The sequence below is a fragment of the Primulina tabacum genome, chromosome 5, assembly GCF_025594145.1.
Source record: "Primulina tabacum isolate GXHZ01 chromosome 5, ASM2559414v2, whole genome shotgun sequence".
In the NCBI taxonomy this organism is placed as follows: Eukaryota; Viridiplantae; Streptophyta; class Magnoliopsida; order Lamiales; family Gesneriaceae; genus Primulina; species Primulina tabacum.
In genome coordinates this window covers 36,833,797-36,905,885 of record NC_134554.1, presented here as the reverse complement: position 1 = coordinate 36,905,885, position 72,089 = coordinate 36,833,797, and the positions used below count along the sequence as shown (strand labels likewise).

The window sequence follows — 72,089 nt, the reverse complement described above, 5'->3', positions numbered from 1 at the left end:
GTTCATGTGTTTCAGTCCATACACTCAAGAACGAAAGAATGACAGCAACTTTCCCTCAGCTGCAATAATGAGTCACGGTTTTGGTCATTTGGGTGGTTAAGGTGTGTGTTCTAATCTTGGCTGTCCTAGGGACTGTAGCCATGGTTATAACCCTCACTTACCATGTCTAGGACGTGACCAAGGTGTCCTTTCAAGGTTTGGTTCATGGTTCCCTCAAAATTTTTAAACAACAACACAAGTACATATTTCGGTCTTTCCATTTCCTGTGTGAGTGTGTTTCGGTTTTGGGGTGTGGTTTGGTTTGTGGTTGACTTCTAGCCCTTAGCCATGGTCCAAGCCATGCCTTAGGATGTTGGTAAGAGTCTTTGGGTGGTGGTTCAAGCCCTTGGTCATTAAATTTCAGAATTTCCCCTCATATACACAAGCTGCTCCTGCTGTAATTTGACAGCAACTTGCTGTTCAGTTCATGAGGTTGGTTTGAGTTCTTGGTTGGCTTTTAGCCCATGTCCTTGGACTGGACAGTACCTCAATGAGTTAGGAAAGTCGTGTTTTTGGCCGTTCATGATTCGGTCGAGTTTAGAGGTCGTACGAGAATTTACGGTGAAAGGTGCCAAAATGACTCTCGAAAGAGTGTTTTATGGTTTTGGATTCCTTTCACCCATTTTCGTGTTTTACAGTTATTATGCATATTTTTCAGTATGTTTGGGGTATTTTTAATCATGTTTAAACGTCGGTTTAATGTTGGTTCGGGTTGGTACGAAGCCATGGTTAAAAATCAAGCTGTTGGTCCGAATCGTCTCGTTTTTGGTTCTATTGTTAAGATTTTATCAAGTTAAGATTTATTTCATGTGTCACATATTAGTGGTAAGTCGCAGCAAGCCTGGGAACGATCCAACTCATCCGGTAAAAAAATAAGGTTATAATTATATTACGTGCATAAAAATATAAAATGTTTATTTTTGAGATATATGCGATATGTCTTGTGGCCACCTTATGCTTATGGGTTTGGAAGTCGGTAGGAACAACCGAGGACCTCTCCGCCCGGTGACTTATGACCAGTTTATGATTATGTATGGGTACGGACATCCAGTCCAAGGGCTGTGATTGATCTCTACCGCCCAGTATACTGTGGTTTAGTCTGATCAGGCGCTTACGCTATGTTATGGGCCACTAGCTTAAAAACATTATCTCTACCAGAAAATTATGATATGTTATGACAGAGCTCTATTGAGCAAAGCTTTTACGTATGATTTTTAGATATGCACGTAGTTATAATTATTCTTGATATGATTTTTACCGTACGCTTTATGATACTTTATTTTTACGTTGCATGCGATTTTATGATATATTTACTTGTTATTCACGATATATATATGTTGAGTCTTTAGACTCACTAAACTTGATTGTTGTAGGTATTGATGAAGTCGGGACCGCGGATGGAGACCAGTGAGCGATCTTGGGACAGCAGTAGTAAACCCGAGGACCTCATGATTTAATTTATGCACCTTTTATTATTCAAACTCAGTTTTAATACGTTGGATTATTTTTAAGTTGATGTTTACGTTGAATTATTTTTAAATTGTTGGTTGAAAACAATATTTGCTTCCGCTGTTATTTTAAAGTTAAAATTATTTACATATTTACTTTAATTAAATGGGACAAGATAATTATTTATTTAGAAAAAAAATTTTATAATTCCGCAAAATTATGAATACGAAATACGGGCCTTTACAGTTGGTATCAGAGCCTATGATCTTGTAAAGGGTTGTACTACTACTGCTCTCGAGAAGCTCATGAAGTCACGTCTTCGGTCTGTAAGTTTTACATTTACGCATTTTATTTAAAGCATGAATTATTTTAACAGCATGTTTTCATGAAATGTTTTTGCGTTCAGATTTTAATTGTTCAGTGTTTATTTAAATTAAAAATATAAATTATGGAATTATGCATGTTGGGTACGTTTGGAATTGGACATGTCTAAGAATTCGAATATTGGGCTTTAGGAGATGTTGAAAATGATTTGACTATATTAATTTTTAGGTCAATAGTGTTGATGTCCTCCTTATGCGTCATAAGTTAATCTTGAAAATTATGAATGCTTTTGGGACTTGTAGAAATTCTAAGAAATTATTGATGGTTTTTGGTTGCTAGTCGAGTAAATTTTTGAGGATTTCATATAAGCAATAGCGATTCGAATACTACGACAATCTTTAGGATTATAAATGTACAATTTGAGGATTTTAAGTATCTATGGAAATGTAAGATTAATTATGAGAATTGATTTAGAATACATGCTCTACCTAGTTAGATTTAAGGATGGAATTGCATGAATTGAGAATTTTAGGGACCTAATTGTAATAACTAATAATTTGAGGACCTAAGTGGAAAAAAAATTCTAAGGGATTATTTTCGAATTTACCAAATTTTGGGGATTAAATTTTGAGTTCGAGAATCTAAAAGTTTAATGAGGTAAAGATGGAAAATTTTATGGGGACAATGATGCAGATTTCGAAGAGTTGTGGGGCCAAAATGTAAATTGGGAGAACTGTAAGGGTCAGGTTGCAATTTTCAAAATTCTAAGGATTAAATGCGAACTTTTGATGAACACTTGGGATTTTAAGTATTTATAGAAATGTGAGACGTGTTATGGGAATTAATTTAGGGTTTAATAAACTTAAGACTATTGAACCTTATGATACGGGAAATCTATAAAATGAAATTGGAAATACTGAGTACTCATGGGTAATTGTGGAAATTTCAAGATTTAGAAAAAAAAAATTGGACGATATTCGAGGAAAGTAAAATTTATTTTTACAATTTTAAGAAATTTGAGAACTTATCTAGTAGTAAGTGAGAATTGAACGATTTAAATGGTAGAAATTTTCGGTTATTTAGGCTCGAAGGAAATATAAAATATTTAGATATTTGGATTATAATGTTATAATGAATGGTAACCAAGGACATTGTAGGATGAATCAATCTTAGGCATGAAAATTTAAGCGTTAGTGAAATCATGTTGTGGCAAATTAAGGATTTAAAGTGATGCCGATTTAAGGTAAAATTTGATCGGTTAGTTAAGTTATAAGGATAAACATTGAGTTAGAAATTTTTTTTGGGAATTTAAGTTTGATGTGTCGTAAGTTTTAACCAGGATCTTAACAGTTAGAATTATACCTTTGGGGGAATTTGATTTTCCTAGAAAGTTGAGTATGATGGATGGTTAGGTTACTCGATAGACGCATGTAAGAATTGAATTAGACACCTTATCTTGAGGAATTTTGAAAGTCATTAAGAAATTTGGGACTAAGCGGATATGTGGGCTGGAGTTATACTATCTAATATTATTTGGGTTGCATAAGCTTGAATTTCAAGATTTATAAGATAGGTGTTCATACATAAGTTTTGGGTGAAAAAAAAAAGAATTAGAGGCGTTCAACATAGAGTACCAATGAACTAACATTAAGATTTTAATTGAGTATGAAATCCGAAATCTTGATATGGGAATTTTAGAACTCTATGGGTGATATGAGCGAAGTTGAATTATTAGAGTAAGTTTATCGCTAACATGAGATAACTTATTAAGTTTTTTTACACTAGACTTAATTAAGCATTGATGATACTTAAGAATACGACATTTGTTTCAATGAGGAAAGTCCAGAGTCTTTGGCCTCAACTATATTGTAATTGGAAAGAAAATGGTTTATGCCTATAATTGAGACTTGAAGGGCTTTAAAATATTTGTAGAAGGTCGATGTTGTATAATTGGATTTTATGGATTAACGTTATTTGAGGTTTAAGATTTGCAACAATTTTATATTTGGGGTATACTCGTAAATAGTTAAGTTATATAAGTTTGGGCTGTAAGATAAAGATTCGATTCAAGGATCTTAGACTAATTTTGTTATGGAGTTGAGATAAGATTTAACTTTTAAGTGTATCACCGAGGATAGAAGTTGATCGGTAACCTTTGGTGCTAAGAGTCTTTAAGTTGAACTGCGTAAATGCTAATGTAATAGGTCGTTGAACATTACGGATATAGTATAAGAAAGGTAAGACATGATAAGTTTGAACCAACAATTCTAATATTGGGAACGATGAGAAAAGTCAGAATTCGAGGTCATAGTAAAGTAAAGCTAAGTTACCATAAGTTGTTTTAAGTTGCGATTCGCAAATGAGATTTTTGGTAGGCAATCTAATTAGGATTGAAGAAACGTAAGGACAGCCTATGACTTAATTTTTATCAGAGTAGCGCAGCGGTAGCGTGGTTGTTGGGATAATAGAATTAAGAATCTAAACTTTTGGATTATCGAGGATTAGCGAATTTCGGGGACGAAATTCAATTTAAGGGGGGAAGATTGTAACGACCCGAAAATCAGACTACGTATAAGCCATGCATAATTATTACTATTTAAATTTAAAAATAATTTATATATATATATATATATATATATATATATGAAGGGTCTAATTCATTTTGATATTTGACAAGTCATAACTATTTATTTTAAATGCAAAAGTTTAGTTTTATCTTTTCAGTTAAATACGCGAGGACGGACCGGAGTTTGAAGATTAGATATAAGATTAATAATAAGAAAGACATTCCTAAATTTAATTTAAGTCAAGGAATAATTTAATTTAAAGAAATAGAATGTTTTAGAATTTATTTAATTAATTAGAGCTAAGTTGGTAAATAAATTCTTTTAGGTTCAATATTTAATTAAAGCTTAAATTAAAATATGTAAACAAGAGAGAATGAATTAATCTAAGTATGAAGTATTCAAGAAATTAGACATAGTATTTAAATGCTTAAAGTTAAATCCATGCAATGCCATGCAAGAGGTCATTATAAATTAAGGTAGTAAATTTAAATGCAATAACATACCTCATTTCTACTCAACCTATTAGACAACAAAACCGTGTAAATGCAGTAGGGAAATAAGGAACAACCAACGGCAATAAGGGGATTAAGAAACAATTCAAAACATTTCACCTCCTTCACTTGTAACTCTCATTTTAATGTATATTATGGACCCTTTAACACCATTATTAACATTCCTCTTCCTTACCTACATGTCCTACATTCATATGCTCAAAAAATCAGTAGGAAACATCTGAGAAAAATCGTGAATTAGCAGCAAGGAGGAGAGGGTAGGAACAACAACACTAGAGGAGGAAAAACAATTCATATCCATTCAATTTCTTGACTTGTAACCTCCAACTAAATGCACATCAAGACTCCTTTATCATCCCTTGTAACCTTCATACTCATTACCTAGCAGCCCTTCATCCATAATTTCGAAATTTACAGAAGAGAATAGGAGCTAAAAATCGAGAATAACAGCACAAGAACAAGAAGGAATTCTCAACTCTGACTCCGTCGCTCGTAATTGTCGTATTGATTTGTTTTTGTCAAAACAAATTCCAGGCATGTATATGTTGTTTCTTTGCTCTTCAATCAAGTCCTATAAATATTTTTAAACATTATATGTTAAAGATTCATGAGGCAAAACAAAATTATGGCAGCAACATTTTCGAAAAATCTGCACAGGTCCTCGGAATTGGCTTATGTTTTTGTTTGAGATGTTTCTTGTGATTTCAGGAGTTGTTTCAGTTCCAGGCTCCCAAGGCTGATTATAGGCATGATTTAGAGTATGTTAGGGGGTTTTTGGTTCATGTGTTTCAGTCCATACACTCAAGAACGAAAGAATGACAGCAACTTTCCCTTAGGTGCAATAATGAGTCACGGTTTTGGTCATTTGGGTGGTTAAGGTGTGTGTTCTAATCTTGGCTGTCCTAGGGACTGTAGCCATGGTTATAACCCTCACTTATCATGTCTAGGACGTGACCAAGGTGTCCTTTCAAGGTTTGGTTCATGGTTCCCTCAAAATTTTTAAACAACAACACAAGTGCATATTTCGGTCTTTCCATTTCCTGTGTGAGTGTGTTTCGGTTTTGGGGTGTGGTTTGGTTTGTGGTTGAATTCTAGCCCTTAGCCATGGTCCAAGCCATGCCTTAGGATGTTGGTAAGAGTCTTTGGGTGGCGGTTCAAGCCCTTGGTCATTAAATTTCAGAATTTCCCCTCATATACACAAGCTGCTCCTGCTGTAATTTGACAGCAACTTGCTGTTCGGTTCATGAGGTTGGTTTGAGTTCTTGGATGGCTTTTAGCCCATAGCCTTGGACTGGACAGTACCTCAATGAGTTAGGAAAGTCATGTTTTTGGCCGTTCGTGATTCGGTCGAGTTTATAGGTCGTACGAGAATTTACGGTGAAAGGTGCCAAAATGACTCTCGAAAGAGTGTTTTATGTTTTTGGATTCCTTTCACCCATTTTCGTGTTTTACAGTTATTATGCATATTTTTCAGTATGTTTGGGGTATTTTTAATCATGGTTAAACGTCGGTTTAATGTTGGTTCGGGTTGGTACGAAGCCATGGTTAAAAATCAAGTTGTTGATCCGAATCGTCTCGTTTTTGGTTCTATTGTTAAGATTTTATCAAGTTAAGATTTATTTCATGTGTCACATGTTAGTAGTAAGTCGCAGCAATCCTGGGAACGATCCAACTCATCCGGTAAAAAAATAAGGTTATAATTATATTACGTGCATAAAATTATAAAATGTTTATTTTTGAGATATATGTGATATGTCTTGTGGCCACCTTATGCTTATGGGTTTGGAAGTCGGTAGGAACAACCGAGGACCTCTCCGCCCGGTGACTTACGACCGGTTTATGATTATGTATGGGTACGGACATCCAGTCCATGGGCTGTGATTGATCTCTACCGCCCAGTATACTGTGGTTTAGTCTGATCAGGCGCTTACGCTATGTTATGGGCCACTAGCTTAGAAACATTATCTCTACCAGAAAATTATGATATGTTATGACATAGCTCTATTGAGCAAAGCTTTTACGTATGATTTTTAGATATGCACGTAGTTATAATTATTCTTGATATGATTTTTACCGTACGCTTTACGATACTTTATTTTTACGTTGCATGCGATTTTATGATATATTTACTTGTTATTCACGATATATACATGTTGAGTCTTTAGACTCACTAGACTTGATTGTTGTAGGTATTGATGAAGTCGGGACCGCGGACGGAGACCAGTGAGCGATCTTGGGACAACAGTAGTAAACCCGAGGACCTCATGATTTGATTTATGCACCTTTTATTATTCAAACTCGGTTTTAATACGTTGGATTATTTTTAAGTTGATGTTTACGTTGAATTATTTTTAAATTGTTGTTTGAAAACAATATTTGCTTCCGCTGTTATTTTAAAGTTAAAATTATTTACATATTTACTTTAATTAAATGGGACAAGATAATTATTTATTTAGAAAAAAAATTTTATAATTTCGCAAAATTATGAATACGAAATACGAGCCTTTACAGATTTAGAGTTCGCTGTTGGTGACCATGTTTTCGTGAAGATAGCACCGATGAAAGGTGTCATGCGGTTCGGAAAGAAAGAAAAGCTCAGTCCGAGATTCATTGGACCATTTGAGATCCTCGACAGAGTTGGGACATTAGTTTATCGTGTTGCTCTTCCGCCGAATTTGGCCGGAGTACACAACGTATTTCACATCTCCATGTTGAGGAAGTATATGGCGAATCCATCGCATGTCTTGAACTTTGAACCGTTGCAGCTCACTCCGAACTTGACTTATGAGGAAAGACCAGTGCAAACCCTAGACAGCCAAGAGAAAAGGCTTCGGAACAAAATGGTCAAGCTAGTGAAAGTCAAGTGGCTCAATCATTCGGAGGAGGAAGCTACGTGGGAATTTGAGCCAGAGATGAAAAATCGATATCCCGAGTTATTCGGTAAGTTTTAATTTCGGGGACGAAATTTCTTTTAAGGGGGGTAGAGTTGTAGAACCCGAAAATCAGATTACGTATAAGCCATGCATAATTGCCACTATTTAAATTAAAAATGAATATTTTATACAAATATGAAGTGTTTGATTTATTTTAGTAATTTTAAGTCATGATTATTTATTTTAAAGGTAGATGTTTAGTTTTATCTTTTCAGGATAAATACGCGAGGTCGGACCGGAGTTTGGAGATTAGAGATAAGATTAATAATAAGATTAATAATAATAAAATATTCCTAAATTTAATTTAAGTCAAAGAATAATTTAATTTAAAGAAAAAGAATGTCCTTGTGATTTAATAAAATAATTAGAGCTAAGTTGGTAAATAAGTTCTTTAGGTTAATATTTAATTAAAGCTTAAATTAAAATGTGTAGACAATTGAGGAGGAATTAATTTAGGTTTAATATATTCAAGGAATTTAAATATATTATTTAAATACCTAAAAATTGTAAGCCATACAAGGCCATGCAAGAGTTTAGTCTAAATTAATGTGTTAATTTACAAAAAGGTTCAAATGGGTGTTAAAACATTAAGAAGCTAAAATACAAGATTTAAAATAATAATAAACCATGCAAATTAATAATAATTTTGACTCAAAATTTATATTTCAAAGAGCTTTTAACTCTCCATTCAAACCACTCCTAATTGCACATCATGGAGTATTCATTTCTCATTTTAATTCTTTAATTAGTAATAAGAATTCAAACACAATAATACACCTTAATCCTTCCTCAATCCATTGTGCCAGCAAATAAAAGAATACGTGCAACAAGAATTAGAACAAAAGCAACGGCAGCTAAGGAAAGGAAAACATTTCAAATCCCATTCAACTTCTTGCACTTGTAACTCTCCACTAAATGCACTTCAAGACACCTTTAACACCTCCTATAACACTCATCTTCATTGTCTAGCAATCACACACCCTCACTTTTGAAATACATCAGAATAGCAGCAGCTTAGGATCGAGAATAGCAGCAGAGAAAAGTAAGAAAAGAAGATCCAACCCCGACTCCGCTCGTTTTCGTCGTATTGATTTGTTTTGTGTCAAAACAAATTCCAGGCATGTATATGTTGTTTCTTTTCTCTTCAATCAAGTCCTATAGATATTTTTAAACCATTATATAACCAGGATTCAAGCAATATATCGAAATTGACAGTAAGTTCTCAAGTAAAAATCTGCACAGATTTTCTATGCTCTTTTGGTTCAACTTCACGGTTTGGTTGCTTTTGTGGATTACAGGTACTTGTTCGATTCCAGGCACTCAAGGCTTCATTTAGGAATGAATTATAGTGTGTTAGGGTGTTGTTTGTTCATTGGCTTCAGTCCATACACTCCAAATAAAAGCATGACAGCAAGATTTCCAAAACACTACAGAAGTGACTCACGATTTTGTTGTTGGTTGCCTAAGGGGTATGTTCGAAACCTGGCTGTCCTAGGGACTGTAGCCATGGTTAGAACCCTTCCTTATCATGTCTAGGACGTGACCAAACCATCTTTTCAAAGCTTGTTCCATAGATCCCTCAGATTTTTACATAAACATGACAAGTGCTCATCGGTTTTAAAGTTCTGATTTTTTTGTATCAGTATGGTTTCGGTTTTGGTTGTGTGGTTTGGATTATGATTGGCTCCTAGCCCATAGCCATGGTTCATACAACACTCCATCATGTCTAGATCGAGCCATGGTCGATCAAATGATCACTGGAACGACACAAGACAATAGAACAATTCAATACACCTCACTGCACAGAATTTTGTGTCCTCGGTAGAAGCTTGGTAATGTCCTAGGTGTTTGCTTGGGTTGTGTTTGGCTTTTAGCCCGTAGCCATGGTCCAAGTCATGCCTTAGGATGTTGGTAAGAGTCTTGGGTCAATGGTACAAGCCAAGAGCCATTATTTTCAGTGTTTACTTCACATATACACCAACTGCCACTGCTGCATTTTGACAACAACTATGAGTTCGGTTATGAGGTTGGTTTGAGTTCTTGGTTGGGTTTTAGCCCATGGCCTTGGACTGAACACTACCTTAATGAGTTAGGAAAGTCATGTTTTTGGCCGTTTGTGATTTGGTTGATTTTAGAGGTCGTACGAGAATTTACGGTGAAAGGTGCCAAAATGACTCTCGAAAGAGTGTTTTATGTTTTTGAATTCCATCCACCTATTTTCGTGTTTTACGGTTATTATGCAAATTTTTCAATATGTTTGGGGTATTTTTAATCATGGTTAAACGTCGGTTTAATGTTGGTTCGGGTTGGTACGATACCATGATTAAATTCAAGTTGTTAGTCCTAATAGTCTCATTTTTGGTTAAGTTTCCGTCAAGTTAAGATTTATTGCATGTGTCACATATTAGAATTAAGTCGCAGCAAGCCTGTTAACGATCCAACTCATCCGGTAAAAATAAGGTTATAATTATATTACGTGCATAAAATTATAAAATGTTTATTTTTGAGATATATGCGATGTGTCTTGTGGCCACCTTACGTTTATGGGTTTGGAAGTCGGTAGGCGCAACCGAGGACCTTTCCGCTCGGTGACTTACGATCGGTTTATGATTATGTATGGGTACGGACATCCAGTCCAAGGGCTGTGATTGATCTCTACCGCCCAGTATACCGTGGTTTAGTCTGATCAGGCGCTCACGTTATGTTATGGCCACTTGCTTAGAAACATTATCTCTACCAGAAAATTATGATATGATATGACAGAGCTCTATTGAGCAAAGCTTTTACGTATGATTTTCAGATATGCACGTAGATATAATTATTCATGATACGATTTTCACCATACGCTTTACGATACCTTAATTTTTACGTTGCATGCGATTTTATGATATATTTACTTGTTATTCACGATATATACATGTTGAGTCTTTAGACTCACTAGACTTGATTGTTGTAGGTACTGATGAGGTCGAGACGGAGGGGCGTAGACCAGTGAGCAATCTTGTGGCAGCAGTAGTAAACCTGAGGACCTCATGATTTAGTTTAAGCACCTTTTATCATTCAAACTCGATTTTAACATGTTGGATTATTTTTAAATTGTTGTTTGAAATACAATGTTGACTTCCGCTGTTATTTTAAAGTTAAAATTATTTACATGTTTATTTTATAAATTGGGCAAGTTATTTATTTATTTAGAAAAATTTTAATAATTCCGCAAAATTATGAATACGAAATACAGGCCTTTACATTTTGAATAAAAAATAATAAAATACATAATACATAAATTATATTTGAATTAATATAAAAATGAATTAAATTCAAATTTGAACTAAATGAATTGATAAAATCAATGCAAACAATAAATGAAATTATCATTTATTGCAGTACATATATTTCAATATATGAAAAATGAATTAAAATATAGATAAGCGATGCTGAACAATATAATCATTTGTATTTAAAATTTATTTATACAGTTTATAATAAAAATTAAATATATCATAGTAACACAAATCATATCACAAATTAAATTGATTGATATAATCAATGCAAATAATTTAATGTGGTTTATGTTTTCAATAGAGTTTTTGAATAAAAAATAATAAAAGACATAATGCATAAATTATATTTGAATTAATATAAAAATGAATTAAATTCAAATTTGAACTAAATGAATTGATATAATCAATGCAAATAATAAATGAAATTATCATTTATTGCAATACATATATTTCAATATTCATTATATATATATTTTTTTTAGAAATGACATTTTGACGGGAAATTACTATTTTTGGCAAAAACTCTGCTTTTATATATATATAGATGTTGCATGCTTGTTTTTAAAAGAAAATGATATTAAATGCATGATTTTTGTAACGTGATGAAAACGTGAAACATTGGAGGAGGTGAAGTAATTCTGACTATTGAGGATATGAGGATAAGAATGGGGATGTCGTGAGGGGAAAAGGCCCCAGAGGGAGCCCATTTTCGGGAGAAAGCCCAGAGGGAACCCATGCGTGGGAAAAGGTCCCAGAGGAAGCCCGTCGATGGGAGAAGGCCCCCGAAGGAGCCACGACGATCGTATTTCCATTTGATGAGGATAGGCCAAGGCCCAGTTGACCGGTGAGAGTGTTGCTGGTGTCCCCGCCATCCAGTATTGTGGTTACATGTAGATGGATTCATTGACTTTTCGAGGATTGAGGAAAGTCACAATCAACGATCTAAATGCAATAAAAAGGAAAAATGTTTATGTGGGGACCCGGACGCTAATTCAATTCTTAATCATCATTAGGATCAATTTATTAATTCAAGTAATTTGGGTCATAAAAAAATTTCTTTAATTGCGTAACGTAATTGAATCTAACTAATATACAGATTCGTATAAATAAAGTACAAGTCCTGTACAATCTATATTCAATAAAAACTAAGGTTTAACAACTAATTATCAAGTGTTCAAACCCTATCTTTAATCCAAGTCCGTAGTCTCCACTCTAATCATGACCTCTCTCTCTTCTTGTCTTGACCCTGATCCTGTCCCACCTGTTGTCATGCACACATACGAACAAGACAACAGCCGGATAACTCCGGTGAGAATTATATTCCCAGTATAAACCATGTATACATGCATTTCATATAAACAATATAAAAGCATGAATTAAACATTCATAACATGTATCAAAATCAGAACATGAATCAAATATTCATCACATGTATTATAATTCTAAACATGAATCAATATCAAGAATAAATTATATCATATACCATCATCAGGAACATAATTCCATATCAAGCAATGAATCACTCTCTGTGATTCTCGGACTCAGACTCGACTCAGTCCTAATCTAGGGATCCCGATCGGAATAAGAACATACACCCACCTACACTCCGGATCGGGGTGGTGGTATCTTCTTATTCACGGACTTTAACTCTTTCCATATCGAACACCAGTAATAGAAGAAAATCCAATTCTATCCACTCCGATATAGCCAAACGTCCGGTGTCTTGACCTAACCGTCACAGACTTTGGCATTTTCACCAATATCCTATCATGTGACAATGTGCAATGTGCCGGTGACGATTCCATCACTATCCGGCACTACTGTCACAAGATTACTCATTCACATATAGGCGTATCCGCTTAATGACTCAATACATAAATCAATAAATCAAAGGTATCAATCTCATACAATTGCAAATATCGATGCAATAAAGTAAAGTATGTGATTTTGGGAAACTCAAGTCAATCGGACTCGAGTTGTGCAATCCCACATCAACATAAATTTATACCTTTGTCTTCGCGGTCTGATGAAGTCGAAGTCTCGAAGTCATATCTGTCCATATCAATCTGAAATACAATATCGCATAGGCACAATCTCAATATGCAACTCAATTCAAAATCTATTCTGATCAATACTCAAATCAAACATAATCTGATCAATATCGAATCAAGATACAATCTAATCCATATCGACGATATCACGATATAATCAAAATCATTACTGAATCTAATCAATATCAATTTACTGATTTTCGACGGTATAACAATACAGTCTCGATAACTCCGTCAATCTCAACATCACAGATATAATACCCGAATTCATAATCAATATCGGTACAACTAATAATCAATAAAAATACAGTTTTGATATCGAATCTCAATCAAATCAACTCCGAAAATCATAACAAAAACATACACAGTCTGTTCTTCAATTTGACTTCAATTATACGATGTCTATTATATCAGAAACACCATATATGATTCCTATTCAATTCTGACAATATCATAATTTCAAACGATACCAGAATTCAATGAAACTTACGTCCCGTTGTAGCTGTCGTCGCTAGGAACACGGTACTGTACTCGGATTCGAAAACAGACAGACGGATTGCTCGTAACTTAAATTTCACCCGAAGCTTCCCTCGGTTTTCTTCCCTTTATTCTGAGATAAGAATGGCTTGTACATACATATATATATATATATATATATATATATATATATATATATATATATATATATATATATATCTACACGTTGCATGAGAAGGCTAGGTGGCGTGCTCTTTGCGCTGCACATCTCGCGCATATGCGCGACCTGTCTTGGCGCATATGTGCGAGACCATAGATCTCGGCGCGTCGTTCACACGGTAGCTCGCGCATATGCGCGCCCCATCGTCGCGCATATGCGCGAGACCTACTGTCTCGTGCAATGCAACTCGCGCATATGCGCGCCTCCTTCCGGCGCATATGCGCCAACTTCTCTGGACATTTCGTGCGCGCATGTGCGCGCAATGTTCTGTTCCAGCTCCTTGGCTACTGGACACCTCGCGCATATGCGCGCCCTCACGCCGCGCATATGCGAGGGGTCTTCTGCCAAATCCGCGCATGTGTGCGCACCAGATCGCGTATGTGCGCGGATGGCATCTCCCTCGCACATATTTCGCGTCTTTTCTTGTCTTTCCCGGTCTGATTCATTCCGTCTATAATCACATCAATTAATCACTAAATTGTTTCATATTAACAGGATAAATTTCTCAGGCCTTACAGTTTATGATCATGATGAAAGGATATATGTTATGAAATGAGGAAAATGAAAAATGTTGAGGTTTATGTTATGCATGTTCATATGAATATGTTGAGGATGATATGAAAAGGTTTACGAAAATGTTTATGAAAGGTTTATGAAAATGTTTATGTTTAAAGTTGATGCATCATTATGAAAAGCGTTTTGTTAAAGTTTATGCTTCATGAAAATGTTTATGAAAATGGTATTGTTTTAAGGTTTATGCATCTTCATGAAAACGATATTTTAAGTACAAGTATTTTTCGCTGTTGCAAGTGATCTGTATATGTATTACTTGTTATCAAGATTATGGTGTGTTGAGTCTTTAGCTTCACTATGTGTGATTGATGTATGTGATTATGATAATAATGATTATGGAGGTCTTGATGATTGACTTCGCTGGACTGAAGATGCACATAACCCGAGGACCGACGCTAGTTTTCCGCACTAGTTATGATTTATGATTTATGATTTTTAAGTTATGTTAAAGATATTTTTACGACTATTTAATTATGTTTATGAGAGATTTTTGAGAGGTTATAGTATGGGCTATATTTTTTAAATATGATTTTAGGTTCGGTAAAATGTTGGACGGTTTTGTCTTTAAACTATTTTCCTTTGAATTTCAAATGTTAGTTGGTTGTTTTATTTTCAAAATGGTGTCAAGGTATTTTAAAGTATATATATGTATATTTTGAATTATGGAGATTAAGGAGAAAAAAATTAAAAAAAACTCTAGCATGTTTTAAGAAAACGAGTAGCAGACGTTTCAGTTGGTATCAGAGCAATAGTTCTGTAAAGGGTTGTGCCACCATCAGCGCTGGGAAGCTCAGTCGTCAAGCCTCAATCTGTAAGTTTACATACTTTATATGATTTATATGTTTTTACCTGCATGACTACATGAATTATATGTTTACATATGTTTAATAGCATATGAAGATATATGTTTTATATTCTTTAGAATTTTTATATGTGATACGATATGAAATAAGAAATTATTTGATTTCAACGTATGTTGGCTTTGTGGTGGAATTGGACAATGTTGATTTTCGGGTTTTATTATTGACATTCTACTGTTTGGGTCATAAGTTAATCATGAATGTTATGAACGCTTTTGGGACGTAGATTTTTCTAAGAAAATATTTATGATTCATGGTTACTAGTTGAATTAATTTTTGAGAATTACTCATAAGGAATAATGATTCGAGGATTTGCAACGACTTTGGGAGTAAGAAAATATATAAATTGGGATTTTAAGTTTGATGAAAAGTAAGATTGATTATAGGAATTGATTTTGGATAAATAGGTTTAAATTTATCGAATTTATGTTATGGAAAACCCATAGAAGAGAATTAAGAATGCCAAGAACTTATGGGTTAATCATAGGATTTTCGAAATTTAGGACCAATTGGATAATTTTTGAGGAAATTAAGAACTGATTTTGCAATTGTTAAGGAATTTGGGAACTAGTTTAATAATAAGTGAAAATGGAATGGGTTAAATGATAAGCATTCTCGATGATTTAGACTTTTAAGAATATTTAGAATATAAAGGCCCGTAGTTCGTATTCATAATTTTTCGGAATTATTAAAATTTTTCTAAATAAATAAATAACTTGCCCAATTTATAAAATAAACATGTAAATAACTTAACTTTAAAATAACAGCGGAAGTCAACACAGTATTTCAAACAGAAATTTAAAAATAATCCAACATGTTAAAATAGAGTTTGAATGATAAAAGGTGCATAAACTAAATCATGAGGTCCTCGGGTTTACTACTGCTGTCCCAAGCCAACTCACTGGTCTCCGCCCTCGGCCTCGACCTCATCAGTGCCTACAACAATCAAGTATAGTGAGTCTAAAGACTCAACATGTATATATCGTGAATAACAAGTAAATATATCATAAAATCGCATGCAACGTAAAAATAAAGTAACGTAAAGCGTACGGTGAAAATCGTATCATGAATAATTATAACTACGTGCATATCTGAAAATCATACGTAAAAGCTTTGCTCAATAGAGCTCTGTCATAACATATCATAATTTTCTGTTAGAGATAATGTTTCTAAGCAAATGGCCCATAACATAGCGTAAGCGCCTGATCAGACTAAACCACAGTATACTGGACGGTAGAGATCAATCACAGCCCTTGGACTGGATGTCCGTACCCATACATAATCATAACCGGTCGTAAGTCACCGGGCGGAGAGGTCCTCGGTTGCGCCTACCGACTTCCAAACCCATAAACGTAAGGTGGCCACAAGACATATAGCATATATCTCAAAAATAAACATTTTATATTTTTATGCACGTAATATCATTATAAACTTATTTTTACCGGATGAGTTGAATCGTTCCCAGGCTTGCTGCGACTTAATTCTAATATGTGACAGATGCAATAAATCTTAACTTGACAAAAACTTAACAATAGAACTAAAAACGAGACGATTCGGACCAACAACTTGATTTTTAACCATGGCTTCGTACCAACATGAACCAACATTAAACCGACGTTTAACCATGATTAAAAATACCCCAAACATACTGAAAAATATGCATAATAACTGTAAAACACGAAAATAGGTGAAAGGAATCCAAAAACATAAAACACTCCTTCGAGAGTCATTTTGGCACCTTTCACCGTAAATTCTCGTACGACCTCTAAACTCGACCAAATCACGAACGGACAAAAACATGATTTTCCTAACTCATTAGGGTAGTGTCCAGTCCAAGGCCATGGGCTAAAGTCCAACCAAGAACTCAAACCACCACCAAAACCGTGACCCAAAGCTGCTGTCAAAAAGCAGAAAATACAGCAGTGGCAGCTTGCTTGTTTGTGGAGCAAACTCTGGAATTAATGGCCAAGGGCTTGAACCACCACCCAAGGACTCTTACCAACATCCTAAGGCATGGCTTGGACCATGGCTAAGGGCTAAAAGCCAACCACAACCCAAGCAACCACCTTGGACAAGAACAGCATCCTAGCCGAGAGCACCATCTGCTGTGTACTGTGATATATTGAAATATTTTACTATCTTGTCTCGTTCCAAGGGCCATGTGATTGACCCTGGCTCGATCTAGACATGATGGAGTGTTGTATGAACCATGGCTACGGGCTAGGAGCCAACCATAATCCAATCAACACACCAAAACCGAAAGTGTACCCATGCAGAGTTATGTAGGAACCGAATTGCACTTGTTTTGTTTTGATGAACTTATGATGGATACGTGAACCAATCCTTGAAGGGATGATTTGGTCACGTCCTTGACACGTTAAGGTAGAGTTCTAACCATGGCTACAGCTCCTAGGACAGCCAAGATTCGAACACCCCTTTAAACAATCCAATGACAGAAACTGTGATCCAAAATTCTGTACTCATAAAAATGTTGCTGTCATATCTTTTATTCCTGACTGTATGGATGTAAACCAATGGACCAATAACACCCTAACTCACTCTAAATCATGCCTAGTAGCAGCCATGTGTGCCTGGAACCGAACAACTCCCTGTAAGCAACCAAAAACACACCAAACCGTGAAGTTGAAAATAAGAGAGCCCAGAAATTCTGTACAGATTTTTGGTTGGATGTTGCTGTCATTTTCGTGATGTTGCTTGATTCATGAACATATACTGCTTAAAAATATCTAATATGACTTGATTGAAGAGCAAAGAAATAATATATACATGCCTGGAATTTGTTTTGACAAAAACAAATCAACACGACGAATACGAGCGGCGGAACGGAGTTGGATTTCTTTCTTACTTTTTCTGCTGCTGCTATCACGATTTTTAACTGCTGGTTCTCTGCTAATTTCGAAGGTAAGGGTGTGCAGGAAATGTAGGTAATGAAGATGAAGGTTCAAGGGGTGATAAAGGAGTCTTGAAGTGCATTTAGTTGGAGGTTACAAGTCAAGAAGTTGAATGTGTTTGAATTTGTTTCTCATTCCCTTGCTGTAGCTGCACTTATTCTTTTCTTCTAGCTGTTAAATCACGATCTTAGGCTGCTATTATCTGATATTTTTCACAGGTGAGAGTGTGGGTTTGCTAGACAATGAAGGGGTGAGTGTTAAAAGGGTTGTTAAAGGTGTCATAATATGCATTAAGGTGGGAGTTACAAGTGAATGAGTTGAATGGAATTTGAATGGCTTCCTTCTCTCCTTGTTAGCCGATTATTTTCCTCATTTTTGCTACATGTTTTTGTTTATTTACTAACATGATGGGTTAAGGAAGAATTAAGATATATTTTTGTGTTTGAATTTACTATTAACTAATGAATTAAAGGTGAGGAATTGTATTTACCTTAAAGGCTATATGAGTGTGACTTGAATGGATTTACTACACTTTTGAATTGTCTTGACCGAAATTATTACTCTTTTGCATTGTATTTTATTATTTAAACTTTGCATTTTAATTGTTTAAGGTTTTAAATACCCATTATACATTTTAGTGAATTTAGAATAAACTCTTGCATGGCATACATGACTTCAAATTTAAATGTTTAAAGGTTATGTTTAATTTCTTGAATATATTTGACCTATATTAATTCATCTCCCTTTGTTTACATATTTTTATTTAAGCTTTAATTATACATTAACCTAAAGAATTTATTTACTAATTTAGCTCCAATTAATTTAATAAATCCTAAACAGCTTCTTCTTCATTAAATAAATTATTCCTTAGCTAAAATTAAATTTAGGAATATTTTTCTTATTATTAATCTTATTTCTAATCTTCCAAACTCCGGTCCGGCCTCGCGTATTTATCCTGGAAAGATAAATCTAAACATCTACTTTTAAAATAAATAATCATGACTTAAAATTATTAAAATAAACCAAACACTTCATATATTTATAAAAATTCATTTTTTATTTAAATAGTAGCAATTATGCATGGCTTATACGTAATCTGATTTTTCGGGTTCTACATAGAACCTTGGGATATCTTGGTTATAACGTTATAAGGATGCTAATCAAGGGTTTCGTAAGAATGAATCAATATTAGGCTTGAAAAATCTAAGCGTTAGCGGATGCGTTTGGGATTTTAACGTTGATATGATAAGTTGATGAATATTTGGGTATAAAGTAAGGAAAATAATATACTATAAGTGTGGTCATCCATCTTTTGATATTGAGAATTGTAAGAAAATTTGAAATTCGAAGTTATAATAATAATAGCACTAAGTCATTATGGGTCTTTTTAAGTGACGATTTGAAAATAAGGATTTAGAAGGAAAATTAATTGGGATCAAAGAGACGTAAGAACAGTGAAATCTTAGGATAATAACTAGTTAATTTTTTGTTTCTTAACCACAATTCGTTACCATTTAATAAGTAATAATCATCTCCTTTATCCAATCAACACAAAAAACTGGGGTAACAAAATTTCCAGCATTAAAACAAAATATTTCAAAGGACCAGAAGCCTTACGTTTAATCCCCCGAATCAAATAAACTCTCAAGTACAACCCCAAATACTTCATACCAATTTCATCCTCAATCATTCAAACATTCATTTCTATAAATTCAGTCGTCCCCGTTTCATCGGCGATCGACGAATAAAATTAAATATTTAAATATGAGTATAAACCGACTTTATATCAAAATTTTACAGAGATTATTTATTTTTCGAAATAGAAATAATTCCCTGATTAGTATATATATTCCCCTAAATTTTAAAATTGCAATGTTCAACTGAATTTCATTTGCAGATCGGTACAGAATGCTTGGCAATGAAAAATGTATTATATTTTTCACCTCAAACAACTGAAAACATATTCTTGTCAGAAAGGCTTGAAAGAGGTTAAATGGAAATTTGTTTGTTCTTCTGTCTGAGCAGCAACGAGACTACAACAAAATACCTGAAATTTAGATCGGAAAATTGGGAAGTGGCCATTGAATGAGCACTGCACCACTATACATTTACAACCACAAAATTTTCATTTACCTATTACAGAGATGGAGTGATTTGATTTTTTTTTTTCTTTCATTTTTAATTTTGGCCAATGAATGAACACTGCACCACTGTACATCTACTAAATTTGCCGCCAAAAGGATATTTGACTCGTTTCCATTTCTGGGATCCTGCAAGTAAACCAACCCAATAAATAGAGGTAGATAAAGTGCCTCGTTGCAGATGCATATGGAAATTATTTATCACAAATTCGAGTGCAAAGTAGAAAGACTCGTGTACCCATCTGTTGAAAACGCAAGTTCCAAGTAGGTGAAAAGATAAATAACAGTCCATTTTGATATAATTCATTATCTCATAAGATAAACACACACATTTTTGATTCTATACATTACAAATTGGACTAAAATCTTACCCACCGGGTCAGTAAGAATAACAAAAAAAGGCTGCAAGAAGAAACTTGTTATAATCAAACCTTTTTTTTTTGTGCCCAAAGTAAATCTTGATCCCTAGACTTCTTGTAGAGAAATTGGTTTCAAACTTAGAAAATAAATATTAAGAGTTCCTGAATGACCCTACTTTGAAATCATTTAGTAGTTAAAATGCGTCGAATTCGGATGACCAATTCTTAATGATTTAGGCGTGTTTCACCCACACATATCAACCATTTGAATAACTCAATGAAAATTATGATGCCAAAGTAACACAAAATGAAAAGGGCAATGCCATCAAATAATTCAGCATCACAAGTCATCTTATGCTATATTTTGTATAACATTTACTCTTAAGAGACTTGGGACCAAGGTGCATATTTTGCTCACCAACGTAAAATTTTAAAGAAGCAGAAATAAGTATAGGTTGACGGCTCAAAGGAATATGCAGAGAAGATACACTGACAAGCCAAGGGTAGGGGCCGACCTGAAACTGTGACCGAGTAACAAACCTAGTTCCAAATTGATGGGTTTCGAAATTGAGTAGTCATTGCCTCTGATAGAAATCTACCAAGGCTTTCTCTCTCAACTTCCTTTTCTTTCTTGAGTTCTAGATGTCGAACCTAAGTCACAAGCTAGAAAAAATTAGCAACTCTGTGTAAATATTGATAAAATCGAAGAACAAACAATAAAATACACACATGAAATAGTTTGTTGATGAAGTTGCAATCAAAAAAATGGAGTGAGTGTAAGATTTTTCTTATGACAAGCTGACCATCTCAAAAGGCCAAACAAAGAAGGAAAAGATTCAACAACAGAGTAAATGATGATTCTCAAGCAGGTAGATCACTGGAACAAATAAACATGGGCTAATATTTGGATTCTATCACAACTATAAAAACAAAAACACATTTATCAAAATGCTTGCAGCCCTGAAATGACTCACGTCCATAGACAAATTTTCTCCATCAAACAAAAAGTAATGTGGTATTTAAATAATTCTAAAACAAGGATTCAATTAATGCACTATGAATCAAACCATGGAGTTAAAAAAATGTTCATTGATTCTCCTTGCATATAGACATTTCAAGATTCACATCACCCAAAAGGTGGTTGTCAGAATACTGAAAAACATGAAAAGAATATTAAGCACCACAAACTTTTCTACTAGCTGAAAATGCATGATATAATTTCCTACTTTGTAATAGTGCCATGAGCAATGTGTCTAGTACAAGTTATTGTACTCTCGAGAACTTTACAAAACATCCGTTAAAATTTAATTGAATAAAAACAAAAAATAAAGAAATGTAGGCAAAATTTGATGAAGATCTTACAACCACCTTCTCGAGGTCGACTTCATGCAACTGTGAAACATAAAAATCCAGAGAAAGAGAAAGAAAGAGAGGGAGGGGGAGGGAGAAACAAAAAATTCGGTTAGCAGCCCAACCTTCAAAGAACCCTTCTGAGATACCCCAGTGTCGGTGATGACAACCAAACATTTGATATCATGATCATTTGCATATTCGTATTGTTCGGTAAGGCTTGGATCGCGTAAGGGGACAAACTCAGCCTGAAATAAGCACTTCAGAAAGTGTAGATTATATTCAGATATCTGAATTATATATAATATGTTGACCTTGATATTGTCCTCCCACAGTTCAGCTACGAGTTCCATGCGCTCCGCTAATAAACCACCTCCTCCTCTTGAACAGACAAGAACATGAATGCCACCATCATTTCTGTTCAAGTTACAAAATTAAGGCCATTAGTTGATTTTAAAGCCAGCGGGAAATTGTTACAGCATTGTCAACAAGGGGGACAATACTGGGAGAAAAATTCACCTATACAATTTACAGTCCACAGAAGAATGCAGCAAAATAGTCTCTAGTGCAATGCTTGTCCCAACTGCACCAGGAGGATTTGATTTCTGACAACATTAGGCACAACCGAAAGAACATTACTATAATGTCTGCTCATGTTTCTAATCACCGCCAGGTAAATAATATGCCTACAAGATTGCTTGCGAAATTTGTGGAGTTAAATGACAAAAAAAAAGTAGATGCAATTGAATTAAATGACAACTCAGCTGATATCCTAATTATAATATCTGTATGGGTACTAGAAGGGCTATATAACCAATACTCTCATTCTAGAACAATTCATAATTATAACCTTGATTTGGTATCAGAGGTCCAGCAGTAATCCATAAAATATTTTACATGAGCCAGAACCATGAGCAAATGAGAACTGAGGTCAATTTTTCTTTTTTTAACTTTACAGAGAAATTGTAGTCTAAGCTATTTTAAGGCACGTTGATCATAAAACTTGTCCAGGCAGTGAGTTACTTTTTTAAATATTTCATAACCGCCAGATGCAAGTGAAGGGCGGGAATGACATTAGCATAGCACAGGAGGGTCATGTAAGAGCTAGTCATTTATAATTTTCTTAAGCTTAACCTTACTCCACCTTAGCAATTTCCTCTTTGCATATGCAAAAGATCAGGAGCATTTATGGGAAATCAAATGCATCGCTCTTACAAGAATAATGTAACCTTATCCGTACATACCCAGATTCTTGAAAAAATTAATGTCTTAGAAATAAACAGAAAATGTTATGCTGCTACCTCATCCAGCTTCCCCGTGAAAATAAAGCTAACCACTAAAAAATTTGACAAAAGGAAAACTCGACACACCGCCATCTTATTTTTCTTACCGGTAACTCTCACATTTCAAATTGTATTCTCGTTAATATCAGAAAATCATATTCTCCAACTGTTGAACTATAAACCTAAATTAGATATACCTATCATTTATAAGAAATTTAAGCACACACACTAAATCTGTATGAAGTTATTGGAGCCATATAAAGGCCTCCAGGAACACAGAAGCTTACATTCTTATTGCCATGAAGAGATACCAATTATCTCTTGAAGGGAAAATGTAAAGAAAGTCAGAAGCAAAGATCTTACATGCTTAATGATATGATCTTTCATGTCAAAAAAAAAATATTTTACATGCTTGATAAATATATCACATCAAAAAAAGTAAGAAACGTAATACTCCCAATAGAATCTGAATGTCATGTATTCACTCGATTTTAGTGGATACAAAACATGAACTAGCTCAAAGAGTCAACCTCGATTCGGAACACGAACTTAAATACAGATATATCAGTGTGATGCAAATATGGAAAGAAGAAATCCACAAGACACCTACGTATACAGAATCTGCCATCTTTTGAAGCAAATAATCATAACGACCGCCAACAGCAAGAAGCGTTCCTTCCATCGATGACACAGGAATGTTTTCTTTTCTTAAATATATCTGCATACCAAAAATGAATACTCGCTCATGAAGAAGTGAAGAACTAGAGAAATAATGTCAATCTCTACTCGAATAATTTCTGAACAAACAAAATAGTGCTGTTCCACACTGGAAAACCGAATTCAAACCAAAAAAATTGAGACATGACAGTTATATAATGTAAATGGACATGCACTTATTGAAATATAGACTCCAGAAACATGGCAACAATTACCAAGTTAGGCACGATTGATATTTATGTTCCAATGTGTGGGAGAGTGCAAACTTCTTCTTGCTTTCGCATATACTTAACACAACATATTTACATGACATACATAAAAAATGTACTCTTCATAAAATAAAACCAAACATAAATCAAATTCTTCAATACAATCTTTCAAATCACATTCTAACAATTTTTTTTCCCAAAACACCCAAAAACACTATTAAACTTTGAGCCAGATGTCATCATGCATCCATGGCCACAAGACATGAACTTTTCTACCATTAGTTTTCCTAAATTTTGAGTAATAACAATCATCTGCCGTGTTGCATGTGCAAAAGACTCAAGGGGATGTAAGTCATGTGACGTAAAAGAAAATAATTGTATTGCGTTCTTTATTCAAAATTCACAAAATCTTTATATCCATAATACATGATCATGATATCAATACAGTTATAAATTTAACGGTGTTATTTACTCTGTATAATTATAATTGAAAAAAAAATACATATTTACTATTATATGTAGTTTGCAAGTTATATATTAGATGGAATGATGCATAAATTTCATCCTTTTCTTCCCCCGAATCATCACTATTGTCCAAGACCAGAGACTTTCTTGTTTTATTGACTTTTGATATAAAAAATGATGGTGATGATTTGGACAGCAGAGATTGGGAAACTTCACTTTTTAGATAAATGCAAAATGATGGAACCATGGTAAAATACAATAGTGGCCATGGAACAAAGTGCTTATAAACTTCCAGATTTATAATGCAAATTGGGGACTAAAAATTGTAGGTCAACTAGAATCAGATGGGACAATCTTATTTAGATTCTGTTATTGTGCTTGTGTACTATTATCATTTTTGATTAGTTTAGTGCTGATTTTCTATTGTTGACTTTTTTCTGCTTCAATCCAGCTTGCTGTTTAAAATCAGATTTTGACACAAGCTAATGAATAATTCAATATCAAAGAAATATTCCCACCGATGTATGTTCAAACTGTTCTATACCTGGAAATACAAGTTCCTGTGATAACTTTCAGTCGGGGGCATAAGTGCATCGAGAAAAGCATGGCTGTCGATCCTCCAGACTCTTATGTAGTTGAAAACAACCGACAAATCATCAAGCGCCTTGCGTGTGGATTTATCTGCAACAGCCTCCTAATATAAATTCACCTAATGTAAGCTTCATAGAGGGCCATAGAAGCAAGTAAATCAATAACAATATACCTGCAGGCAGGGCACCCCTTAGTCTGGGAAGTGCCTGCTCTGCAACGCCACAGAATCTTAATCCGACAGTTTGTAATCTATTCAATGCATCATCAGCAAGATTGAGTTCCTGCAAACAATAACAACGGATGAATATTCAGCTTTCAAATAAAATTTAACTGACGGCCGCTGGCCATGTCAATGATGCTGATTCAAAAAACACATACTCCATACAAGTCCTGTTAAAATAATTATGATTTTTACGGCTGGTTATTGACTTCAATCTCATATGTTATTTAACACATATTAACAAAATAAATGTGGATCTTAGATAGTATAAATGTAGTGAAGTGATAAGTGCTACACAACACAAAATTACATGGTTCAATCATGAAAACTTACACTCATGACATGATGCCCAGAGAGCTAAAACCGTATTAAACACTCCCACAATCCAATCATCAAACCTCTATATAGGTGACAAAGTTGATTTCAAAAGATTCTAAAAAAAAGTTGATTCAAAAATATATTCTTTTATTTCTAATAAAAACAGATGGGGCGTGTTAGGGACTTGGGTGTATTGGACCTTAATAAAATGGGCCAAATCATTGGCTAGTTAGTAAGAGAATTCTAGAAGTATAAACTTGGGGGAAGGGAAAAGAGAATATAAGATGAAGTTCGTTTGAGTGGGAAGGGAGTTATTTTTATCTGTTGAGTGGTTTCACTAGCTTTGGCTAGGGAAAATATTAGCATTTGGCTAGGGTTGTACAAAGAGTTTATCTCTTTGAATATTTTACGATCCTTTTGCAATACAATTTCATTCTTAAATTGTGGTTGCAACAGGGCAGATGATAAAAATAACTTGGCAAAGTTTGAATGAACAATCTAGTCAATTTAGGGGGGCAAAGTTCACAAGGGACCTAAAAACCTTTTCAAGAGTACTTTTGAGCTATGACAACACTAGAACAGACACTAGAGTGAGTGCGTAATCATTATTTCCTGCATAGAAATTACAAAAATAGAAATTCTTCACAGGTTCCTCAACTAAAATCAAACATGCTTTTTTTTTCTTACTCAGCCAATGTTTTAAGTGTGCATAACCTTCTACAAGATTTTCTATTTTCAAATGATTAAAATTGCTGATAGTGAACCAATTTTTTCAGCAATCTTTATTGAATGCTCCATTAAAATTCTCTTACAATATTTAACAGAAACAGATTTAATGAAGCAGGGAATAGAAAGAGAAAAAATTGTAGATATTATTGATTTAAGAATCTACTCCTGATATTTGCCAACCTGCCGAAGTTGGCGCCTAATCAACACCCATTTTGACTTCCTTTCAGAAGACTGAGGACGTAAAGAACCCAAAAGAGAGAGCAGCTGCAAGTAACAAAAAGAAAATCCATTCTTGTCAACAGAACTCATTGATCAAATTACTTAAGATTCCATACCTCAGCTACTTTCTGTCTGTTTTCTGATTTTATTCCTGTCCAAGACCATATTGCTTCTAATAAGTCCCCATGATTTAAATGAATGTCACAGGATTCTGATAGGAAAAATTTAGTGACAATGTCCATCGTAGCCTACGATTAACAACCATAAATTTGTAAATCAAATTCAAAATATAGAATACAATTGCAACAGAGAGATAGCAACAGAACACTAGTATGTTCAACAAGACCATATTGTCATCCATGCGGCAAATAGATGACAACAGAAAACTAGCATGTTTAAAAGTAATTCACAGTTCTTATTTTAACTTCATGAATCATGATGAAATCATCCAGTTATACAGACTTTGATCAAATAAACAAGAAGGCTCTTCACCAGTTAATTTAATTTTAGTGCAAAGGTGAAACAAGATACAGCCGGATTTAAATGTAAATGCAAGTTATCTCATTTTAAGTTTTGGGGTTCCTTTCAGGTCTTGGGCAGTGTTGATTGCACAATAAGAGGATGAGAGGGATGTAAATTAGTGACCCACTAGTGGCTTGGAGCTAAAGTGGCGAAAGGCAAAAGCAAAGCCACCAGTAAAAACTTCTCAAGTTACGAAGCATCATATTGAGGAAATAGTACATGTTTATAATTTGGTGTCATAACTTGATCTAAAATAAAGTACAGCACAAAATTTTTTATCCAAGAAGTGTATATCTACACGTTTCTGTTAATGGGTAAAAAATATGGAAAAGTGGAGAGAGGGGGGCAAGGAGAGAAAAAAAAAGCTATGGACAAGCTTAGGACCTTAATGACCTCTGCCTCGGTCACTGCAGTTTCTCCTCCAACAATATCAAAATCACCCTGTAAACAGTGTATCTCATGTAAATAAAAAACTGCAACATGGGCTTGACCACAATGATACCAGTAGAACATTTGCATGAAAATCAGTGAAACCTGGAGGTAACGATTTGGAGGTGAATGGCCAATTGCTCTTCGGTATACATAAGATATCTCATAGCGTTTGAAAAATGATTTCTACAAAAAAAAATGAGTTGGTTTCTTTAATAGTTCAAAGACTTTCAATTATACTCAGCATCATTTGACAGCAATACTAACATCTGGATTCACAAATATTGACCATATCCAAATAATTTTAGCAAAAAAGGCGGTAGTTTTTATGAGCCGGTAACATCAAAAGAAAAAATGTGAAAGCCACACCTGGTTTGCGACAATCCATTTCGCGAAGGGAAAGCGTAGCTCATGGCAAAGCTCAACCATGTCTCCTCCATGTGTCAAAAGTTTGACAGCATTCCTTGAATAAAGTTCGGGAACCAGCAAAAAAACAGCCAGATACAAACATATAAAGAAGTTATTCGTGTGCAAATAAAAAATAAGAGATATTAAAAACAATCATAAAAAGAACTGGGAAACATACCTATTTGGCTGAGGGTTGTTACCCAGTATTCTCATTGGTAAGATCTCCAAATGCTTAGCACAATGCTGACTAAAAACTTCGATAGCAACGTTGATAATCGAACGACGATTAGAAGTGTCCACATCTGTGAAAAGGACCGATGAAGTATCGTTTTGTGACAATTTCAATCTTCCAACATTCTCATGATCATCCTTCATCCTAAGCATATCCTCATCAAAAAATGCAGATACAAGTTTTTCGTAAATACTCGTGTCTTCCGAACTATGAATTGTACGCAATACATCTGCATATCCAAGAGAAGAATTCCTTAGCAATATTAAGTATCAAGTCTCTCAATAGCACCTGAGTAAGTCAACTATCCAAGTCAAGTCAACTATTTTACCAAAACTCGAAAAGGAGTAAATGGCATCAGCTTGATCTCATGAGAAAGTAAAAAAAACAAATGCGTAGGAAAACCTAGTTCTATGTAATGCATCATGCACGATGAAAATAAATCCCAGAAATTATTCTATAAAATCTATTTCTTTTGTCTCACATTTCACGGCATCCGAGCTAGGTTAATTCTAACCTAGCCTCTAGGTTCTTTTTTTGTGGACCCATGCACATGGCCATGGCAACTGATACAAATTCATCTTCAGTGGTTAGCATTGAATCATTTCCACAATCTGGCCCAATAATCTGAGTGGAATGGACTACTCCCCATTCAATTAACCGTTCAGAAATTGAACAGAAAAGATTATCTAGAGTTGGTGGCTTGGCGCATTCAATAAAACCCATGATTGATGGAAATGGTAAATTTGGATATCTCATTAGAAAAATAAATGAACCGACAACCACCGAATCAACACAACAAACAAGGAAATCTTAAAATTTCGTCATGACCGCCAGATTGATCAATTCAATGGAAACTTCAATTGGGAATGAAAAAGAAGTGTGGAAGAGTTCACAGATGCAGACTCGGTAGTGTCCATCTCTGATAAGAGATAAACCTCAAGTTATCATACTTTCATATGGGGAAAACTTGTCACTTACAGAAGCAAAAAGAAAAATGTGGTGACACGAAATATTGCAGGAGCTAAGTTTTGAGCCATGACAAATGGAGAACGTGAGATTTTGTGAATAAAAATGGTATGTCAAGAGCTAAATAGATGCCAAGCACCAATGAATGTTGTATTGTGTTGATAAATCTGCAGTAAGCATTGCAAACAGCCCAGTCTAGCGTGATTGTACTAATCATATTGAACTTAACAGGCACTTCAATAAGTAGAAACTAGAGAATGGAATAACTTCCATGCCATTTGTTAGTTCTAAATAATAAACTATAGATATCTTAACTAAAGCGCACTTCAAACCAAAGTTCGAATTATTACATATCACTCACCACATTAACAAAGGAAAGTTTGAAGTCCGACAAAAAAGATCAAAATCAAGCACAAATTAAGCATAGTATCCAACAACGAAAAACAAATCCCAGCAATCACCAAGGAGAGACAAGCTTATAAACTACTATAATAAAACAATGCGATTGGGGCAAGAGTTAGAAGCAAATATGCACACATATAAATATTTGCTTCTTTAAAAACAAAACACCGACAGTGCCGCGGTGGCAGTTTGGTAGTGGACCCCTACTTATTTATTATAAATTAAATAGCAATAAATGAGAAGGAGATTACGCCAATACCTCTTGAAGAACGCCATTACAAGATTATGATCAAAGTTCATAAGAGCCGAGACATTCCTTGAACAATTATATAGTTTTAGAACAAGAGCATAAGAAAATCTGATGTACCCATCTTGAATAATCGCCCAAATAAGATGATTCCACAGAAAAATACAGGATGCTAAATTAAAACTTATAAAAGTTCTCAATAGGCACACATATTATTTTAAAAAAAAGAATATTGTACAGTTAGTTAATTTTCCAATATTGTCAAAAATATTTCTGTCAACGAAGCCAATCACTCATTTTCATAGTCTCCAATTCAGTCACATTCCATTACTCTTTTTATGGCAAAAAAATCTATTTTTGATAATAACTTTATAGGTAAAACAACGGCAAGTATTCCAATAAAATACAACATTATACACAAGAGTATCCATTTTCAAGCAACATATCTAATCCTTGTAGAGTTTTACAAAATTTTCACTAGGGCACGTCAACACTAAGATGATTATTGCAATCACAAATTTGTTGATCAAGCTAAATAAACGGTAAAAACAATGATAAATGAGGTAATTTTTTTTCAGCTTTGCATACTATCCTTGTAAAACTCGGTTGAAGTTCTATAAAAATATCTTTTACTTACTATCTAGCAATTCATACTCCATTCGCGGAGGAAGAGCATGCTTCAGTAGTTCTGTGGCTGATGGACGATCCGACGGACTTGCCGACATCATGTGCCGTAGTAAGGATGCTTGTTCTGGAAATTCGTCAACCCAGGTAGAAGGAAGATTTCCTTTCTGTTTCAAATCAGAAAGCACAATATGCCTCTCCATAGCAGTGTCAAATGGATGCCACAACTCAAAAAACACAACTCCTAAGCTGTACATGTCAACCTGTACATAGAATGACGGTTCACAAGACTCGAAGGTAACTGGAAAAAATTATCCAAATGATTAAACTTCAACCTTCTCATTAATCTTCGGCCATCCTTGCTCTATTTCTGGTGCAGTGTAGAAATAAGTTCCAACTTGACCAGTTCCATCAACGGATAATCTAACAATTTCAGCAGCATCTACATCTTGATCCAATTGCTCCAGCTTCAAAAACTTTGCTGAATACAAGACAACCATTCTGTAAGTTTCAACTAAAAATGCTGAAGTCAGAAGTAATATTTCGAGTTAGAGATGTATGTTCAGATGAATTGCATGGAGAATATTTGAAGGTATGTGGTTTCATTTCAATTATTTCCACTTTCAAAAGTTATGAATTAATAGTCCTTAAAATAAGGTCGGCAAGACATGTATTGCCTGCGCTAAGCGTTTTTTTCGCACTTCGCATTGAAGTGTGCTTGGGTGAAAAATAGACTTTTTTTCCAAAAAAAGCATCTGATAGAAGTGAAATTGCATTTAAAGTGCATTTTCTCCTTTGTTTACGGATTTTTTTTAAAAAAAAAAGAGCACAAAAAACCCCAACATCGCATCGCTTTTTACCCCATCGCCTCTGCCCTTGTGTCACCTTTGCCCTTCGCCCACGCATTTTAATATTTGATATTTAAAATATGAAAATGAAAATTATTTCAATATTTGATATCTTATGTTTCATATTTTAAAAAACTGAGTTTGTTATTAATTTTTAAAATATTTTATTTATTGCCTTTTACTACTACTCAGGACACTTGATTGCTTTTGACAACTAATCTCTCACCTCAGGTGCTACTCCATGCATCTCTGTTTTCAAGTTCAACTAACATATAAGCATCATTTACAGTAACAATCGGATTTTTAAAAACAAATTTTGCTTATTCCGAAGAAGGTGGTCCGGTCCGCAAGGACCTCTATTAGTAAATAACATAAAAGAAAAGCTACACATATGATGTGATAATGCTAAAACTACTTGATTTACCAACAGAAATTCCATAAAATCTGACGAAAGATGGACCAACTCAATGCAATATTTTGTGACAAGCTAGTAGCAGCCTCTTACCAAGTCCAAAATCCCCAATTTTGATGTCATTGCGGGCATCGAAAAAGATATTATTAGGGGTCAAATCACGATGAATAATTCCTTGTGCATGAATATGTGCCAGGCCTTCCACAATTTGGCGGAATAAATGCCACGCAAGTTCCTTATCAAAATGATTATAGGATTCAAACATTTGCCTCAATGTCCTTCAGAAAAATAGATCTAATAAGGAATAAGTCGACAATACATATCACTGAAATAAACTTGGGCAATTCAGGAAATTATGAACACCATCAATATAAAATAGAATTTACAAAAACAAGCGCACATAAAAATAAAGAATGATGCATATCACTGTTACCAAATGACTAGTTGGGATACTGATTGCTTAATGCATTTATATTCCTGTCAAGAAAAAGTTCTAGACTACTCCATAGGACAGCATGCCCACCCCATGCGATGTCTATAAGGGAAATGTAATTATAGTTTGCTCATAGTTAGAAACTTAGAAGCTTGGCAGATATTTGAAAACAGTATCCGTTGTAATCGTACACGAAGAGAACCAAAACACTTCAAAAACATAAGCATGCATTTGGCACAATGTTCGATCCATCAGAAAACTTGTACAACTTGGTGATCCGAAGATTCTAGTGCTTCGGGACATGTGATCTTAGTACTTAGTTGTGACATAAAAACTGGCAAACACAAATCTCTACGTATGAGAACTTCTTGATATTTTGGGGAGTGAAAGCATTTGAAGAGGAAATTGGAAAGAAGCTACCTAGGACAGTATTCCATTTGAATATAAAGGTATGTTGACTCAAGCTTTTGTTCATGTTCGAATGGGTCCGAAGAACTTGCGTCCCTATAGCTGAAACTAGAGCTCATATCAGTTTTAGTACCCTGTGCACTATTGACAGGGCTTCCAACAACTCCTGTTTCATACCAAGCCTGAAAATTTGTTTTAAAGAAAATCACAAAAGTCAAATTCACATATGTATCAAAAGATTTAAACTATGTTATCTGTTTACATTTGGATTCATCATAACGTTGTAAACAATGGATTTAGCTACCAAAGCCTAAATGCAAATGAATGATACAGAAATAAAATGAAAAATCACTTCCAATTGAATAATTGATATGTTTCAAGGACATTACAACCTGGTAATACCGTACAACGTGTTGATGCTGCAACCGAGAAAGCGTGGCAACTTCCCTAACAACAGTATCATAGTAGGGTTGCAACATATAACAAAAAAAATTAGTCAGGACACAGACAATATTATGGATAAAAATGAATATAACCAGAGACGAGTGTCATTCACAATAGTCAAATGAGAAATGTTTGAGTAGAAAAGTATATTGTAAATAATAAAAATATTTAATTGGATCTTTTCTTATTTTTGATAAGATTGAGATGTATCAATTAGTTGATTGTATAACCCATTGTTGTAGGAATATTCTATCCCATTTATTCTATTTATTTAAGCATCTTGTATTGTAATAAGTGCGTCAAAAAAGCAATAAAATATCTTTTAAGTTTTTCCTCAATTTTATAGCTACTACTCGATTTCTTTCATGGTGTCAGAGCTATGGTTTACCCTAGTCTGGTAATATCTTTCCTACTCTTTGACAATGATTCTGCAATGGCTTCAAGTAGAAACAAATTCCACAAATACCCAAACACCGCCTTTGCCGTCCGAGTCTATAAATCCGAGGGGGATGGACAACATGCCCATTCCATTAACCGTTCACAAAGAGAACGGGAAGAATTACTAAGAGTGGGCACAACCTATCAAACTCATAATCAAAGATAAAGAAAAATATAGGTATCTCTCTCGGAGACAGAAAAAGACCAAAAAGCCCAAAACAGAAGCAACGTGGAAGAATTGGAAAGCTGAAAATTCCCTTGTAATAGCCTGGTTAACTAATTCAATGAAGACATCGATTAGGATAACTTATTTGTTTCTTCCTACAACGAAAGGAGTATGGGATGTTGTGAAAGAAACATATTCTGACCAGGAAAATTTCTCACAAATATTTGATTTGAAGACGAGATAGTGGCAAACCAAACAATGTGATCGAGACATGACTGAGTACTACAACCAATTTAAGGGTCTGTGGCAAGAGTTAGATCTTTGTTATGATAATAAATGGTCTTTCCAATCTGATAGTGATCGTTTCCTGCAACGATTGGAGAATGATTGAGTCTTTGAATTCTTGGGTGGTTTGAATAGAAATCTGGATGAAGTCAGGGGCAGAAATTCTTGGAAGACTGGACATCAAGAAGGTCGAAGGAAGGCGATGATGAGCGAGAAGGGTCCACATCAACCTGAAAGTTCTGCATTAATTTCCCAAAAAACAGCAGAATACTTCTCGACTGAAAGGCCAGCAGAATAAGAGAAGGGAGAGAGAGTGTGGTGCGAATATTGCAATTATCCGCAACATACAATAAACTTCCTGGGAGTTACATGGGAAACCACCTTACTTGTAGCCAAGGTCATTCAACCAATCAAACCGTGATCAGAAGGCGTATAAGGCAAACACGGAGGAATACATTAAGTCTGAAACCTCAGGAACAGTTCCCCTTTTTCAATAAGGAACAACTGGAACAATTGTATAGCTTTTTCAGTCCACACAACTCTTATCCATGGCTTCCTCCTGTTCTTTAGCTCAACCAGGTAATAATTCTAAAGCCAAAACTTTAAATGTATCAACCACTCCTTGCCAATCATGGATAATAGACTCCGGTGCAACCAATCATATGACAGGTTGCTCTAAGCTATTTTCTTCATACAGCCCATGTGCAGGAAATCAGAAAATTAAACTAGCTGATTCTCAGCCACAGCTGGGAAAGGATCCACAGCCATCTCCAATAAACTCACTCTCCAAAATGTGCTTCGTGTTCCTAACATTTCATGTAATTTACTGTCGGTTAGCAAAATTACCTATGATTTGAAGTGTTGTGCTGAATTTAATCACCATGAATTTCAAGAACTGGAGACGGGGAGGCAATGCTCAGGAGTGTGTAGGTCTTTATTATTTTGAGGAAGGAAGCTTCTCAATTGAGCAACAGTTAGTTTCTCGTTTGAGCTGAGCATATCTATTAAAAGATAAATATGAGGTTGAACGGTATTTTTTTAATATGTTAAAAGATAAATATGAGGTTGAACAATATTTTTTAAAAAAAACAATACGGTAGAAGGAACAATGAGGTTGAAGAATAGATGTTTGATGATGAGAACGAGAAGACCACCAAGTCAAAAAATGATTTATATGTTAATTTTCCATTGTCTAGTCTAGAAGGAACAAATCCTCCTGCTATTGTCCAGACTAGTCTCATCTATATTCATGTTTTGGTTACTGTTTTGATCACCTTGAACAAGAGGATTTGTTCCTTCTAGACTGGGCAGTGGAGAATTAACATATAAATCATTGTTGGATTCGGTGATATTCTCGTTCTCATATTCAAACATCTATTCTTCAAAAGTATTCCCTCCATGGATAGTGATGTTAAAAAAAATTGTGAATCTATATGAGACTAGCCTGGACAATAGTAGAAGGTTTCGACAGGTTTGAGATATTTGAAAGGTTCTCCAAGTAAGGGTTTGTTGTTCAAGAAGAGTGATCAAAGAAGTGTGGAAGGTTTCACTGATGCAGACTGGGCTGGGTCTATCTTTGATAGGAGATCCATCATGGGTACGGGTTACTGTACCTTTGTGTGGGGAAATCGTGTCACATGACAAAGTAAAAAAATGCCGCCGAAGTAATACAGAAGTTGAGTTAAGAGAAAAGGCAAATGGCATTTGTGAGATATTATAGATTACAAGTGTGCTTGAAGAGCTAAACTGGGAGCTCAAGGTTCCAATTATAAATCTGCCATAAGCATCGCAAACAACCCAGTCCAACATGATAATACAAAACATACTGAAGTAGACAGACACTTCATCAAAGACAACCTGGAAACTGGAGTAATCTGCATGCCCTTTGTCACCACAGATATGTTGACAAAGGTACATTTCAGGACAAAATTTGACTTGTTTATTGACAAGTTGTGCATGAGTGATATTTATGCACCAACTTGAAGGACAGTATAGAAAAGTAGAAAGATATAGTGTAAATAATAGAAAGGTTTAATTGGATTTTTTCTTATTTTTGGTCAGATTGAGGTGTATCAATTAGTTGATTGTATAACCCACAATTTTAGGAATACTAGCATGATGCACGTGCGTTGCACGTAATATCAATTATATTATAAAAATTAAAAAAATATGATTTTCTAAAAAACAATTTGAATCATTTTGTTATTTATCTGTATTTAATTTCTAATCATATTAGACGATTTATAAGAACTTATATAACTTACTTTCAAAATTATTTCCCAAATTAAAATTCAAGCAGTGGATTTTATGTTATATAATAAATTGTAATGAACATAATATATAGAACAAAATGAACTTAAACAAATTTTTTAAAAAAATTATATATTCAAACACCACGTATAAAGCATAATAACCTAAAAATCAATCAAATTATGGATTTTATCAATGTATAAATCATAATCTACAAAAACGAAGCATACTAAAGACAAATAATTATCAATTTAAAATCACTGTGATTAACTCATAAAAACAATATTAAAACAAATGAAATAGTAATATTGATAGTAAAATATAACTCATAATATTTAATTTAACCTCCTAAAGAATTTTTTTACTTTTTATTTTTACAATTCTATATCATGGATAATAAATTCTATATATCGATCTTTTGTAGACTAATATTGATGATTATTAATTTCTTGTTAAATAAATTTTAAAATAATAATTAAATCAACATATGTAAAGAAATGCACATTAAAATAAGATTATATGGTAAATAGCAAATAAACTTATATAATAATTATTAAATATAGATTTTAAACTATTGGTATGATTCTGACCTTTAAAATTTGAAATATAATAAAAAAAATATACTTTCATAAAAAAATGTTATTTTTGTATCTATTGAATTAATTAGTTTGATGTCAAAATAATTAAATAAAGATATTAAATATCATATGTAAAAATTTTATACTTTGATAAATGTTAATCAATGATCATTATAATTATATTTATTATAAGAATTATATCATATACTGTTTTTACAGTAGAAAATAGCTTAGAATCTTTTTATTGCTCATCAAAGTTTTGATTGATGATTGATTTTACAAACAATACATTTAATTTTTTAGTTATACAATTTAATAAAATAATTATGCTTATAACATATATATTAGTTATAGATGATTTTTTTCATATTTTTTTGAAATCATACTATCTTTGAAAATCAAAATTAAACTCTTTACATTCAATTCTTTGTTAAAAAATTCATAAAATATATTAGTTATTCTACTATTGCACATATAATTATAAATTTTTCATATATCTTTTTGTGATACTATAATTTATTACTTAATTAGAAATTGCACTAAAAATATAATTACAAAATTACAATAAAATCATTGGAAAAAAATGTGCAGAGAAAATTAAAAGGATAAAACATTTAAATGCAGTATAAAGATGAGTTATTTGATAAAATTAATATAGGAGTTACATTCTATTCTTGAAGTGTGTATAGAAGGTTAATTTTGTCATTGCACAATTGGAAAACAATGTCATTTATCCACATTTTTATAGGTATATAGATTCTGACACATTTAGTCTATTTATTTAAGACTCTTGTATTGTAATAAGTGTGTCGTAAAAGCAATAAAATATCTTCTATTTTTTCCTCAATTTCATGGCTGCTGCTAAATCTCTTTCAGTTTGTAACAAAATTACACAACAAAAAATAAGTAAGGGGTATCATTGAAAATAAACCATACATTTGTTGTAGAACTATTCAAATAAAGGCAGAATCGGATGTGAAAAAGAACCCAGCAGTGGAACGAGAAACAGAAAATATAGAGCATCTAAAACAGAATGTAAAAGACGCAACCACAATCAGGTAACATATAAATTGAATTAATGTTAAAATGGAAGAGGTATAAACCATAAATTAGAAGGTGTCACAACTTTGTCCACAGAGTCAACATAACATCATCAAACACACAATTCTTCACATGCTTGATGCACATCATCACAACCTTTACATTTATGGTGTTTTTAGGCTAAGAGTTTTGATTAAACTTGGAGGGTACAGGTCAGCATTGATGGACTAGCAGCGTGCCAGTTCAAGATTACCAACATGTTAGCAGGAAAAAGCTCCACGAGTAGGCAATTACGCTTCTAAACAGTTACAGAAGAGATTTTTCTCAAAAACTGTCAGAAGACACACCTCAATATGCGGTCATTTACAGGCAGGCTCTTGTCCTTTAACCTAATCTTCTTCACAGCGTACTGCCTGCCATCAAGCTTATTCTTGCATAACACAACATGACCAAATCCTCCATGACCTGTCAGAAAAATGTATTATTTACTCAAATGAATTTATAACACTGCAAAAGGTCGTCAAAGGATCACACATACAAAAACTGACTCCAAGAAATCTAGAAACAATACAATTTGGACGGAATCAGAGATACTACTATGAATTTCGACAACAACAAAAAATTTATATCAACAAGCTGCATATGACACATATTCATTGGTTTACATGCAACAAAGGCCTTGCTTACTACGAAATAAGATTAACATCCTGTAAATACCGATACCAACAGTAGCCAGGGTTTTTTCAAATTAATACATGACGCGGTCACATATCTTATTGTAAATGAACATACACGCCAATGTCGAACTAAAAGTTGAACAGTCAAATTAATTTCAAGTACATTTTAAAATTAATGGAAGTAACATGCTGAAAAATATGCATCCGAATTAGATTAAAGAAATAAAAATAAAGTATTCTCACCGAGTGGCTGAAGTTCCTCAAAGTCACCTAAATAACGGGAACTTAGAGTAGAAGTATTTTGTGCTCCATAATGCGAAGCAGTTCTCCAAAATGGAGCATTCTTAGATGAAATCTGTAAAACATGACGCACAAGAACGTAATGAAATCATTGATTACATGGAGATCCAGCCCGCATAATTCAGAAAATTGCATAATTGACTAACGATATGTTTCCTAAACACACGATCAAAAATCTCGTCAAAAGATGATGATGGTTTGATAACCAGATCTCGCACATCTTCAGAAACAATCTGGGAAAAATGACAGTTAGAGCCAAAACAAATAAAAAAGACCTTGTAAGGTCTTTTAATAAATAGAATGAACTACGCACCCCTAGATCGAGGAGTTCAGATGTTATTCCGGGTAAAGCATCGGAAAGAGGTCCTTTAGGAGCACAAGCAACGCGAAGCAAGTGAGCCTATGGAAAGATATCTTAGCTTATATTTGCAGTGGATATCAGAGTTGTAAAAAAAATAGCCAGGGACCATGAGAAAATCACCATGAGCATATCTCTTTCTGAAATCTGAGTAGGTTGATCATGAGCAACAAACTCAGAGCATAATGAATCTGAAACCTCATCATCCAAATAATCATACTCAGTTTTGGTCAGATTTCCTCTAACAAAGATAGCCTGTAAAGCAAGAAAATATCATGTGTTAAAAGATGCAAAGTGCTTCAAAAGCATATATCAGCTAAAAAATAAAAAGGAAAGAGAGGGAAGGGAGAGCAGAGAGCTTCTTTGTATCTAGCTTCTTTGTATCTAGCATGATCTCTCACGGCAAACATGAAGTAGGATATGATATATGAAGTATCTTGCAAAAAATAACTGATTAAAGGAGAAAATTTAAACAAAGAAACAATTAAGGCAAGCTATAATGGATGAGTAAGTAAATGCTGCAAAAGATGATGAAATTCAACAGTTTCATTTGTACCTGCCTGTGTATTATTCAGAGTTTAAAATTTTTTGTATCGATTACAATGAAGGTTTCCAGTTTAGATGTGCCATTTCCAAAAGAAGCAAGAACTAATAATTTGAAGAGGTCATTTCGTCCATCAGTTTGGCACTCAATTAACTATAAAACTTAATGTCATTGGCCTACGAAGGAAAGATAAGTCTTTGCTTGCATGACAACAGAGCCTCAATTTTCCACCTACCGGACATAACAATTGCTCATATGATAGTGAAAAGAATGATGAATCCAAATCGAACGAATCACAAAGGCCTTAGAAGGCTTTTCTAATTCTAGATTACCTAACCTGGGTTTCAGTTATCCTTATTTGAACCTCGACAGTTTCAAACTGCATGCTTGGATACGAGTATCAGAGTCATTATGGGAAACGCTGACTGCAGGTTCAATCTGGCCCAAATTATGCATTTCAGAAGAATATGTGCAAGCGACATAACCTCGTGAAATTAGATCATTCCACAAATCCTTCAAATGTGCATAATCATAACATGGTATTAAAGGAATGCTAAGGAGAAGGTCATTAGTATAAAGAGCCACCCATCTCTTCAAAACAGTTATGTGTGACCAGTGTAAAACTAGCACATGCATGTGGGGAAGAATTATAAGATAAATATTGAATCTAGAGAATCTATAATAAGCTTGGGCCTTTTGAAGAGTGGGTCTTTAAATATATACTCCTTAGTTACACAATCTGAAGTCTTTAATTTCTAATTTTATTTAGTCATGTAGGGAGTAAGTTTACGAGCAATCTCTTTCACAAGGAGGGCAATCTTAAATGATTATCCCCCAACAAGCTACCTTCATGTTGCCAGAGGAGCCTTTTTCATCCAAGTCACTGGTACTCAAATTGGTACTTTCAGTCTCTTCTTCACTCTCTTCTTCAAGTGCACCTAGGTTAAGCGCGTGCTCATGTAAAGTACTTGGCTTATCGTTCTCCACAACAACCGACTCCATGTGCTTCTTTACTTGTTTATTCATATCACGATTTCCTTGTTTTAGACCTTCAAAAGTATGAGAAAGTACTGTTTTCCTGCTCTCATCCATTCCTAGATTCCAATGCCATGACTCCCCAGAACCACTGAAAAGATCCACGTGACTACAGACAAAAGCTTCACCAAATGAGCAGATTGTGGCACTTGAGACAGTAGAATCCTTCTGAGAGAGCTGAGGACTCTTATCTGGTCCACAACTCAGAACCTACAAGAAGAAACCAATTGCGACAAGACATTATTCAAGTATAGACACACCAAAGCTGAATAAACAAATTCCATTCATTCAGAAGTGTAAATCTTGGAATAGATATCGAGTTGAAAAAATTCTTGGACATTCAAAAACAATAAAAAATAGCAAAGCAAGAGGGATATTAGTACAGGTTTTGTATCACAAAAGGACGGGAGAGTTCAGCCTCCACCAGGTGCAAGTTGGACAGCTCATACAATCTCTTGAAACTTTTCTAGTATCACAAATTTCTCATTGCATTGCCATCCGCAACAAATCTCATGTAATTCTATCATTCGACTTCATAAGTAATTTAAAATAACCTTTTCCATCTAACATAACACAAAACTTCCTATTAATGTTGTATCCAGTGTTTTATAGTCCTGCCACTGTTCGACTATAAAATCACATAGCATCAGTTATGATAACATGGCATCGATTATCAACTGAGTAAATATTTTAAAATAATAAAATTCAAACATCCTATCTAAGATAATTAAATTACAAATAATAGATAAATCAATAACATCTATTATACAGGAGTAATTTTTCTTGGTGACAACTTGTGCTACAAGAAAAACTTAATAAAATTTGATAAATTATTTAAATCATATTTTTCTTTTAAAAAAAAACTTACATGATTATGTAGTATCATTCATATCAAAAATTAATAATTTTCTCAAGTAACAAAATAATTAAATATTATATTTCTTGAGATATGAAACTGTCATTTATGGTTTTTTTCTTAACATTTAAAGCTGATTAGATATCATCTCTAACATTTTTCTTATTGCATTTAGAAATCCTTGAGAACTACTCAAATTATACAAAAACTTATCAAGTATTGTTGATTATTTTAGTACTTCCTTGCACTCCACATGTTGCGAATTAATTGACTATCTAATATGTTTAGGGCTTCGTATCTTATTCTTTTACTTACCAAGAAACATCAAATAATACAATTATCTCATCCGTGTATATTATTTCGATCACTTCATTATTATTTCTAATAGTTTTTAACAACTGAGCACATCTTTAACTGATTAAATTAATCAAGTGCATGTTTCTTCTCAGCTAATTAAATGTGTTGATTGAATCTTGAGTTCACTTGATAAAATTAAAAATTATTAATTTATCAAGTAATTAGTTTCTCATCACAGATCTCAAGATCATTAATACAAAGAGTTTATATTATACTTTGGTTTCTTTTGGGTGCAACTATTTTTTAATAGACAAAAGTTATAATAATCTTCAATACAGTTACAAAAGAAAAACCAATTATTAGACTCATTGTGAAGTTACAACTTCCCTTTGTTGCAACAGTTTGTGGCAAAAGTGATAGTTCTCATACCAAATTTCACTGTCATCAACTCTCCCCTTGACCGAAAGAATAAAAATCAGTTACAGGTAAGGATTGTAATTTAATCGAATAACAATATGGATTCTCTCGTAACTGTTGGCATATTATTTCTCATTGAAAAACTTTTCCTACTAACTGTTCTCTCACTACGACTGGTATTCCCTTGCACAGCCATTACACATCAAGACATGGATACCCCACCATTCTCCAATCCTCTTACAATGTCCACCAGCAAAAATAACATTTATCTTTTTGTTCTTTTGAGATTTTAATTTTTCATTCAATGGAGGATTTTAAGTTTTCACACTGTCGCAGCAAATAATTACCCATGTTTCTATGGTAAGAAATAAATGTAAATTTCCTGCAATAAACCAGAAAAACTAAGATCAATTAGGACATATTTGTTTACCAATTCACTTGGAATCCTTTGAGGATAAATTTCAGACAAAAATTCTTGGGCGGCTTCAACTAAATTGTAGATCATCACACGTCCTTCTCTAGCATTTGAATTTGCCTGCAATGGTTCCAACATGACTTTTAAACTGCTGCAATGGCGCTGAAGAGCTAAATTTTACAGGAAATATGGTGCATAAATCCACAGAAAATTAGGAATAGTGTCATGAAGGACTAAATAGTGAAGAATTCTCACTCTCTCTTAATCAAATCCATTTAACAAGATTTCATCAGTCATTAAATGTTAATAGTCCAGTAACATATCTCTAAAATATATTTTCAAGGATTGTAAGTTCCATAGCATGTGAACTAATACTCGAGGTATAAACTGAGCCACTAGAAATTGCGTAATTTACCAGCCATGCCATCGATTTGAGTCACCATTAATTATTTATGAATGAATTAGGGTATTTTTTGTTAAAACTAAAAATAGTTTCTCCATTATGGAAATAATATTTTTGGTATGTGACAATTTTTAATAGATGGATTTTCACACATCATTTGGGTATTCTACGGCGTTAGCTCAACTTCCAAATATGTTATACTTTGTTGATTTCTCCATAGGTTTTATCTTGCGTAAAAACATGACTTGTGTATCATTATGTATATGTGTTAGAACATTGATTAATGTTATGAGTAATTGAGGTACTTCAAAGAAGAGGTATTGCATTGAAATATGTTGATCATCGTAACCTTCAGTTGGTTTAATGCCATACACTGAGGGCTATGAATCTTACAATGGCCAGTTGAGAGCATTGCGAAGGGGTTGTTTGGTTGTAAAGCCGCATTTTCTCTTGACGTTGCCGTCCATGGTGTCGTATTTCACAAGGTATGTGAGGGGACCTAAATTGCCATTACATACCATGGGCATATACATTGTTATTTATGTTGGAGTGTGCTCTAGATGCACTTGTACATTGATAGGGGGTGTGAGTATCATGTGGGAGGGCATAAACTGCATTTATTGCTTAGGTAAGTGATTGTAGCTCTTGTGAATGATTTCAATCAATTAGTTGTCTTTTACCTTACACACATTTGGCATTTCTCACGCCTCAGGGACACTATTCCGGTGAAGTCCAGGCCTACGCTCTCAAGACAGTGAAGGGGTCTGGGTAACCATCATTAAAAAATTCTAACAATTAGAGGTCATGTCTATTAGTTGTATACACTATATTGGATTTTTAACTACATGTCATGATGTACCCCCTATATCCATTGAAAATGTATATATATTGACCCTATCCTTTTGTCAAGGTAAAGTATGCGGCTTATTTTCATTAATCGGATAATAACATAAAGATAATTTATCTTCTATTTAAAACAAAAGTTTTCACTACATGTTACAGACCAAGCCCACAATAATCACTGACAGACTAAGACAATCACTTATTTCAAGTCAGTAGAAAAAACAGGCTTGATCACGAACCAGGTAAAAAAACCAAATCAACAGAAAAAATGGCATGTCGTCATATTACTGTTGAAAAGAAAGTGTCCTAGGAAACTTGTGCATATAATTGGCTACCAACAACCTGATCATAAAGCAGAGATAGAAGGTTATCAGCATCAGCTTTTGGTAAACCTTTCTCTGGTACTATCTGCAGCTTCGGACATTTGTATGGATAACCTTGTAAACATCTAAAATAAGGATGTCAGGAAAAAAGAAGAAATTGAATTTGGAGCGATTTAACTGGAAATAATCATCCAACCTTACTGAAAGCACAGCAGAAATATCATGCTCTTCATATCCTGTATCCTTGGAGTGCGGCCTAGTATTTCATCCATAAAGCATTGGTAAAAGATAATAAAGACGCTGTTGTATAACTGGAGGGACATTATTGAATTAGGAACCTGAGCTTGATATTGATTTGGAGAGGTGATTCAGAAACAACTTCACAATCTTCCTGAAATATGGCAGACCTATATACCAAGGAACTAGAATGAGTTGTAGGCTACAAAATTTTATGAGAAGCTTATTGGCCAAAGTAAAAATATTCTAAAGATTTCTATACAGTTATATATAGTAAATTTATATGCATATTCACTAAAAGAACCAGACACTTGCAGAAAGTTATATCGCAAAAAAAGTCCTCTGTGTAAATACAAGGAAGATGGAAGATTGAAGCCTTTGCAACACTTTATGCCTTCTTTCCCGGGTTAACGATTAGTCATTTGCTCTTTTACTCTTTATATAATCATTCTTTTCTCTTTTCCTTCACTCTTCCTTCTCTTGAATTTGTTTCCTCCACGTTCTTTACAACACATAAAATATATATCTCTTTCCTCCTTTGTTTTCTTCAGACAGTTGATTATAAAACATTTATACATAGAGAAGCTAACTTTATGTAATATAATGTAATGTTTCTGAAGGTCATGAATTTCTTGATTAAGCACCAAAATGAAAGGACTATGTTCTGTTTACTGAAATCATAAAATTAAGAAGTTTTATGAGCCCACCTTAAATGGGACTTGACAAACTTTACCGAAACACGGTGTAAATTTGCCACATTCACGATCTAATTTAACACTACAAGTATAATGTCTTGTGTATCTGAAGTTATTCTTAAGCAATTAAGGATTTTTTAATTTGCTTTGCAATTTTTTAAGCCTCTGTTTAACATAAAACAGAGGAACCTAATTAAAAATTAAATGATATTACAACCAAAAAATTATAGGCCGTATTTCCTCCTCTTAGAACGATTCAAATTCAAACACGGAAAGTTGTATGATACATGATTAGCAGGAGATTGTCTCAGTTCATCAATTCACAATACAGAGGTAATATGGTTCATTTCCAGCATTCCACAGATATGTTTTCTAGAAATTTGATTTTCTTTTTCGAGCAGATGTCATTAAATGTAACAATATGCCATATTTATTTATATAGAGTGTGTGCTCTGATGGCGTGTAGGGCATTTTAAAATTTTAAAATACAATTTTTTGATTACAAATTTACAATATAACAAACAGGATATCAATGAGGTTCTCGGAGAGAAATAAGATGGGATCGTAATGTTTGCTTTTATTTCCTGAGATGGAAAACCTTTTCGGGTCACCACAGTAAAACCAAACAGAACCAAAGATTCCAGCTAGTTCACAAGTTCGTTTATAAATCGTCAACATGGAAACAAACAGAGTGGTCTATTCAGAAAGTATCCATGCCTTGGAGTGTTGAGATTCGTCGCATGCATAACAGCATAAGGTCAGGAAAAAAAACGTAAACAGACTTATTTCCAGTATCCAGTTAAAAATAATAAAAACGATTTACAGAATAGATAATTTCAACAGTGCAGAAATAACACGTTCACATAATATGCAGAAAAACTTACAGAGCGGTGAACTCCTCAGCTAAAATCTCGCTGCTATCCGCCGCAATTGAATTATGGTCCTTGGACTGTGTTCTTCGCCCCCCCTGCTTCTTCTTTTTCTTCGAACTACGCCCCATTGTTCAGAGTCCGTAATATTTATCAAATCAAATCATCAATTTTCACCTCAATCAGCAATCAAATTTTAGCCTTACAAAGTGAGATTCTGAAAAATCACAGGGTTTCGACTCAAATGAGTGGTGATGAAACCGAATCCAATCGATTTTGTTCGTGTATCGGTGCTGGGAGAAGTGTTCCGCAAAAAAATTTGCGAGGAATTGAAGTTGGAAACGGAAGAGAAAGATGGCGCTGAAATGGAAGTCTTGGAAATATACAAACAAGGGTTAAGCGTAAAGCCACAGGCCCACAGTGGTGTCAATAAAATAATCTTTGATAATTCAACCAAATATGCATGTAAATGAGCTCCAAGTCTCCAACCCTTTTTGGGTGAGCCCAGCGGGGTATTTTATTTTTTAATCTCGATCAATTTTAAAAAAAAAAAATGACATCCTTGAATGTATTTGAAATACACTTGAGGATATCATTTTCTTAAAAAATGGTTGATCAAGATTATTTAATTAATTTTCCCGAGCCTAGCTGTGTCCAGAAAATTGGAAATCGTATTAAGCTAATTTTTAGGAAATATCTTATATAATTTTGTTATTAAATATAAAAATCTTAGAGAAATACACATAATTATCGCTAATACCCAATATACTACATAAATTTATTAAATTATAAGAAATGACATAATATAAACTAAATTTGATTGCAAAATTATTTGTACTCTTCGCGCTTTTTGTTGCACAATATTATCAGCTAAATTATTCTAATCAAGATGAACTACTATCTTTTTTTCAATAGACAATGTGGCCAAAATCAATATATCATATGATATAGTTGATCGGAGATAATTCTTTATCAACTTCAACTCTGAAAAATTTCTTTCGGCTGAAGCTATTGTAATCAGTATGGTTAATAATATTATATTAGTTATCCAAGCATTAGGAAATTTATTATGCAAATTTTTGACATACTTCAAGGCTTCAACTGATTTGGATATCCCTAGTATTGCTTTTATAAGTAACTGCAATTCACAAAATAGTTCGAGCGCATTGATATCATAATCATCCTCATGTTTCAAAAAATCGGCAAGTGCAGCACATGAATTGTTCAAACTCTCATCATCCACGTCGTCTATTTGGTCAAGTTAAAAAAATCCAAATGTCTCTTCTGAAAGTGCTCAAATCTTGTCTTGAGCAAATAAATAGCATTATCAACTATTTTCAAAAAATAATTTACTCGAAAATACTATTCAGCTCTTTGTATTTAGACAAAAACTTGTGTGAAACGGTCTCACGGGTCTATTTTGTTAAACGAATATCTTATTTGGGTCATTCATGCAAAAGTATTACTTTTTATGCTAAGAGTATTACTTTTTATTGTGAATATCGGTAGGGTTGACCCGTCTCACAGATAAAGATTCGTGAGACCGTCTCACAAAAAACATATTCTTGTATTTATTAGTTCATCTCAAGCATTTTCATCAAAAAAAAAAAAACTTTTTTCTATGATGGATATGAGTTTCGTGAAATATGTGTTCAACCTACATTTTTTAAAAAATCTTTCCATCTTCCTCTTCACGGCTTCAAAACTAGTATTTATGTATTCTTCCAAAAAGATAATCAAAATTTTAAGAGGCTAATACCTCATCAATAACCACAGACTTTCTTTGGAGAATCTTGATGTTTTTATTTACTTTCTACAATACTTCAAATCATATTACCATGTACACGAGGAATTCAAAGCTTCGAAGTTCATAATTTGCTAATGATCCCGCATCACTCACTTTTATTGCATCACCACTATGTTTTACTAGATGCAATAGTACATCTCTTATTTGAGGAGCTTTAAATCTTACAGCTTTTACGTTATCAAGACAACTTTCCCAACGTATATCCAACCGTGATTTTAGTGTAAGTTTTTCTTTATTGCGACCTTTACAAATGTGATACTCACGGGAAATTTAGGGTCCGATCCACGCAAGCGTCATTAATCCAGACACGGGCTCCAAAATTACCCTGGGCCTGAAATCGCAAATAAGACTGTTAGGAGGGGGCCAGGAGGGTATCCTGACGTAGCCCCTCCGACGCTCAAGTCAGAGACTGAGGATATATGGGGGGAGCAGCTAAGGGCGCTGCTGAAAACAATATAGTGAATTTATCAACTGAACACCCAAACCTGATATTTATAGGAGAATACATGGGCTTGTCATGGGCCCTTCACCTGTGGGCCCTAGATATGGGCCGAGAGTTTGGGCCAGATCTTGATGGGCTCATCCCTGGGGTATCACCAGTCTCCCCCTCCCAAGTCGAACTGAATCGCAGGTTCGAAGTTCGATTAATTGTATTGTCCTCGGTATGCAACATGTGAGTTGTGCATTTTTGCTCTGCTGCTCACTAGTCTCCTCAAAATTTCCTTTGCGTTACATTCAACAATTCTCCTTTGCTTACACATCACCCCGCAAATCACCGCCCGCGCCAACCGCCCTAGCCACCTCGCCCAGCCAGCCTCTCCGCGCGCACGCCCTGCCCAGCCGCACTCTCGCCCACACAACCCCGCCCTCGCCTGCTCTGACGCTCAGCAAGTCGAGCGCTCGTCCCATGCAAGAGCCCCGCGAGCTCGCCCCGCAGCATGCCGCGAGCTCGCCCAGCAGCCGCGAGCTCGCCCTGCACGCTCGCCCAGCAGCCGCGAGCTCGCCCTGCACGCTCGCCCAGCAGCACGCCGCGAGCTCGCCCACCGCCTGCGTGCCATCTCGCCCCTCGCCCCTCGGCAGCCCTGCACACCATCTCGCCCAGCAGCACGCGCGATCTCGACCAGCAGCACGCGCGCTCGCCCAGCAGCACGCCGCGCGCTCGCCCACCGCACAGCAGCGCCATCTCGCCCCTCGCCCCTCGGCAGCCCTGCACACCATCTCGCCCAGCAGCGCCATCTCGCTCCTCGCCCAGCAGAATGCGCGCTCGCCCAGCATGCCGCGCGCCCGCTCTGCACGCTCGCCCAGCAGCGCCATCTCGCCCCTCTCCCAGCACATAAGCTCGCCCACACGAGCCTCGCCCCTGCAGCTCGCCCATCGCCAACGTTCGAGCTTGCCCTCGCCAGCTCGCCCTTCATCCGCCAGCTCGCCCCGACGCCCAAACATGCCCTCGCCCAAGCACGCCCCTTGCGAATGATTGTCTAATTTCTGAAAAAATTATGGGGGCGTTGCCCCCACACCCCCACGACCTGACCGGGCAGGTCGATCCCCGCGACCTGACCGGTCCCCGTAATTTTCGCAGCGGCAAACATTGTTCGTTAACGACAAACGAAATAAATTTTTCTAACACAATATGCCCTCGTCGCCCCCATCTTCAAGATCCTTTACTAAGCTTTTGAAGGGAAATAGTTTCCACTTCCCCGTGCCCTTGACTCCTCTGCTAAAATAGTTCATAGAAGGAAAATAAAATCAACACCTCCATCCTCTAACTCCTCTGCTAGGCGATGCCTTAGCAGGAAAATAAAATTCAACGCGTCCACCCTCTAACTCCTCTGCTAGGCGATGCTTTAGCAGAAAAATAAAATTCAACGCCCCCACCCTCTAACTCCTCTGCTAGGCGGTGCCTTAGCAGGAAAATAAAATCAACACCCCCACCCTCTAACTCCTCTGCTAAGCCGGACCTTAGCAGGAAAAATCAAACTCTCACCTCATCATCTCATAACTCCTCTGCTAAACCGGGCCTTAGCAGGAAAATAAAATTCAACACCTCCACCCTCTAACTCCTCTGCTAGGCGATGCCTTAGCAGGAAAATAAAATCAACATCTCCACCCTCTAACTCATCTGCTAAGCCGGGCCTTAGCAGGAAAAATCAAACTCTCACCTCATCATCTCATAACTCCTCTGCTAAGCCGGGCCATTATCAATAAATATTCTCGCCACATCATAATTGGCAATGGTGGTCGTTACCACCAAGACATCGTTATGTGGAGTCACAACGCCTCGGAGGTCTTCCGGCCCAAAGCTGATGACGGGGTCTTGTGGTAAGTCTGCACCCCTATATATCTCAAAGTTCTACAACCTTCTCCCATGTGCCTTCCGAGCTCGCCCAGAGTCTCCATCAGTAGCACCCCCCGAGATCATATAAATCATTCCTCTCGTAGGGTGGTTATCCTCATTCATTCCCCTCCTCGGTTCCACGAGCTCCTGAGGGACATCTTGACATCCACCTTCCCCTCTCTGCTCACCCATCCTCTGATTTATCCATGGAGGGCCTTGACCACGCCTAGGGGGCGAGCGAGACCTTTGTCGACTCCTTAATGAGGATCCTTCTCGTCTATCCCGTGAAGACAATCTAGCACTGTACCCAACCCTTCGCGACTTCTCCCACCTCCCCGCGGGCTCCCTCACCTCCATCACCTCGTCCCGACTCCTATCTAGGGGAACATGGGATGAGAATTGTCTTCTACTACTAGTTCTGTCTTCCTCTCTTTCCCCCGCACCCCTCTTCCTTCCTCCTTTCTCCGCTCCCTAAACTCTACTTCCTCCGGGCCGGCCCTCCATCCTTCTGTACCGTTGGGCATCTTCCAAGTTTACATATTTCTCAGCTCGAGCCAACAGATCATCATAGCTCAACGGAGGCTTCTTGACCAGCGACTTGAAAAACTCCCCTCCCCTCAGTCCTTGTGTGAAGGCACTTATCATGATGTCAGGGGTAGCCGCTGGTATTTCCAGCGCTGCACTGTTGAAACGCTGGACAAATTCTCCCAAAGTTTCATTCTCTTGTTGTTTCATCACGAACAGGCTCAAATAATTTTTCTGGTGCCTCTTGCTGCTGGCAAATCTGTGCAAGAAAGCTGTAGCAAAATCGTCAAAAGACTGTATGGAGTTGGGCTGCAGGGTATTAAACCATTGCTGGGCTGACCTCACCAACGTGCCCAGGAACACCCTGCACCTGACTCCATCTGAATATTGATGTAACAGGGCCGCATTCTCAAATCTCCCCAAGTGTTCCTCGGGGTCAGTATGTCCATCGTACTCTCCCACATTCGACTGTCGAAAATTCGGAGGAAGCCCTTCCTCCAATATGGCTAGTGAAAAAGGGCTTCCTCTCTTGGGTATCGGCACCCTACTCCCTATCTGCTCCCTCAACCTCCGTATCTCCTTCCACATCTCCCCCATCTCACTAATCTCTCCACTTTGTATGGGTTGCGTCTCCTCCACCCTACTCTGGTGGACTTCAACATTTCCCTCATGCTCCTGACGAGGGGCCTGTTCCCCAGCACCCATGGACTCTTGGTTCCTCCTCATGACCTCATCTACTGTACGGGCGATGAATTGGCCCAACTGTTCCAGGGTCAAGTTTCCCACGTTCTCATTAAGACGGGTTTGCTCAACCCTCGTCTCGTGACGGGGCTGCTCAGCTCTTGTCTCTTGACGAGGTTGTTCCTGTCTCGTCTTCAGACGCGGTTGTTCCTGTCTTGTCTCAACATGAGACTGTTCGGGTCCCCTCTGAGGACGCGATGATGCTGAGGTAGCTCTTCTACTTCCTTTCCTGCGTGCCATCTCTACGTATTAACTCAAGTTTTCCCACAGACGGCGTCAAGTGATACTCACGGGAAATTTAGGGTCCGATCCACGCAAGCGTCACTAATCCAGACACGGGCTCCAAAATTACCCTGGGCCTGAAATCGCAAATAAGACCGTTAGGAGGGGGCCAGGAGGGTATCCTGGCGTAGCCCCTCCGACGCTCAAGTCAGAGACTGAGGATATATGGGGGGAGCAGCTAAGGGCGCTGCTGAAAACAATATAGTGAATTCATCAACTGAACACCCAAACCTGATATTTATAGGAGAATACATGGGCTTGTCATGGGCCCTTCACCTGTGGGCCCTAGATATGGGCCGAGAGTTTGGGTCAGATCTTGATGGGCTCATCCCTGGGGTATCAAAATGATTTGAGGACCTTCCATTGTTTTGTCGAACCGGATAATATAATTCTTCGTATCACTCCAAAAATGATTTAGCTTGAACACAACTAACGATCATATCACAAAGGACGATGTTAAGAGAATGACAACCACATGAGTGTGAAACACCTTAGGATACTCTTTTAAGTATTCTATTGTTTACTCTTTTATATTGTCCTTTTATAATCGAATCATTATTTTTTCGACCAACCGAATCAACCTATTGTCACCTTTGAAACCAAATAAACTATTGTCACCTTTTCGAATTAACCTATTGCAACCGAATCAACCTATTGTCAACCTAATCAACCGAATCAACCTATTGTCACCTTTTCGAATTAATCGATGAGACGATTAATTGCATTAAGATGTTTTGATGTACAAAGTAGAATAACTATTAGCATCGAAAAAAAACACACACACACACAATACTAGTTTATCGAATTCCAAAAATAAGAAGAAATCGAAACACAAACTTTTATATCTTCCACAATTACTCAAAGATAAAACATATACTTATGTAAATTATTAGTAAACTAAATAAAATCTCTAATCCAAATAAATCGAGCAATTGTTCTTGTGTATTCATTTTCGTAAATAAACTTTTAAACATTGGAAAAAAAACAAGACAAAGATTTCCTCCCACAAGTATCAACTTCTCGTCTAATGATGTAGATTTTTCATTTTCTTCAATTTAAAAGTCAGAGTTAGAGAAATAGGAAATAGAACAATCGATGGGAAGCATGGTTCGCAATCGCGGTCGTGGAGACCGTCGCGGAGGTCACCGTTCTATTTCTCATGGCATTTCGCGGAACGGTCACGACGTGGATATTTTTTAAAATTTAATATAAATTGAAAATTTTGGAAAAATATTTAAAAATATGTAAATCAAAATAAATATCATTTTAAATAGATTATCTGATGAAAACAATATAGTAACTATATTTTTTAAATTTTATTCACGTATTATTAAATCACAAAGTATATCTTTGTTATATATCGAAATTTTCACAACCCTCTCAAAATTGAAATATACTATTAATAAAGTTTTGGGTTATAATCAATTAAAATTTTGAAAAAATTTCAATTGGAGATACATATGTTAACCTAAATTGGAATCAAATTATTTAAAGCTTACTTTAGAGTTACATGTTATTTAACATCAACTAAAATCAATATTTTACAATCAATTTAATTATTTTATTATTACACGTTCTGATGAAAATTTCCTAATATAAATAGCTAAATCTCGGTGTAGCTCTTCTTTCTTTGATGGATGGAGCAGGAAGTAGACTCGAGATTCACCATCTTAGATCAATTGATGTGCTTTTCAACGTTCACAGTCAAATTATTTTTAACCATATTAAATTATACATACGATATAAATGAGAATAAAATGACAATAATAACTGAAATATAAATTGATTGAAAAATGATACACAGACATAAAATTATATGACAATATTATAGAAAAATACTTGAGAATGTTATACCATCGAGACTAATACCAAGAAGAGTGATGTGCAGGAACTAAATCATCAATATGCTCTCTCTCGAGATTCAACTGAGAATATCGATCTTCACCATATGGGCGTTGATATAAATCAGTGATGTGTTGTCCACCAGGATATTGATTGAATCGGGGATTCAAAACGGAGTCGGCGTGGTGTAATGAATGTGGATTTAATAACGCTTCATAACGACGATGACAGTCTCCAAATTCTTGATGCCCAAAAGAATTACTAGCCTCACTTGAAGATACATATCCATCATGGTCATGATTGAATTTGTATTCCTTTTTTTTTTCTTTATATCGTTCCGTTACGTGTGGTTTCGTCGATACGTACCGTTCCACCGATAACATGATGTTTCTATCTACGTAATGATGCCCCGAAACATGAACGTTCACACCCCGAAACTTCGTCAAGGTGAGCCTCTTCCCGTTCCGTTCCAGCCATTCCGATACCGTTTCAGCAAACCATGATGAGAAGATAAGATGAAACGTGATAATGAACTTCAAAATGTTCAAGTGAGCATAAGTTTATTTTTCTGTCTAGTGGTGATTGACTGGTTTATTGAGTGTATGTTTGGCTCACCGAAATTTTTTTAAAAAAAGTCAAATACAAAATAAAATCACAAGTGAAGGCCATAAAAAAAAGTCAAATACAAAATAAAATCACAAGTGAAGGCCATAATAATTTGTAGTTCCACCAAACCAAAGAGAAGGCCCTAGGCACCCGCCTAGGGTGCTTCCCCCTAGAGCCGATAATGCACATAAGGTTTGTGTAATGTGGTTTATTTGGTATTTGGTTGACGTAATTTTCACGTTATTGCGTTCATATCGAGAGTTTGTCCAGCGTATATCTATGAATAGCAGTTGTGGGTTCTTCGTCACAAAATAGCTACAAAAAATCCACGTAAATTATTTTTTTTGCAAAAATTTCCATCTTTTTTTTGACAAAAAAACTTGTAATCTTTATTGATGATGATCCCGCATTACAAGTTGGTCCACCCATAAGGGAGAATTCCCAGGCACCCATTCGAATGGTGCAGTGGAAGAAATTGCAAATTTAGATAAAAAATGAGCCACCTCATTGATCGATCTCCTAACATGCAATAATGTAGCATTAGTAAAATCAAGACACGAACATCGGATCTCTTGAGCACAAGACCCGACGTAACTCATATCACTTGTTGGTGACGTGACTGCTTGCACGTCCATAAGTGAATCAGAGCAGAGACAAATATCGTGGAATCCTTTCTCTTTAGTTATTTGAATTAGAGTAGGTTACATTAATATCATCTCGCATATCTATTTGTACGACACAAGTTGACACGATTTATATTTATAGATATAATTTTTTCATGAATCGGTCGAGTTGAAAATTCGTCTTGATACGTGAAACGATTTCATTTAAGTTTTTGTGATCCAATTATTGCACCATCCGCTTTTCATTATTGTTAATAGCAATAATATTATTATTTGGGAAAAATAATAATAAATTAGAATTCTCACCATGGGATATATATATTGCTAAATTCCAATATTTTTTGAAGCAAAAACTTGAATTTTCGCTTCAAGAAGCATTTGAGGAGAAGATTACTCATTTAGAATTTGAAATGTTGATCAAAACCCAAAGTATTTTGATATCTCCAAAACTGAAAGATCAAGTTTATTTCTGCTGCTGGCGGAAGAAATATGAGGCGAATTGATGTTATTTTTCTGATTCGTAGAGGAATTTTAGGTAAATCTTTCTCCAACCCGACTTTTTCATATTTATGTGCAACATTTCACAGTGCGAAATCACTGGAAGAAAAAGAAAAACCCATTTCGCCCGAACCCAGATTTGATTTAAGCTGTATACGTGAGCTGGACGATGCTGTGTGCTTGTTCCATGAGATGGTGAGAATGAGACCGAAACCTTCTGTTTTTGCATTCAACAAGCTATTGAGTGTGGTGGTGAAAATGAAACATTATTATGCTGCCATCCTGATGTTTGATCAAATTCGCCACTTGAGGGTTATTAATGATTACACCTTGAGTATTGCTATTAATTGCTATTGCATGCTGAATCGGGTAGATCTTGGGTTCTCAATCTTGGGTAGATTCTTCAAGCTTGGTCATGAACCAAACATAGTCACCTTTAGCATTCTCATCAAAGGGCTCTTTTTAGCAGATAAGGCCTATGATGCAGTTGAAGTTTTTAAAAAGTTATTGAGAGAGAAACTATGTGAGCCGGATGAATTCACATTTCTAGCTGTGATAGACGGGCTGTGCAAAGCTGAGCACGTTCTCATGGCCCGTGAGTTGCTTGGTGTGTTGGGAAAGGGAAGCTGCAAACCCAATATTTATTCGTATAACACATTAATAGACAGCCTATGTAAAGATGAAATGGTAGACGATGCTCTCCAATTGTTATGCCAGATGATTGAGAAAGGCATTTACCCAAATGTCCTTACTTATAATTCTGTGATTCAGGGATTGTGTAATTTTGGTCGATGGAAAGAAGTAAGAGACTTTTTAAATAAAATGCAGGGTCATGGAATTTATCGAGATTTGGTTACTTATAATATATTGATCGATGCATTTTGTAAGAATGGAATGGTTATTGAGGCTGCTGATTTGTTGAAAATCATGAAGCAAAGAAATATTTCTCCTGATATTTTCACGTACAATGCCCTGATAGATGGATATTGTTTGCAAGGAGAAATGGATAGAGCACTAAAATTGTTTGATTCCTTAGCAAATATGGGCCTTAAACCCAGTATTGTTAGTTACACTAGTATGATGAATGGATACTTTAGGAAAGGAAAAGTTGACGAAGCTTGTAATCTTTTTCATGAAATTTCCTGTAAAGGGTTGAAGCCCACGACAATTACCTACAATACCATGTTACAAGGATTATTTCGGGCAGGTAGAGTTGATGCTGGCTGGAAGCTTTTCAACGAGATGGAAGCCCGGAAAGTGTTTTGTGATATTATCACTTTTAGTATTTTGTTGGATAGCTTGTGTAGGACTAAAAAATTTACTGAAGCATTTTCATATTTACAAGTTATGGAAGAGAAAGGTTTCAGTCCTGACATCGTAACCTATTCCATTCTAATAGATGGATTGTGCAAAGATGGGAAACACGATATCGCTAGAAATCTTTTTAGTGAACTTCCTTCTAAAGGTTTGAAGCCTAATGTTACAACTTACAACATCATTATCGGTTCTCTTTGTAAAGAAGGGCTCACAAAGGAGGCAAAAAATTTCTTGATAGATATGGAAAAAGGTGGTTGTATGGCCGATAGTGTAACGTTCAACATTTTTGTCCAAGGTTTGTTGAAAAGAAAAGAATTTTATGAGGTAATACCACTCTTGGAAGAAATGGTCAGAAGGTGTTTCTCAGCTGATGCAACAACTATGTCGTTGCTACTTCATGAGTTCAGGAAATGTCAAGATAATGTTCCATTGGATCTGATCAAGAGACTTGTGCCAAAATAATGAATCATTCTTCTTTGTAACCTTCAAAGGCAGAGTTCTCTCTTCATGTCAGTTGATTGTTTGTGGGACTTGGAAGCCTAAAGAGTATGCAATCACCAGCATATGTTGATCTCGTTTCCAGGTTCTGTTGTGAAATTCCGCATTATGTTTTTCTATTTCCGGTGAAGTCTGATTTGTTCGCCAGTATCTAATATCAATATGGGTCTCGATATGGACATTTAAGAGTTGCCTTCAAGCCTGCAGTCTGGCAAAATAAAAACACGGTCCGGGTGACAGTGGAGTGATATTACTTTCACTTATCGGAACCCATTTCTCTCACATGAAAACCATGTCCAAACCCAGCGCAGTTATTTTTTGTACTGTTGCTGTGAAGAAACCAAATAACAGATTAGATAAGTATGATAAAGGACAAATTTCTAAGATAACAGCTTAGTTTAAAATCCCCCCGTCAAAAACAAATGTATTTTTCTTGTATACTGAGCTTTACTTCAAATAACATTAGCTGTGGAAATGCGTAAATGCTTAGGTTGTATTTTTGCTGATCTGCCTTTTTAGCACCTTGGATTTGGTTTTCAGTCTTCTTATTTTTATTTCCAATGTTACAGCAACTTCATTGAATTCTCCCAGTTAACTGTTTGGCCTGATTTTGATGTTACTAATCCATTCCTGGATGAATCTGTTAGTGTTAATATTCATTTCAGTATTTCCACTGATTTTAACATTTGGAGTACTTTGGTCTTAAAATTTGTTTTGACAGAACACATTGGAGCTTTGGAAATTAAATCATAATCACATACCTAAGCATGTTTTCAATTAATAATGTTAAGGAAGAATATCCAACCCGCAATTCAACTTGTAAGTACAATTGTGGAAGCATGCACCATTTTTTTATTTCAGCCGTTGGTTTAAATCAGTTGGGATGCGCCATATATATTTCAATTAATGGTTGTTTTGAATTCCGTCGTTAAATCAGTCGTCGTTGACTTATAGCGACTGTTTTTTAAATATGAGTAGTTTTGTTATGACCGTCTCTATTTTAATTAGCGACAGTTTTGAATCCAGTCATCAAATCAGTAGTTGTTGACCTATAACAATTGTTTTTTCAAATACGAGTAATTTTGTAATTTACTCAGAAATATGATGATAATGGACATTTATAATATGATAATTATTAAAATTATTTGTCCGTATTAGTTTCAACTTTAATATAGATATATAGTAATAGATCTATCTTGGTTTAAAAGGACTCGAAGTCGATTATGGGAAAATGTTTTTACTTGTTATGAATGTGTTGACTAGATTGTGATATACACTGAAAAATTCATGATTTGAAGTACAAACATAAATAAATTCTACTTCCAATATTATCTTTTCAATAAAATACAAAAGTCATTATGAGGATTAAAATAGCCTCGACACATGTGAATCGCTCACTTTAGTAGATATTCCCGAAAAGTTTACTAAAACTATCGAGTACTTAAAATACAAAGGTATGATGAAAAAATGGAAAGTATGAAAAAAGATCTGAGTGATGAATTCGGTATTTCTTAAAAAGAATATATGTTAATTGGCCATAGTATACAACAAAAATATTTTTATATGGATATGTTATATCCATTAATGATTGATTGATAATGCTCAAAAGATCTTTGATTCCGAAGTATCATATGTAAACATCAATTGAAGACGATGTGACCAATCTTTTATAATCAAATTTTGAGAAAATATACGAAAGACCGAGCAATGACTTAAAGATTTTGAGCGATACTTGCAATAGGAGAAGTAATTCAGACTGTACTCATTATGACTTGTTTATGAATTTTCTCGAGCGTTTTTTCATATCAAGATTTTAATGAGGCGGTTAGATAGAAGTATGAGATGTCATACTCTTTTTCCTAGTTTTTGTCCTATTGAGTTTTTCCTAATAAGTTTTAACGATGTACATTCATCGTCAAGAAAACATACAAGGAGAAATACATATTGATGTACTATTTTTCCTTAGCTCAAATTTTTCCCACTGAGTTTTATTGTAAAGGTTTTAACGAGACAATACCTAACTCTTCGTGAATTTTTCAAGCAACCATCTTGTCAAATGAAAAATTCCAATGAATTAGTTGTTGGGTAGATAATCATCTAAGAGAGAGTGTTATAACATGATTATATATGTAGATAATTATGTATATACATTTTCTATTAAGATATATATCTCAGTCTTACTATCTATAAAATTGTATTTTACCATTATATAATATTAAAATAATTTATAATGTTTTAATTTTAACATAATCTCTTGATTTTTTATATAAAAACTATTTTTAAAACTTTAATATATATATATATATACACATTCATGCGCAAATCAAACGATATTGATTATAATATAAAATGATTTTTTAGGATTTATCCGACAGATAAATATTCATGTGGTTTTGTAGCGATTCACTCTACAAATATACACGAAAGTCTTGCTACAGTTACGATAGACCAGCTCCATGAGTTTACAATCCAAAACTTATAAAATATTTTTAACAGTAGGTCTCTTGTGAGACGGTCTCACGAATATTTATCTGTAAAATCAGTTAACCCTACCGATATTCACTATAAAAATTAATACTCTTAGCATAAAAAATAATATTTTTTCATGAATGACCCAAATAAAAGATCTGTCTCACAAAATACGACCCGTGAGACTGTCTCACACAAGTTTTTGTCTATTTTTAATTATATATAATAAAAGAATAAGAGTTGAGAAAAATACATATAGTTAAAAAAGTGAAAGTGAGATAGATATATCGAGATAAGATTCTTAAAAAGAAATATTTATTCAAAAATATAAAAATTCTTGTAAGATGATGTCATAAGTCAATTTTGTGAATCACATATGAAAAAATATTACTTTTTATTATAAGTATGAGCCGAAAAATACATCGAAACTTACTCTTTTTCCCAAATTTTGATCTTTTCATATAATTGTGTGTGTGTTTTTTTTTTTTTGAGGTAGAACCTCAATCTATTGAATAGATTATGAACTGATTGGCATGTGGCATGTATGGAAAAACCGAAAACGTAATATACGAGGATATTACGCGAAACACATGAAAGATTATAAATCAAATTATGCATAATAAAAAGTCAACAAAAAACTAAAATCTAAAAGTAAATAATAATAAATAAATAAACAAATGAACGGATAATAAATAATAAAAGACAAAATCTAATTTACAATTATCTTAATCTTAAATTCCCAAGAAACTCTTATCTTTTTTTATCCAAAATTTTTTTCCCACGGGCCCTACAACATAAATAACACTCCTTTTTCCAATTATTATTAATATTTTAGAATTAAAAAATAAATAAAAAATTAATAGGAATCTCCATTAATTAAGAAAAATTTATAAAATATATTTAACGTTTAAATTTATTAATATATAATCGGATAAAGATTAATGAAAACAATAAAAATATAGCTTCAACCAAGTCCAACCATCTTCACTATATATAGGAGACCCCCTCAGGCCTACTTCTCATTCATTCATTCGTTCGTTCGTTCACCAAGATCCTATTATTCAATCGCGATGGCTCCAGTAAGCAGCAGCAATCTGATCGTGAGTTTCGGGGAGATGTTGATCGATTTCGTCCCGACGGTCTCCGGCGTGTCCCTGGCGGAGGCGCCCGGGTTCTTGAAGGCCCCAGGCGGCGCACCGGCGAACGTCGCCATAGCCGTGTCGAGGCTAGGCGGAAAGGCGGCTTTCGTCGGGAAACTCGGGGACGACGAGTTCGGGCACATGCTCGCAGGGATACTGAAGGAGAACGGCGTCTCCGCCGACGGCGTCAATTTCGACAAGGGGGCGAGGACGGCCTTGGCCTTCGTGACTCTACGCGCCGACGGAGAGCGTGAGTTCATGTTCTACAGGAACCCCAGCGCCGACATGCTGCTCACTCCCGACGAGCTCAACTTGGATCTCATCAGATCTGTAAGTGTGTTTGTTTTCTTCTTGTTCTTCGTTTGGATTCTGATGGAGGCGCGTGGGGAACACGCGTAATTATCATTTCGTGGCTTTCGGTTGTTTGTTTTATCTTTAATTTAATTCTTGGGTCAAAATTTTTTATTTTAATTGCACAGTTAATTATGGTATTTGGTGGAGAAATATACGCAAAAGTTGAAAGAAAAAGGTAAACTTGTAGAATCTCGAATATAGATTATCAAATTATCGCTATTTTACACATTGCATGACCCAGCCTATTCAAAAAAATGAAGTTAGAAGATAGAAAAAATTATATTAAAAATTTGTGTGTTGCGGTCTCACAATCTCACGGGTCGTATTTTGTGAGACGGATCTCTTATTTGATAAATCATCGAATTCGAATAGATTATAGATTTTTACGATTGTTTGATTTTCTCCTATTCTACAATTTAGATAACATAAATAGAATTATGATAATGTACGATTTAATAAAATTTTAATAAAAATTAGGTACAATAATAAAAAAAATATTTATAAAATTTAATTATCGTATTAGTAATGAAAGTTGATAATTGAAATATCTAAAAAAAGAGAGAGATTTGTTAAGATGGTTAAATCCGCGCGATAATATCCTGGATTAAAGATTTGACTCCAACTAATGGATTGAATGATTCTGAAGTCAACTTATCGGACCTGAATAATAACAATAAAAGGAGGGTCCCCACAGTGGGTCTGATTTCAGTATCCCGATTATTTATCTGGAATCTTTTTGTATATTTCTTGAGAATCTAACATGTGGATAGATAGAACATTGTCTCTTTTAAATTTTACAAAATTTCTCAAGATAGAATATTCAATTTCATGAGACAGATATCGTATTTAGATCATTTATAGAAAAATTTGTTTTTTATATTAAAAATATTAATTTTTATTGTGTTGAGTTGTTTAATGAAAACAGATATGTGAATTCTGTCTCATACTTAATGTTTAAATAATATATATTATATACATATATATACATACATACATAAGGACACGTGTATGTTTCTATATGTAGATATATTTATATTTATATATATATATATATAATATTGAACAAAAACTCTTATCAATGTTCGAAATATCTATATCTTATCAATTCGCTAAAATTATCACATGCAAATAATTATTATAATTGATTATTAGATAATCTTAACGAAATTTATTTTAAAATATTTTAATTTTAATATAATATATATGTGTGGGCGCGCGCGCATCGTGTGTCATGCGATAGACACACACAAGCATAAAATTGGCATATTCAATGGATAATATTCTGCCCAATTTTTGGTATTTTGGATTGGAATAATTTTTAGAGGATTTTTTTGTTAAGTACTTTGAATAAAGGTGAGGTAGAATATTTTATATTCTGTCTTTTAATTAACCAAAACAAAAAAAAATTGTATTATTCCCCTTTCATTTTTACGTTCCGTGCAGGCTAAAGTGTTCCATTATGGATCCATAAGCTTGATTGTGGAGCCATGCAGATCAGCACATTTGAAGGCAATGAAGGTTGCTAAGGAGGCAGGGGCGCTGCTCTCCTACGATCCAAACCTCCGTCTGCCCCTCTGGCCATCGGCCGAGGAGGCTCGTAAACAGATATTGAGCATCTGGGAGACGGCTGATGTGATCAAGGTACGTAACTAGCACCCTCCTTAACCATGCAATAAGATTAATATGTTGGATGTTTAGTTTCGACAATGATCCAAATTCTTGGCTACACTAGGTAAGCGATGTCGAGCTCGAGTTCCTCACCGGGAGCAACAAGATCGATGACGAATCCGCCATGACTCTCTGGCATAAAAATTTGAAGCTTCTTTTGGTCACACTTGGAGAGAAGGGTTGTAGGTACTACACTAAGGTAATTTGGTTGTTTGTTTATATTTTTGTTTTTTTTTTTTTGTGTTAATTAAAATATTGTGCATTGTTAACACAATAAATTAATATGGTATGTATAAAATTATAATATTTTTCATTACTTGTCTAATAAATCAACCATATTTATTTTATTTAAAATACCCTTACAATAATTTATAGGTGATTAATATGAATTTAAATAGTATTATTTTTAAAAATATATATATTTTCTTGGAATTATTATTTAATTTCAACGTGCAGGGGTTTCGAGGATTAGTGGATGCCTATCAAGTGAAGGCAGTGGACACAACTGGGGCAGGAGATTCATTTGTGGGAGCCCTCCTTTGCAAAATTGTTCAAGACCATGCTATTATCCACGTACGTCCCTTAATATTTAATTAAACAATCTATAATATAATTTATAATTTTCAGGGAAAATTGTTTGGAAATCCATTTAAATTATTTCATATTTTAAAAAAACCCTTAATTATTAATTTCTTAATAAAAAAAGGAAAACCAATTCCATTTTCCAATTTACTAAAATTTCCTCAATCTGCTCTGCTGAGCATATTCTATTATTGAATATATTATATGCTTGAGGAACAACTATATTCCGAATATTTTTGTAATTAAATAAGTTAATTAAAATAATTCCTTTAAATTTATATGAAATAGTGTAAATTAATTAATGTTATATAAATGGAACATGACTTTATATTGTGAATACGTATATTTTTATATAATTACGTTACTGGTATAATCTAATAATGTGTGAAAATAATTCTGTAAATATTTTATCATGAATAGGTCTCTTGTGAGACGGTCTCACAGATTTTTATTCGTGAGACGGGTCAACCTTGTCCATTTTTAAAATAAAAAATAATATTTTTGACATAAAAATAATTTTTTTCATGAGCGACTTAAATAGAATATCCGTATCACAAAATTGACCAATCAGACCGTAGTTTCTCTGTTTTATCATTCATGCAAGTGCTTGAAAAAATATATTTATTCAACACAGACACACACAATCATGCATGAAGATAGATACACACACACATACGTATATACACACACACACACACATATTTATACACGCTCAAAGATATATATATATATATATATATAAATTTTAAGTATGGGAACATTTGTTATGAATAGGATGAACCGAGATTGAAGGAAGCGTTGAAATATGCATGTGCATGTGGAGCTATTACCACTACTCAAAAGGGTGCAATCCCCGCTCTTCCTACACCCTCTCAAGTCCTCACTCTCGTCAATGGAACTAAGTAGAAGAAGATCGGGTTTGAGTTCGAGTTTGGATCCAACGGAGTCCGATTGTGACTCCTTTAATTTCTTGATTTGGGTTTTCTTTCAGAAACTTCAGATTTAATTAGGTTTTCTGTTTCGTTTTAATAATTACTTGTTACTGATAAAACAGTTGATTAATAAATAACTAAATATATATAATTAGGAGCATCATATTTTTATTTTTTAAATAATTTCTTCTTGTTTCTTGTTTTTTATGCATATCTTGCCAATTTGGAATTTGTGGATCCGATAATTTAAGCAGGGGGATGATGTGTATTATTTTATCAAGTACAAATTCACATTTAGAAAATCACATTAAAATCTTTAAATTTTTATTATTATCTCTACATTAAATATAACTCCTAACGAATGTGTGTGTATATATATATATACACAAATTATTTTAACTTCCTGTATTTTGGTAATTTACTCTGCCTTTGGCAATATATTATTCCGTTGCAAATCATTCACAAGTTAATACACAAAATTTTTATGATATCGTTTCACAATCGTTAATTTTGTGAGACATATCATATTCAGCACGACTTTTGAGAAATTATTACTTTTAATCCCAAAAGTATTACTTTTCATTTTAGATATGAATAATGTCGATTCGTCTCACAAATATAAATTCGTGAAATCATCTCACACAAGTTTTTGCCCACATATTAAAATACCTATAAATAATATTAAGGAAGCAACCATGCATGAATTCTGTAGTTTGATATGTTTACTTTCTTGGTGGTGGTAATTTCAAATTTTAATTTTTCATTTCTAACGGGTTTCAGAATTTAGTAATTCATGCATTTTTTTTTCTTGATGATTGATGGTCGTTATTTAATTACTCTTTAACAAACTTGGTGTAGAGAAATGAATATCGAGCATATTTTCACCTAAATGGCACACATATATATAATCAAAGATGATGCCCCATAAATTCGACCCGCCCCGAGTAACTTGTACCTGATCGAACACGTGGGTGCCTGTATTCATTTGTACAATTCAAAGGGGCCTAAACTTTAAAGATTCGGCCTGAACAAAAAGTTCTGATCGGGACCCGAGTTGGCTACTGCTCGGGTTGAGTCAACATAACCGACCCGCCGAACTAAAGAATCACTGACCCGAGATCAAAATAAGGCGGCTAATAAAGTCCTTTCCATGTGAGAATTATCTTCCACGATAATGAAAGGATCCCGAATATATTAGTATATATCTTCCCAATTCGAAATTTATCAAAGATAAGATAATATCAGATCAGACCAGACCAAATCTCTTATTTCAGGTAACTTTTCTTATTAGAGTTCCTACTATACAAGGCACCTAGCTCCCCTCTACTCTATAAATATTAGATACTTACCCCATTATTTACATTCACTCATCCATTTACACTAGCAATAGTATACTCGCATGCTTTTGTTCGGTCCCAGTACTGACTTAAACATCGGAAGAGTTACGCCATAAACACTTCTGGTGCCTTCTAACGTTCATTCATCCATGAAAATTCAGCTCGAAGCTCGGGATAGCATTGACGTTCAGCTAGGGCTCTTCCAAACAACACCATTGTGGGGTTTAATTTTGCTCTTCAGACCGAACCATATGCACATGAAATTTTGGTCAACATCAATTGACGATGTCTCCAGGAAGCTGAAGCAACATATATATGATGGTGAGAGGAATAAGAATGTGTGGTTGTCGGGATGAGACCGGGGGCCAAATCAATAGCATGAAAATGAAACAAGCATCAACTAAAATCAAAATGATGGAAATAATCCTCCATCGTCTCTTCTGTCTGATTTCAATATGGAAGAATTAGCTAAGCTAATCACATCCACGGTAGAGCAGATGATTGCCAGAGAGACGCGAACAATCTGCCACCTCTACCTCCTCCAGGACAAGACACCCAGGTCGAAGAGATCAGGCGGCTACGGTAGGAGATGGAGAAATTAAGGAAAGCTCGGGGGGCACCACCTCTTCCATGAGCTATTCCTTCTCACCCGAAGTCCTAGCAGTCAAGTTTCCTTGACACTTTAGATATCTCAATGTCAGAGATTTCAACAGGAAGGAAGACCCGGAAGAGCATGTGGCTCGGTTCAAGAATGCTTCACTGCTGCATCAGTTTGCCGATCCCCTCAAATGTCGGGTTTTACTTAATACCCTATAGGGAGCAGCCCTAAGTCTCTTCAGCATGAAGTTAAAAAAAAAAACAAGAAAGTTTGTGGGCATACATGCATAGATTCAATGATAAATTGGTGGAAGTTCTTTCCTATAGCCTTGATTTACTCATAAGCACTTTTATTCAATGCTTAAAATCAGGAGATCTCTTCAACTCATTGGTAAAGAAGCCCCTCGTAAATTTTGAAGGTGACGCCAATCCTGTTGTGCATGAAAATCAAACACGAACTAGACTCAGTCGCACTCTCGATTCAATGAACACCAAGCATTCTTTAATCCCCGAACTTTAATATTTGAAATAAGAAGCCTGTATTTGCTCCTAAATAACATGGTTTAATAACAAATAAACAATTGATCTCGAGCGAACCTTCAAAGAACCTATCTTTGACAATTAGAGTGAAGAACAACTGATAAACGCCATAAAGTTATGAAACTTTGATACGTTTGATTTGAAAAAAAACACAAAAGTATATACAAAAGCCAAAAAATTTTGTTGAGAAAATTCACAAATTAATTCAATGATATTCAAAAATTGTATTATCTAATATTTACAAGGTATATTTATCAAAACAAAAGGTAGGGCGCTCTGGTTAAGATTATTGCTGAAGCGCACCTCCTGCGCTCTGGTGTGCTTTTTTTTGCACGTGGGGCTGTTAGGCCATTTCGCACTCGAATGCTTGGTTGTTCGATATGTCTTCATTAAATGCTTCCTTGAAGTCCTTCAATTGATTGAACATGTTTGATTCTTCATCTTCAATCACCTTCAAGCTTATACGATTGATACAATGTAACTGTTTGAATATCCTTTCCAAGCTGGTAATGGAGTCGGTATCCCCGTGGGGAGAATAAACCAGTTTGATTATAAAATTGGATTTCCGAGCATCCAATAATGAAGCTGCATAAGAAAGCATTTCTGTTGGGACTTAAGTCCGACCAATTATGGGATTCACCCGAGCTATCTTCTATTCGGACTCTCATCTTGTGATTCAACAAAGCAATGAGAAATTTAAAGTAAATAATTATAAGATCAAGTACGATTAGACCTTCGACTTGGTTCATGAAGTTTTAATTGTGTTCTTTATTCAACATATCTCTCATACTGATAACACAAAATCAAACCAATTGGCCAAGATGGCCAGCTCTCTAGCCCGACCCTTCAGATCGGACATCGTGGGACAAGAGTTAATCTCTCATATTGAACACATCAAGATGTTAGTAGCCAAATAAAATAAGGGGATTGGAGATATGATATATATAAGTATTTATGAAATGAGATTCTCCTGACCGAGCATAAGGTTAAATGGGAAATTAAGATGAAGGTTTTGCGCTTCCTCTTCTTGGATGGCATACTGTACAAAAGGTCCTTCCCCCCACATCTCTTAAAATGCTTGGGAGAGGAAGAAGCCGATTACATTCTTAGGAAAATCCATGAAGGAAGTTGTGGCATTCAATTAGGAAGCATGAATTTGGCTAGAAAAGCTTTGTTGATTGGTTTTTTTGGCTGACCATGAAAAAAGATGTGACTGTCACAGTAAAGAAGTGTTAAAGTTGTCAGCGACATGATAATCTGCATTGAAAAACACATAAATATATGGAAATTGTGACATCACATGCCCCTTTGAACAATGGGGTTTGGATATTGTTGGCCATTTCCCTTTGGCAACAAAACAAAGAAAATTCTTACTCGTGGCCATTGATTATTTTTAGAAGTGGGTTGAAAGTTGAGACGTTAGCTAGGATTATTGAGAATGAGATTTTGAACTTCATGTGGAAGAATATTGTTTGTCACTTCGACATACCTCAAAGACTCATTTCAGATAATGTGAGACATTTCTACGGTTCTAAGGTACAAACTTGGTGTAGAGAAATGAATATCGAGCATATTTTCACCTAAATGTCATACCCGCGAGCAATGAACAATTGAAAGTAACTAATCGTTCCGTAGTACATGCAATAAAGTTGAGGCTTGAATCTACAAAAGAAAAATAGGTGGACGAGTTCCCGAGTGTTCTGTGGGCTTATCGAACCACTGAACGGGATGAGATATGAGAAACCCTTACAAAATTGTGTATAGCTCGGAAGCTATATCTCCAACAGAGATCAGCCAAGACATCGCTCGGATTTTGAAATATGGCTCGGACAATGACGCACTTCAAGCCTTGGACTTAGTGGAAGAGAAAAGGTACTGAGTGGAAGTCAGACTCACTACTTACTAGAAGAGAATGACTCGAGCTTATAACAGAAAAGTCCAATCTCGATCCTTCAAGCTCGAGGATTTGGTAATGAAGAAAATTCAATGGTAGGGAGAAAGACGAAAGCAGGATCCAAAATATAAAGCCCCTTTCAAAGTGGTCGAGAAAGCAGACATAACGAACTACTACATGGAATATGCATTTGGAAAATGACTAAACGCTCTTGGAATGCTTGTCACCTTAAAAAATATCATGCTTAAGGAAGTACACATGCAAATCAGTTTTTATGACTATTTACTTTAAACTTTTATTGAATTGTTTTAAGTTTTCCTAATTTTGTCATTTACTTCGATTCAGGACGAACACATTTCTATTTGACGGATTCCTATTAGGATTACATAATCTATTTAATCATACTTTGTCAAAATCGTAAGCCCAACACTTGTTGGTCATTCATTGGACAGGAAAACTTGTTAAGTCCAACCTCGTGCTCAGCACCTTAAAGCCAAACATAGCTTGACAAATACATATGTCCGACATGGCGCTTTGCACATTAAAGCCCAGCACAACTTGGAAAAAACATAAGTCTGACCTCGCTCTTGGCATCTTAAAGCCCAAAACAACTTGCCAAATATATATTTCTGACCTTGCGCTCAACACTTTAAAGCCCAAGACTTGGTGAAATTTCTTCAAATTTCACGTCTTGCTCGAGTACAGTTCTTGCTCGGATAAATGATTATTACGTAGTGAAATTTCTTCAATTTCATGTCTTGACCGAGTGCAGTTCCTGCTCAGATCACTGATTATTAATTATTGTAATTTCTTCAAATTTCATTTCTTTATCGAGTATAGTTCCTGCTCGGATTAATGATTATTACTTACTGAAATTTCTTCAAATTTCTTGTCTTCCCTGAGTACAGTTCGTACTCGGATTAATGATTATTACTTAGTGAAATTACTTCAAATTTCATGCCCGGATAAAATTCATGCTCGGAGTAATGATTATTACTTAGTGAAATTTCTTCAAATTTCATGTCTTGTCTGAGCACAGTTCCCGCTCGGATTAATTATTATTATTTGGTGAAATTTCTTCAAATTTCATGTATTCCCGAGTACAAGTCCTGCTCTGATTAATGAATATTACTTTGTGAAATTTCTTCAAATTTCATGCCCGAGTATAGTTCCTACTCAAATTAATGATTATTACTTCGTGAAATTTCTTCAAATTTCATGTTTTCCTCTAGTACAATTCCTGCTTGGATTAATAATTATTACTCAGTGAAATTTCTTCAAATTTCATGTCTTCTTCTAGTATAGTTCCTAATCAAATTAATGGTTATTACTTAGTAAAATTACTTCAAATTTCATGTCCGAATACAATTCCTGCTAGGATTAATGATTATTACTTAGGGCACCCGCATTGACACCCACCACCTCATCAAAAATCCTGGGGTTCACATGCCACATACACATTACATTAACACATCTATTCTCCCACATTCATTTTAATATTCACACTCATTATTTGTAGGTCCCGCTGTCCACTCATTCATCTTACTCTTATTTTACATTAAATAAATTCAATTTCAAATTTTTTGAGAAATTTAAATTATTATTTTATATTAATAATAATTTGTTTTTATATATTCAGTACGTAAAATAATTTAATTTTATGAGTGTCATTTAATTAAAATTAAAAATTTATTATAAACCTAAAATAAAACGGTACAACATATAATAATAAATAACAATTGCATAAAAATATTAGAAAATAAATTAAACTTAAGAGAAGATGTAAAATACTAATTGATCGGAGAGTTACATTAACGAAAATGAAAATTACAATGAATGAAAATTATAACAAATGAAAATTACAATAATCGAAAATTACAATAACTGCAAATTAAATATTCCATCTCCCCCTAATCTCTTGACATAGACGTTCGTGGATGATGAGTTGCTCATATGTCATTTGCGAAGTATCCTTCGAAAGGATTGCATATTCCTTTAGTTGAACTTTGGCCATAGCAGCTTTTGCTTTCATCTCCTCTACTTCGAGTTGTTTTTATTTCATTTCAACTTCAACTTTTTTCATGCTTGTATATTCAGTAAACTTTGCAAACCTATTGTCCAAGTTTGTTGTCATACACTCCATGTCCGATCTCGTTTTACCATTTTCCTTTCTTTTTGCTGCCTTCTGACCCATTGGACGATTTTCTTCTTCAATTAGGTCTACATGTAGACTCGCATCTTGGTTGGATGAGGTGTTGCTTGCTCCCGACTCCGAGGTCCTTGCCTTCTTCGTGCTAACATGGTGATCAACGGACTGTGGAGTAAACATTGGACGGTCTTTTATGATCCTTCACACATGCTCAAGATTAAATGCGATGCCGTTATTTTCCGCACCATATTTTTCATACGCAAATCGTAGTATATCCTCATCACTGTGGCCGCTACGATATGCACTATAAATACTATTGTAATTTGCATTGAAGCGATATACTTTTTTTTGGATGGTATTGTGCCAGTGCGATCGTATGACACTTGCACTTCTATTGAGTGTACCTGCGGGACGATTGTCATTGTAGTAGCTTGCAACACGTCCCCAGAAAGCTTCCGCCTTTTGATCATTGCCGATGATTGGGTCATCGCTGATAGTGACAAACGATCTCGCTAAGACCTCGTCTTCAACCTTTCTCCAGGTTGACCGTTTTTTTCTACCCTCAGCGCTTGAATCCACATTCTCCAAATTTACGACTTCAATTGGGGATTCACGGTCGGACAATTGAGTCTCTGGGACGAAAGTCGGAGTGGCCGGTTCATTTTCCGTCGGAGAAATAAATGGCATACTGGTTGCATGTGGATTAGATGGATAGTTTGGTGGATATGGATTATATGAATAATTTGGTGGATATGAATTGTAAGGATAATTTGGTGGATATGGATTATGTGGATAATTTGGTGGGTATGGAAAATATGGATATTTTGGTGGAATTTCCGAATTTTGGGAAGAAATATTTTCTTCCGGATTTTTTGGATAACTCACGAAATTTCTAAAAAACCCTCGGTAATTTTCATCCATTTCGGAACAAAGTAGGATTTAAGAAATTTTTGAAAAAAAAGATTTTGAGATGATGAAAATAAAAGAGAGAAGATTTTTGGAGTGAAGAATAATATGTTTTGATGTTTGAAATAATTTGTGTAGTGTGTGAATATTTATAGATGAATATATTATTTTTTTAATAAACTAGCCGTTAATTAGCCGTTAAAACAGTTTTTTAATTTTAAAAACAAAAACAACAGTTAGTTTTTTA

At 34.9% G+C, this 72,089-nt stretch overlaps 3 protein-coding genes across 7 annotated transcripts; 2 read left to right on the top strand and 1 right to left on the bottom strand.

Annotated features, from left to right (window-relative positions):
- Window positions 1-20,062: 20,062 nt before the first annotated feature.
- Window positions 20,063-46,638, bottom strand: LOC142547534 (eIF-2-alpha kinase GCN2). 3 transcript variants are annotated; one of them, XR_012820690.1, is made up of 31 exons: window positions 46,217-46,638; window positions 44,739-44,807; window positions 44,597-44,656; window positions 44,420-44,525; window positions 42,847-42,951; window positions 40,658-41,056; window positions 39,391-39,522; window positions 39,223-39,309; window positions 39,056-39,142; window positions 38,853-38,964; window positions 38,280-38,397; window positions 33,123-33,177; window positions 32,743-32,912; window positions 31,983-32,167; window positions 30,965-31,110; window positions 30,643-30,892; window positions 28,337-28,619; window positions 28,120-28,213; window positions 27,856-27,936; window positions 27,706-27,762; window positions 26,916-27,047; window positions 26,761-26,844; window positions 25,486-25,594; window positions 25,267-25,403; window positions 23,942-24,049; window positions 22,568-22,653; window positions 22,363-22,465; window positions 22,174-22,296; window positions 21,214-21,349; window positions 20,332-20,468; window positions 20,063-20,245 (listed from the first exon to the last, which is right to left on the bottom strand). XR_012820690.1 is itself a non-coding variant. In XM_075655888.1 (30 exons), the coding sequence occupies exons 1-29, from the start codon at window positions 46,330-46,332 to the stop codon at window positions 21,239-21,241; spliced, it is 3,705 nt and encodes a 1,234-aa protein (XP_075512003.1). In that variant the 5' UTR covers window positions 46,333-46,638; the 3' UTR covers window positions 20,063-20,468; window positions 21,214-21,238. The 3 variants fall into 3 exon arrangements, 1 of the variants encoding a protein (XP_075512003.1); XM_075655888.1 differs by having other exon boundaries at window positions 20,063-20,468; XR_012820691.1 differs by lacking the exons at window positions 20,063-20,245; window positions 20,332-20,468; window positions 21,214-21,349; ... (1 more) ...; window positions 22,363-22,465; window positions 22,568-22,653 and having other exon boundaries at window positions 23,943-24,049; window positions 25,267-25,416.
- An 8,619-nt stretch (window positions 46,639-55,257) lies between these two features.
- LOC142547533 (uncharacterized) lies at window positions 55,258-58,335 on the top strand. Of its 3 annotated transcripts, none has more exons than XR_012820688.1 (2): window positions 55,258-57,360; window positions 57,997-58,335. XR_012820688.1 is itself a non-coding variant. In XM_075655887.1 (1 exon), exon 1 carries the CDS (start codon window positions 55,452-55,454, stop codon window positions 57,237-57,239), a length of 1,788 nt encoding a protein of 595 aa, XP_075512002.1. In that variant the 5' UTR covers window positions 55,258-55,451; the 3' UTR covers window positions 57,240-57,814. The 3 variants fall into 3 exon arrangements, 1 of the variants encoding a protein (XP_075512002.1); XR_012820689.1 differs by lacking the exon at window positions 57,997-58,335 and adding an exon at window positions 57,845-57,975; XM_075655887.1 differs by lacking the exon at window positions 57,997-58,335 and having other exon boundaries at window positions 55,258-57,814.
- A 2,420-nt stretch (window positions 58,336-60,755) lies between these two features.
- LOC142547532 (fructokinase-2) lies at window positions 60,756-64,579 on the top strand. Its single transcript, XM_075655885.1, has 5 exons — window positions 60,756-61,213; window positions 62,681-62,878; window positions 62,970-63,104; window positions 63,362-63,478; window positions 64,262-64,579. Exons 1-5 carry the CDS (start codon window positions 60,815-60,817, stop codon window positions 64,391-64,393), a joined length of 981 nt encoding a protein of 326 aa, XP_075512000.1. The 5' UTR covers window positions 60,756-60,814; the 3' UTR covers window positions 64,394-64,579.
- The last annotated feature ends 7,510 nt before the right edge of the window (window positions 64,580-72,089 follow it).

Excerpts from the sequence above, each read along its gene's own strand:
- LOC142547534 (XM_075655888.1), bottom strand. The coding sequence starts at position 46,332 with ATGGGGCGTAGTTCGAAGAAAAAGAAGAAGCAGGGGGGGCGAAGAACA. Across the intron at positions 39,310-39,390 it reads CAGAAAGAGATATGCTCATG|GCTCACTTGCTTCGCGTTGC; the intron begins GTGATTTTCTCA and ends ATCTTTCCATAG. Across the intron at positions 27,763-27,855 it reads CTCCAAATCGTTACCTCCAG|GGTGATTTTGATATTGTTGG; the intron begins GTTTCACTGATT and ends CACTGTTTACAG.
- LOC142547532 (XM_075655885.1), top strand. The coding sequence starts at position 60,815 with ATGGCTCCAGTAAGCAGCAGCAATCTGATCGTGAGTTTCGGGGAGATG. Across the intron at positions 63,105-63,361 it reads GTTGTAGGTACTACACTAAG|GGGTTTCGAGGATTAGTGGA; the intron begins GTAATTTGGTTG and ends TTCAACGTGCAG. Across the intron at positions 63,479-64,261 it reads AAGACCATGCTATTATCCAC|GATGAACCGAGATTGAAGGA; the intron begins GTACGTCCCTTA and ends TGTTATGAATAG.
- LOC142547533 (XM_075655887.1), top strand. The coding sequence starts at position 55,452 with ATGAGGCGAATTGATGTTATTTTTCTGATTCGTAGAGGAATTTTAGGT.